General features: G+C 47.6%; 4 protein-coding genes across 8 annotated transcripts; 3 read left to right on the top strand and 1 right to left on the bottom strand.

The window, feature by feature from the left end:
* Positions 1-10,621: 10,621 nt before the first annotated feature.
* On the bottom strand, positions 10,622-11,200 carry LOC147976462 (transcription factor MYB77-like). Its single transcript, XM_087519788.1, has one exon. It carries the CDS (start codon positions 11,198-11,200, stop codon positions 10,622-10,624), a length of 579 nt encoding a protein of 192 aa, XP_087375914.1.
* Positions 11,201-13,197: 1,997 nt separating this feature from the next.
* UVH3 (5'-3' exonuclease family protein) lies at positions 13,198-21,713 on the top strand. The gene is made up of 14 exons (XM_048716176.2): positions 13,198-13,685; positions 14,443-14,639; positions 14,720-14,855; positions 15,002-15,079; positions 15,198-15,251; positions 15,490-15,674; positions 15,813-17,457; positions 17,593-17,787; positions 17,923-18,008; positions 18,668-18,941; positions 19,064-19,200; positions 19,431-19,515; positions 20,128-20,631; positions 20,870-21,713. The coding sequence occupies exons 1-14, from the start codon at positions 13,347-13,349 to the stop codon at positions 21,413-21,415; spliced, it is 4,461 nt and encodes a 1,486-aa protein (XP_048572133.1). The 5' UTR covers positions 13,198-13,346; the 3' UTR covers positions 21,416-21,713.
* A 2,333-nt stretch (positions 21,714-24,046) lies between these two features.
* MAPR4 (membrane-associated progesterone binding protein 4) lies at positions 24,047-29,284 on the top strand. The gene is made up of 8 exons (XM_048716177.2): positions 24,047-24,396; positions 24,816-24,892; positions 25,084-25,155; positions 25,554-25,591; positions 26,760-26,803; positions 27,458-27,504; positions 27,766-27,940; positions 28,881-29,284. The coding sequence occupies exons 1-8, from the start codon at positions 24,307-24,309 to the stop codon at positions 29,049-29,051; spliced, it is 714 nt and encodes a 237-aa protein (XP_048572134.1). The 5' UTR covers positions 24,047-24,306; the 3' UTR covers positions 29,052-29,284.
* A 14,235-nt stretch (positions 29,285-43,519) lies between these two features.
* On the top strand, positions 43,520-49,395 carry LOC125552578 (phototropic-responsive NPH3 family protein NPY4-like). 5 transcript variants are annotated; one of them, XM_048716179.2, is made up of 5 exons: positions 43,520-43,808; positions 44,834-45,620; positions 46,730-46,799; positions 47,171-48,328; positions 48,582-49,395. In XM_048716179.2, the coding sequence occupies exons 2-5, from the start codon at positions 45,559-45,561 to the stop codon at positions 49,110-49,112; spliced, it is 1,821 nt and encodes a 606-aa protein (XP_048572136.1). In that variant the 5' UTR covers positions 43,520-43,808; positions 44,834-45,558; the 3' UTR covers positions 49,113-49,395. The 5 variants fall into 5 exon arrangements, with proteins under 5 accessions (XP_048572136.1, XP_087374931.1, XP_048572135.1 ...); XM_087518805.1 differs by lacking the exon at positions 43,520-43,808 and adding an exon at positions 43,852-44,086; XM_048716178.2 differs by lacking the exon at positions 43,520-43,808 and adding an exon at positions 43,852-44,107.
* The last annotated feature ends 21,331 nt before the right edge of the window (positions 49,396-70,726 follow it).

The raw sequence follows: 70,726 nt of genomic DNA, 5'->3' as shown, positions 1-70,726 counted from the left end.
TGATGATCGGTCATGGTTTAGTTGATTTGGATCACGTGATCACTTAGATGATTAGAGGGATGTCTATCTAAGTGGGAGTTCTTAAATATGATTAATTGAACTTTAATTTATCATGAACTTAGTCCTGATAGTATTTGCATAACTATGTTGTAGATCAATAGCTCGGAAGTAGCTCCCCATTTATTTTTGATATGTTCCTAGAGAAAATAAAGTTGAAAGATGTTAGTAGCAATGATGCAGATTGGATCTGTGATCTGAGGATTATCCTCATTGCTGCACAGAAGAATTATGTCCTTGATGCACCGCTAGGTGACAGACCTATTGCAGAAGCAGATGCACATGTTATGAACGTTTGACAAAGCTTGGTATGATGACTACTTAATAGTTTAGGTGCACCATGCTTTACGGCTTAGAACTGGGACTTCAAAAATGTTTTGAACACCACGGAGCATATAAGATGTTCCAAGAGTTGAAATTGGTATTTCATACTCATGCCCATGTCAAGAGGTATAAGACCTCTGATAGTACTTTGCCTAGAAGATGGAGGAGAATAGCTCAGCTAGTGAGCATGTGCTCAGAATGTCTGAGTACTACAATCACTTGAATCAAGTGGGAGTTAATCTTCCAGATAAGATAGTGATTAACAGAGTTCTCTAGTCACTATCACCAAGTTACTGAAACTTCATGATGAACTATAATATGCAAGGGATAACGGAAACGATTCCCAAGATCTTCGTGATGCTGAAATCGACGAAGGTAGAAATCAAGAAAAGCATCAAGTGTTGATGGTTGACAAGACCACTAGTTTCAAGAAAAGGGCAAATGGAAGAAGGGGAACTTCCAGAAGAACGGCAAGCAAGTTGTTGCTCAAGTGAAGAAGCCCAAGTATGGACCTGATCCTGAGACTAAGTGCTTCTACTGCAAAGGGACTGGTCACTGGAAGCAAAACTGCCCCAAGTATTTGGCGAATAATAAGGATGGCAAAGTGAACAAAGGTATATTTGATATACATGTTATTGATGTGTACTTTACTAGTGTTTATATAAACCCCTCAATATTTGAGACTAGTTCAGTTGCTAAGATTAGTAACTCGAAATGGGAGTTGCAGAATGAACAGAGACTAGTTAAGGGTGAAGTGACGATGTGTGTTGAAAGTGATTCCAAGGTTGATAAGATCACCATCGCACACTCCCTTTACCGTCGGGATTAGTGTTGAACCTAAAATAAATGTTATTTGGTGTTTGCGTTGAGCATAATATGATTGGCTCATATTTATTGCAATACGGTTATTCATTTAAGTCAAAGAATAATTGTTATTCTGTTTACATGAATAAAACCTTCTGTAGTCATACACCCAAGGTGAATGGTTTATTGAATCTCGATCGTAGTGATACACATATTCATAATATTGAAGCCAAAAGATGCAAAGTTAATAATGATAGTGCCACTTATTTGTGGCACTGCCGTTTAGGTAATATTGGTGTAAAGCGCATGAAGAAAATCCATGCTGATGGGCTTTTGGAATCACTTGATTATGAATCAGTTGATGCTTGCGAACCATGCCTCATGGGCAAGATGATTAAGACTCCGTTCTCCGGAACAATGGAGCGAGCAGCAGACTTGTTGGAAATAATACATACTGATGTATGCAGTCCGATGAGTGTTAAGGCTCGCAGCGGGTATCGTTATTTTCTGACCTTCGTAGATGATTTGAGAAGATATGGGTATATCTACTTGATGAAACATAAGTCTGAAACATTTGAAAAGTTCAAAGAATTTCAGAGTGAAGTGGAAAATCATCGTGACAAGAAAATAAAGTTTCTATGATCTGATCACGGAGATGAATATTTGAGTTACGAGTTTGGTCTTCAATTAAAACAATGTGGAATAGTTTCACAAATTCATGCCACGTGGAACACCACAGCATAATGGTGTGTCTGAACATCATAACCGTACTTTATTGGATATAGTGCAATCTATGATGTATCTTACCGATTTACCACTATCGTTTTTGGGGTTATGCATTAGAGACAACTACATTCACATTAAAAAAGGAGCATCATCTAAATCCGTTGAGACGATGCCGTATGAACTATGGTTTAGCAAGAAACCTAAGTTGTCGTTTCTTAAAGTTTAGGGTTGTGATGCTTATGTGAAAAAGTTTCAGCCTGATAAGCACAAACCTAAATCGGAAACGTGCGTCTTCATAGGATACCCAAAAGAAACTGTTGGGTACACCTTCTATCATAGATCCGAAAAGGCAATATCTTTGTTGCTAAAGAGTGGATCCTTTCTAGAGAAGAAGTTTCTCTCGAAAGAAGTGAGTGGGAGGAATGTAGAACTTGATGAGGTAATTGTGCCTTCTCCCGAATTGGAAAGTAGTTCATCACAGAAATCAGTTCTAGTGATTTCTACGCCAATTAGTGAGGAAGCTAATGATGATGATGATGAAACTTCAGATCAAGTTACTACCGAACCTTGTAGGACAACCAGAGTATGGTCCCCACCAGAGTGGTACGGTAATCCTTTCTGGAAGTCATGTTACTAGACCATGACAAACCTACGAACTATGAGGAAGCGATGATGAGCCCAGATTCCGTGAAATGGCTTAAGGCAATGAAATCTGAGATGGGATCCATGTATAAAGAACAAAGTATGGACTTTGATTGACTTGCCCAATGATTGGCGAGCCATTGAGAATAAATGGATCTTCAAGAGGAAGACAGACGCTGATAGTAGTGTTACTATCTAAAAAGCTCGAATTGTCGCAAAGTGTTTTCGACAAGTTCAAGGTGTTGACTACGATGAGATTTCTCACTCATATCGATGCTTAAAAGTCTGTCCGAATCATGTTAGCAGTTGCCTCATTTTATGAAATCTGGCAAATGGATGTCAAAACTGTATTCCTTCATGGATTTCTTAAAAAAAAGTTGTATATGATGCAACCAGAAGGTTTTGTCGATCCTAAAGGTGCTAACTGAAGGAAATATGCCCTAGAGGCAATAATAAAGTTATTATTTATTTCCTTATTTCATGATAAATGTTTATTATTCATTCTAGAATTGTATTAACCGGAAACATAATACATGTGTGAATACATAGACAAACAGAGTGTCACTAGTATGCCTCTACTTGACTAGCTCGTTGATCAAAGATGGTTAAGTTTCCTAACCATAGACATGAGTTGTCATTTGATTAACGGGATCACATCATTAGGAGAATGATGTGATTGACTTGACCCATTCCGTTAGCTTAGCACTTGATCGTTTAGTTTGTTGCTATTTCTTTCTTCATGACTTACACATGTTCCTATGACTATGAGATTATGCAACTCCCGTTTATCGGAGGAACACTTTGTGTGCCACCAAACGTCACAATATAACTGGGTGATTATAAAGGTGCTCTACAGGTGTCTCCAAAGGTACTTGTTGGGTTGGCGTATTTCAATATTAGGATTTGTCACTCCGATTGTCGGAGAGGTATCTCTGGGCCCACTCGGTAATACACATCACTAAAAGCCTTGCAAGCATTGCAACTAATGAGTTAGTTGTGGGATGACGTATTACGGAACGAGTAAAGAGACTTGCCGGTAACGAGATTAAACTAGGTATTGAGATACTGACGATCGAATCTCGGGCAAGTAACATACCGATGACAAAGGGAACAACGTATGTTGTTATGCGGTCTGACCGATAAAGATCTTCGTAGAATATGTAGGAGCCAATATGGGCATCCAGGTCCCGCTATTGGTTATTGACCAGAGAGGTGTCTCGGTCATGTCTACATAGTTCTCGAACCCGTAGGGTCCGCACGCTTAACGTTCGTTGACGATATAGTACTATATGAGTTATGTATGTTGATGATCGAATGTTGTTCGGAGTCCGGGATGAGATCACGGACATGACGAGGAACTCCGGAATGGTCCGGAGATAAAGTTTGATATATGGGATAATAGTGTTTGGTCACCGGAAGGGTTCCGGATGTTTCCCGAAATGTTTGGGTACGAGAACACTTTATTTGGGCCAAAGGGGAAAGCCCACAAGGTTTTTGGAAAGCGCAAAAGAAAGTTTTGCGGAGTCCAGGGCCAGACGCCAGGGTCCCTGGCGTCTGGGTCCAGACGCCGGGAACCCTGGCGTCTGGCCCTAGAGTCCGAGAAGGACTCTTGCCTTTCGGGTGAAACCGACTTTGTGGAGGCTTTTACTCCAAGTTTCGACCCCAAGGCTCAACATATAAATAGAGGGGTAGGGCTAGCACCCAAGACACATCAAGAAACACCAAGTCATGTGCCGGCAACCCCGTCCCCTCTAGTTTATCCTCCGTCATAGTTTTCGTAGTGCTTAGGCGAAGCCCTATGGAGATTGTTCTTCACCAACACCGTCACCACGCCATCGTGCTGTCGGAACTCATCTACTACTTCGCCCCTCTTGCTGGATCGAGAAGGCGAGGACGTCACCGAGCCGAACGTGTGCAGAACTCGAAGGTGCCGTGCTTTCGGTACTTGGATCGGTTGGCGTGAAGACGTACGACTACATCAACCGCGTTGATATAACGCTTCCACGAACGGTCTACAAGGGTATGTAGACAACACTCTCCCCTCTCGTTGCTATGCATCACCATGATCCTGCGTATGCGTAGGAAATTCTTTGAAATTACTACGTTCCCCAACACTAACAAAGTGAGCAAGCTCCAACGATCCATCTATGGACTGGTGCAAGCATCTCAGAGTTGGAATATATACTTTGATAAAGTGATCAAAGCATATGGTTTTATACAAACTTGCGGTGAAGCCTGTATTTACAAGAAAGTGAGTGAGAGCACTACAACATTTCTGATAAGTATATGTGAATGACATATTGTTGATCGGAAATAATATAGAATTTTCTGGAAAGCATAAAGGAGGGTTTGAAAAAGGTTTTTCAAAGAAAGACCTCGATGAAGCTACTTACATATTGAGCATCAAGATCTATAGAGATAGATCAAGACGCTTGATATTTTTTCAATGAGTACATACATTGACAAGATTTTGAAGTAGTTCAAAATGGAAAAGTCTAAGAAGGAGTTCTTGCCTGTGTTGTAAGGTGTGAAGTTGAGTAAAGACTCAAAACCCGACCACGGCAGAAAATAGAAAGAGAATGAAAAGTCATTCCCTATGCCTCAGTCATAGGTTCTATAAAGTATGTAATGCTATGTACCAAACCTATTGTATACCCTGCCCTAAGTTTGGCAAAGGAGTACGATAGTGATCTAGGAGTAGATCACTGTACAGCGGTCAAAATTATCCTTAGAGGACTAAGGAAATATTTCTCGGTTATGGAGGTGATAAAAGAGTTTGTGTAAAGAGTTACGTTGATGCAAGCTTTTTACATCGATCTAGATGACTCTAAGTCTCGATCTGGATACATATTGAAAGTGGGAGCGATTAGCTAGAGTAGCTCCGTGCAAAGCATTGTAGACATAGAAAAATTGCAAAATACATACGGCTCTGAATGTGGCAGACCCATTGACTAAATTTCTCTCACCAGCAAAATATGATCACTCTTTGGGTGTTAATCACATCGCGATGTGAACTATATTATTGAATCTAGTAAACCCTTTGGGTATTAGTCACATGGAGATGTGAACTAATCACATAAAGATGTGAACTAGATTATTGACTCTAGTGCAAGTGGGAGGCTGAAGGAAATATGCCCTAGAGGCAATAATAAAGTTGTTATTTATATTTCCTTATATCATGATAAATGTTTATTATTCATGCTAGAATTGTATTAACCGGAAACTTAATACATGTGTGAATACATAGACAAACAGATTGTCACTAGTATGCCTCTACTTGACTAGCTCGTTGAATCAATGATGGTTATGTTTCCTAACCATAGATATGAGTTGTCATTTGATTAACGGGATCACATCATTAGAGAATGATGTGATTGACTTGACCCATCCGTTAGCTTAGCACGATGATCGTTTATAGTTTGTTGCTATTGCTTTCTTCATGACTTATACATGTTCCTATGACTATGAGATCATGCAACTCCCGAATACCGGAGGATCACTTTGTGTGCTACCAAACGTCACAACGTAACTAGGTGATTATAAAGGTGCTCTACAGGTGTCTCCGATGGTACTTGTTGAGTTGGCATAGATCAAGATTAGGATTTGTCACTCCGATTGTCGAAGAGGTATCTCTGGGCCCTCTCGGTAATGCACATCACTATAAACCTTGCAAGCAATGTGACTAATGAGTTAGTTGCAGTATGATGCATTACGGAACGAGTAAAGAGACTTGCCAGTAACGAGATTGAACTAGGTATTGAGATACCGACGATCAAATCTCGGGCAAGTAACATACCGATGACAAAGGGAACAACGTATACCGTTATGCGGTTTGACCTATAAAGATCTTCGTAGAATATGTAGGAGCCAATATGAGCATCCAGATTCCGCTATTGGTTATTGACCAGAGAAGTGTCTCGATCATGTCTACATAGTTCTTGAACCCGTAGGTCCGCACGCTTAAACGTTCGTTAACGATATAGTATTTATGAGTTATGTATGTTGGTAACCGAATGTTGTTCGGAGTTCCGGATAAGATCACAGACATGACGAGGAACTCTGGAATGGTCCGGAGATAAAAGTTTGATATATGGGATAATAGTGCTTGGTCTCCGGAAGGGTTCCGGAATTCACCGGAAGGGGTTCCGGATGTTTTCCGAAATGTTTGGGTACGAGAACACTTTATTTGGACCAAAGGGGAAAGCCCACAAGGTTTTTGGAAAGCGTAAAAGGAAGTTTTGCGGAATCCAGGGGCCAGATGCCAGGGTCCCTGGCGTCTGGGTCCAGACGCCGGGAACCATGGCGTCTGGCCCTGTAGTCCGAGAAGGACTCTTGCCTTTCGGATGAAACCGACTTTGTGGATGCTTTTACTCCAAGTTTCGACCCCAAGGCTCAATATATAAATAGAGGGGTAGGGCTAGCACCCAAGACACATCAAGAAACACCAAGCCGTGTGCCGGCAACCCCGTCCCCTCTAGTTTATCCTCCGTAATAGTTTTCGTAGTGCTTAGGCGAAGCCCTGCGGAGATTGTTCTTCACCAACACCGTCACCACGCCGTCGTGCTGCCGAAACTCATCTACTACTTCGCCCCTCTTGCTGGATCAAGAAGGCGAGGACGTCATCGAGCTGAACGTGTGCTGAACACTGAGGTGCCGTACGTTTGATACTTGGATCGGTTGGCGTGAAGACGTACGACTACATCAACCGCGTTGATAAACGCTTTCGCTTTCGGTCTACGAGGGTACGTAGACATACTCTCCTCTCTTGTTGCTATGCATCACCATGATCTTGCATGTGCGTAGAAATTTTTTGAAATTACTACGTTCCCCAACAAGATCATGGCAATGCCCTCTATACTAACCTTACCATGCTACATGATAATTCTTCCATATCCAACACATACAGTCAATTGATCCAAGCATGCCTGGCCCACCTCTCTCTTCATTTTCTTCCATAAGCTTCTCGGTTTCTTCATTGGTGGGAGCCCTCAAGTACTTCAGCCGATAGATGTCGATCATAGCTTCGCAAAATTGTCTCACACGGTCTAGGATGAGATCTGGTTGCTATAATCTTCAACCATGAACTTGCACTTTCAGCTCCCCGTTGCAGGCTCGTCGAGGGGGCTGTGCGAGCGGTGCGATCGCACAGGGCCCCCAAAATAGCAGGGGCCCCGATCGGAAAAAAACACCATGATGCGATCCGGTTCATGCGCTGCATGGCTGGCTTTTAAGCTGGCTCGCTCGATCCAATCGCTAGAAAGCTGCAGCCTGATGCACCAAAAGTGGAAACTCGTTCCAAGTGAGGCCCATAATCATTTTTTTTCGGGTGAGGCCGATAGTCAGGATTTCCCCTAATCGCAGCAAACAGCCCCCCAGCCGATTGCACGAGATCATCTGTCTCCCAAAAAATGACTTCACGAGCGAGAAATAGGGAGGCGCCGCCTACCTGCTTCTGCGAAGGGACGAGCCGCCGATAAATGGCGGACGGCCACCGCGCGTCCGCTGTACAGCCGGCCATCGGCACCTGTTTCCCTGCTGCAGCAGCCTCATCTGGTCATCCCCAGATATATTTAGAGGTAAGTGGTAAGCCATAAGACAGGAATCGAATCAAAATAGGCGGACGAAAAACTAGTTAGGGTTATCTCTTTTTGATACAAATTCTGGTTCTTTTGATGTTTTCATATCGTATCGAATGCAATCCCTACTACTAGTGGAGCAGTGCTGCTCAATTAGGTATGTACTTCATTTTAATCAAAATTAATAGAATTAGAACATTACCCGTAATCTCATTTTTGGTTATAGTACCAACTCTTCCTTGTGTGCCCTTCTGCTAAACTACTAGCATATTTCATCACAGAAGGACTCAATCCATTTTTCTTTTGTGAGAATAGACTCGATGGATTTAAAGATGTTGCTTCCAGAAATACTAGACAAATGATGCTTTACGGTAGAACATACATTTACCCTTTGACATTACTATATGATATATTGGTAAATATTATAGGAACTAACACATATTCAAAGCTATAATTTTAAGTGAAAATATGTCGTTATACTTTTTGTTTTGCAAACTTTTGGGCCCCATGTAACATTTCGCACTGGGCTCCCAAATTCCTGGAGATGGCCCAGCCCCGTTGCATCCCTTCTCGGTTGATACCAAGAATCATGTTTCTCCACAACTCTTGCAATGGTGTAAAAGAGATCTCGGTGCATCTGGAACTGACGCCGAAAATAGTAAGGGGCTACTATATTCATTACAAAGTAATCCCTAGATTGGTTGTCTAATGTGCGCTGCCACCGAAAGGAATCGATCACATCGACCAACCGGCTAGTAGCAAGTTGTGCTGGTAGCCAAATCAATCAATTCCTTGCGTCCTCCAGTGAGCCGAGCTTTATGCAGTAGAAGTGCCAAGCAAATCGAACGACCAGAGTTAACCAGATTCATGAGTTTAGCCTTAACATTATGCTATATTCATGAGGAATGGTGGCGGTGCCATAAATATAAACATGTGATGTCAAGTACAAATTATCTCCGAATCTTTAAGTATTTTCGGAATTTATGCATGGAAATTTGCTTGTATTTAGAGGTGTTGCTTGAAAGTTGTGTTGACTACACAGCCTAAGTCCTAAGTGTGTCTTCGCCTCTGATGAGGAAGTCCTTGTTTTTACAAAAAATGGAAGTCCTTGTTTTTACAAAAATAAGCAAGCAAACCCCTGAGTTGTTTTTACCGCATTATTTTTGATAAGTTTTGGTGGCCAGGGAAGAGATGATTTTGTTAAGATTGGGTAGATGAGATAGTACCAACCATAAGCCGTGATACCAGGGAGAGCGGGACCTCAAGTAGCTTCATAAGAAAAGAAGGAAAATACAAAATGAGTCGATGATGAGGAAGGGACGTGAAGAAACACGTAAAATAGTATTATGCCGAGTGGAAGGACGTGATACACAATATTGACATTGACAACAGAAAATCAAAAAGACCAATTTACGAGATATAGCATGGGCATGCATGCTAAGAGTAGGGAAGAAGAAGCACAAATGGAAGTGGTCGGCAGGGACTAGGGTGTCGACGGTTGTCATGAGGTGGTAAAACAATTAGCTTTGCGTTATTGCTCATAATAGACATATGTTTTAGTAGGGGAGACTTATATGAGATCTCACATTATTTTTTGAGATCGGTCCCAAAAATTCATATTTAGACATTTTAAAAAAATCTGAAATTATTTGACAACATCCATGTGGGGTATGTCTACAACTCCGACAAAAATGAGCTCAAATCTCGATGTACATTTAAAGATTCAAAAAAGAAAAATTCGTATGTGAATAGTGGCAACTTTGAGTGAATAGTACTTTGATACTATTCATATCTTATTCTGTCCTTATTGTTTCTATTAACGAAAGTCGAATTAGGAGCTGAAACTTTTTGAGGTTGTACATCAAACATTGATGTGTGTCTACAAAAAATTTGAGAATGTTTGAACATATATATTCGTTTCAAAAAAATCAATCTCATTGATCTCACCTAATATGAGATCTCACACAAGTCTCCCCCTTTTTTAGTTGATGCATCTAGATAAATATATTTTCACTCCGTAACAACGTGTAGTTATTGTATCAAGTCTCATGATAAGATGTGAATAATAAAATACGACAATGTAAAAATCTGACATCAGATTTTTAACCATGACAAATTAAATATTTTTATGGCAAATTTAGTTGCCGAGAGGATGACAATTTCCTTTAGCAAGCAGAAATGACAGATCCTTGTCATGCTTAATTTTCTTTAGCAAGCAAGAAATAACAAATCTCAATTTTCATATCCTCGTGACAACTATTTTTGCCATAAAACATTCAATTTGCAATGGTTAAAAAAAACTGACGTAGATTTGTAGCAAAATCCTATAGTATACAAATTAGAGCCCCAACTCTACATGTGCCTATATTGCATCTGTATTCTTCGTCTGCAACACGACGGCCAGCAAGATCGCAACACATGTGACTCAGAATTAATGGAATAATAACGATGCACTGATCGCCCCAAAGCTCTAACTTAAAAGGGCGCACAGATCAGAGGCTCAGACTCAGGTCCACGGCCGAGGCCTCGCCCAGCCCCGGCAACCCCAGCGTCAGGTCGGTGGTTACATCGCCCTCTGCCGCCGCAGCGGCCTCTGCCTCCTTTTCCAAGACCCTGGCCGTCATGGGGAACAGCTGGAGGCACACCCGGACGGCCTGGTCGTCTTCGGCGGCGGCGGCGGCGGCGTCGTCCTCCGTGGCGTGAGCGCCCAGCAGCTGCTTGCGCAGCGTGGAGTTCCACCGGTTCTTGACGGAGTTGTCGGAGCGTCCCGTGAGGTAGCGCGCGATGGTGGCCCACTTGTTGCCGAACTCGCGCTGCCTCCTGATGATCTCCTCGTCCTCCTCGGGCGTGAAGGGGCGGCTGTCCAGCTCCGGCGACAGATGCTGGCACCAGCGCAGCCGGCACGACTTGGAGGCTCGCCCGGGCAGCGCGAGCGCGATGGCGTCCCAGCTCTTCGCCCCGTGCTCGCGCACCCCACGCCGCAGCGCCTCGTCCTCCTCCGGCGTCCACGGCGTCTTCTTGCAGCCGTCTGCCCTGCCCACGTCGCCGCCGCCGCCCCCCTCTGCCGCCATCGATCGGTTTCCTCACGCGTGCCTGCGTACGCGCGGGGTTCGACCAATGGCCCCTGTACGTAGAAGTAGTGGGGGAGACGGTTTGGGTGTCATGAGGGTTGTACGGACTTCCTCCATGCTTCTTTTTTTTCTCTGTAAAAAAAGTGAGGCAAGAGATTTGCATCATCTTATCATCATATAATTGGGAAATAGAATTTCCAAATAATTTATGAATAACCGGACGAAAAAATTTCACAACAGACCATGATAACATAAAGGCAGTGCAACACCGTCCGGGCACCGAAGCCAAAATATTGCATCGTCTCATAAATTAACAAGAAGTAGAGTTGTCTAATTAATTTAAGGAAAAAGTGCCAAAACCGTTGCAACTATCCACAACAACTCAAGGCAAGACTGACTGACCTGGCTATCAACATGAAGGCACTGACCGTGGAGCAGAAAAGCACCGTTGAAGTTGCCTTTTGCCGTCATTGCTAACAATCTTCCGCGAGCCAGCATGAACCCCTTGTCAAAATAGTGTCGGGACCCATGTCGGCCTATGTCAAACAGTCGACCACCCACGTCGACAGCCATACAACTCCGACTCTGCTGACGAGCATTGCATGAGAGAAGCAATGAGCCTGCATTGAGTAGACCCGGAACCGACCACTCATCTCGTGCCATCGTCACATTTGAGCGAGGCTCCTCCACTATAACTCCGACTTCATGAAGGCACAGTGTGACACGATGGTCCCTCGAACACACCAAATTAACCAGCTACCAAAACCCAACTGCAACCCAACTTCGCTCATCGCCATCATCGTTGCCAAAATAAGAGACCATGCCAAACTTATCCAGGACCGCCACGCTGCATCCCTAGCAAGTAGCGATAGAACTCACAAACCACCGCGACACAAAGAGCACTGCCATCGTCCGTTTAGGAAGACTTAGAACAAAGTGTTTTTTCGGGAGCACCTAATCGTGGGCCGCCCCCTAGAAGGCTCCCGCAGCGGGTGTTTTGGATGGGTTGCGACTTGCGAGTGCGTCAAGTGGTGCCCCCAGCTACCGTCACATGTCGCGCATTGGGCGCACCCGCAGGAGTGCCGAGTGCACAATTTTGTTTTTTGTTTTTATTTTTTGCATGGTTTTTTTATGCCCAATGCGCGACATGTGATGGTAGGTCTACGCGAAGTACAGTTGTGCTTCCCATGTGAAAAGCACAATTGCACTTCTGTGCTTCCCCAAAATAAAGCACAAATGTGCTTAAGTGAAGCGCGGTTTTTTTGGTTTTTGGTTTTTTGTTCCTCATTTTTCTCTTGGCTTATGTTGTTTTCGGTTTTGGTTTTTTTCACCGTTTTTTATTTAATTTTTTAATTTTTTGGTCTTTGTTTCTATCTTTTTTTAGGTTTCTGTTTGTTCTGCTCTTTGAGTCTTTCTTTTTTTTTTTGGTTTCGGCATGAAGCACGGTAATGCTTTTCATGTGTAAGTCTGACTGTGATTTCACAAAATAATGAGCACATTTGTGCTTCCGGGTGAAGCACACCCCCTACGAATGCAAAAGTTAGTTTACTTGAGAGCACGTGTTAGTATAGTTTGTAGCCACAAGTTACTTGGGAGTATAGGTTTGCTCGAAAAAATGTTAAACCTATCAGCATGACTTCTAGTTTCAAAGATCTCAATGTGAGAAACGCAATGATGATATGATTCGTGATTTGGACGCGCGATTCGAGAGATAATTTTTCTAAAAAATCTACATAAAAAAGCACAAACAAAATCATCGATGATTCCCGTGTGTGGAAGAAATTACACCCAAACTCTCTGGTTGCGATAAGTCACAAAACAACTCTCTGGTTGCGATGAGTGACGCATACACACACGATGCGCCACTTATCATAACCAAAAATAATGGTAGTGACCTTTGTAAAGCGATGCTCAAATTGGGCCAACAGGGCCTGCACACTGCCGGCCCAAAGCGCAATAACGCAAACCGCCTTTGTCCTCTCTCCTTTACTCCTCGACGGCCTCCCACCCAGTTCCCGGCTCGCTCATGGCGAGGGCCTGACTTCCGCCTCCCTCTCGAGCTTTCCCATCGGCCTCCTGGGCGCCCCGCTGACCGCCGCGGCCGAGCCGTCGCCTGCTTCGTCCGCCGCCGCGGGGGGACCGGGGGATGGGCGTGCACGGGCTGTGGGGGCTGCTGGCCCCGGTGGGGCGGCGCGTGTCGGTGGAGACCCTGGCGGGGAAGCGGCTGGCGGTGGACGCCAGCATCTGGATGGTGCAGTTCATGCGGGCGATGCGGGACGACAAGGGCGACATGGTCCGCGACGCCCACATCCTCGGCTTCCTCCGCCGCATCTGCAAGCTCCTCTTCCTCCGGGCCCGCCCGGTCTTCGTCTTCGACGGCGCCACGCCGGCCCTCAAGCGCCGCACCCTCGCCGCCCGCCGCCGGAACCGCGACGCCGCGCAGGCCAAGGTCCGCAAGACCGCCGAGAAGCTCCTAATCTCCCATGTAAGTCACCTCCCCCCTCCCACTGTTTGATCACTCTGGTGAATGGGGAATGGGGATGCTACATTTAGATTGAAAATACGCATACGCTGTCTGTCCAATTATGCGGTACATGTACTCATTGCTTGCATAGTGGACACTATTTCGATCTTAATATCAAGAGAACCAGTACGCTCTGATCATGTGAACTTGAAGATGTTCCATTGCCTATAGGCTAAAATAAGACATTCAACTTTTTTATAGACATGGTTAACTTCGGTCATCTGATAATGGAATCCGGGTTTTACCCCGTTAGAAAAGAAACAATTTGTTATTTCAGCGTCTGCCGGGAGTTAAAGGGGTCGATTTATCTCACCAAATATTTTCCCTATATTACTTCCAAAACCAATCATATTATAAGAATATATGTAAAGCACTTGTCTTCAAAGTTTGCTCGGCATAGTGGGAATTATTTGGGCCAAACAGTTTATTGGTGAGGATAAATTGTACCTTGGAGGAAGAATCTAGTTTAACCCTTCTAGTTTCTCTTCCCAGATAATCTATCCATCATGAATGCACATTTTCTTCCTAAAACGCATGCCTTTTCTAACAATGCTTGCTTTCAAATGGCCATTCTGTTAGCAAATTGGAAATGACCCCTTTTACTAAAAAGGAAAATCTGTTAGCAAGTGATATGACATCTTTTAGGTGTACCAGTCTTGTACGTTTCTGAAGTAAGACAAGACCAATATATTGATGGTTTTGAACCTGTGGTTATCAGCTCAAGGCAAGTAGGCTTGAAGAATTGGCAGCTCAAATCAAAAGTGACAGGGCTAAGCATGATGCTAAGGGCAAGCAGGTTGGGAGCAGTAGAGGAGAAGAAACTGAGAAAACAGATGGAGATCAAAACCGAAATGACGATGGCGAGAACAGCAGGGGGGCAGCTGCACCAATCAACCAGGAAAAATTGGATGAACTGTGTGTGTCTTTCTGTAATTTTCACATGTTTTCTTGCTGGTTAAGGTCAGTAAATTGATACTTTCATTGCATGTGTTAAGGCTGGCAGCGTCACTTGCTGCAGAGGACGAGGCAGGTTTGACTGGCAAAGGGGAACGAAATCCTGCAAGTGTCCCATCACAAGAAGGAACTGGCATTGACGAAGATGAGAACGACGATGATGAAGAGATGATATTTGTAAGTCATATCTAAGTCAATGAAGTCTCCATTTATTGGCTTTCTTCTTCTTCATGAAAGAGTTCTTTATATTCTCATGGGACAAGGATTGATTGTTTTATTTGTTAGTCTGTTTGAATATATTGAATTTTGTGATGCAATTGCAGCCTATTACAACTGGTGACATTGATCCTGCTGTGTTAGCTTCTCTCCCTCCATCAATGCAGCTAGATCTACTTGTTCAGGTAATGAGGCCAAACTGTGTTTTGTATGTTCGTCCTTTGCACTACCTTCAAGTGTATATTTATATGATCACAGACTAATGAGGAATATATCTTACTTCATCTTTTGTGTTTGCTTTAGATGAGGGAGAGGGTGATGGCTGAAAACAGGCAGAAGTACCAAAAAATAAAAAAGGTATCTTCATGGATAAATATATCATTAGTGTCGCACCGTTGCTAACTACAAATCTAGTGTACCGTAATTCTAGGATTTTTTATCTTCTTCAGTAAACTAATTATTTTGGGCAGCAATCAGTCCTTTCACTTTTACTAATAGGATTTTTGAGAACTCGTGTCAGTTTCAGTAACAATAAATCATAAATGAAAGGATCGGGTTTGCATATATGGTCTTACAATGCCTTGTCTCGTTTCAGGAGCCTGCAAAATTTTCAGAGCTTCAAATACAGTCCTATCTGAAAACGGTTGCTTTTCGTCGAGAGATAGAAGAAGTTCGGAAGGGTGCTGCAGGTAAGGATGTTGGGGGCATCCAGACATCGAAAATAGCATCGGAAGCTAACAGAGAGTTCATTTTCTCATCATCATTCACTGGTGATAAACAGTAAGTGATGTATTTATGTCTGTAAATGTGGGTACCACAGTTAGGGATTGCCCTTCTTAAAATTTTGAATCTTCACGGATATTTGTCTGTGGTATTTCCGTGCTGCATTACTTATCTGATTATACTTGTCTGGATCAGGACATTGGCACAAAGAGGTGTAGAGGAGCAGATTGTTGATAGCGGTAAATCAAAAACGGAAATTAGTTCTGCTATCTTCAAATCCAGTCCGTCAAGTAGTTCTAGATCAATTAAACCTCACAGCGGTGAGCCTTCAACGGGTTTTGGGCCTGATGTTGAGACATATCGTGATGAGAGAGGAAGGATGAGAGTAAGTAGGGTGAGAGGAATGGGAATTCGTATGACTCGTGATATTCAAAGGAATTTGGATTTTATCAAAGAGCATGAGCAGGCAAAAAGCATGGGACAGGCCAACATAGGCAAAGGATCAACTAACAATGAAGAACCACCAGATTTTCCAGAACATCTTTTTGAAAATGATGGGCTGCAAAGCTCTGTTGGTCTAGGTGAAGATTTTGGTGAAATTATTGGTGACAACCATCACACATCGTCACTTGTAGGAGGATCTGATGATATTTCTGAGAGTTCCTGCCATGGGAGCAAAGATACAATAGAGATATCTTTTGTGGATGATCAAATTGGAGTGAAGGACAACGACGACAAGCTATTTTTGCATTTAGTTTCTGGAACTTCATCCAAGTTATTTGCTGATGGTGATCGTTTGGCTAAAACTACAGAAGAATCTGACAACTCCGAGGGTATTTGGGAAGAAGGTGTCATAGAAGAACAAACACTTCCTATGAAGGTTGGTGAGAAGGATTATCAATCATCACCTCCTGATAACTGTTGTACTGACGATGAGGTGGAATGGGAGGAAGGTGTCTGTGATGTTCCTGAAGTTCCTTTTAGTAGTGAATACAATCAGTGTAAATTACCAAAAGGGGATATAGAAGAAGAGGCTCTCATACAGGAAGCAATAAGGAGAAGTTTAGAGGACTCCGAGAAGCAGGAATTTGAAAATGGAATCCCTGAAGATTTGGAAACATCTATTGAAGATAAATCTTTGCAATCTCATGATGTTCCCAAACCATCTGAAGCTCCTGCTACAACTTATTCCCACTCCGAAGCTTCTTTTGGTAAAGAAACAATCAAAGAAATGGGAATAAAAAACAGTTCTGGTGAGGTTGGTGTTATGCATGATCCTGAAGTGCTTGAAGCTGAAAGAAAAGAAAATGAAAAACAAGCTCAACTGGAGAGTAATGATGGACGAGCTGGTACAAACACAGATTATTCGCGGGGGTCTTCTCCAGTGTATAATGTATCCACAAGTACTCTTACTGCAAGGCCATCTTGCAGCCCAAAGGTTCAGGACAATGATGCAATCGTGTCCGCAACCAGCGTTCATGAGTGGCCTAAAGAGGAAGAGCAAAACACTTTGAATTCTCATAAATCAGAATGCAACACAAATGATCCTTATATTGGAGAAACCTCCATGGCGGCCCACAAGGAACCTTTGATGGATGAATTGGTAGCCAATGATGCCATACAAAAGGAAAATGTTATTCAGGAAGATATGAACATTACCACTTCTGAGATCAACAGTACACGATTAAATGAGAATTATGATAGCCATATTATATCAGAAAATAATCTGGAGAAGGAAATATCTTTTCTTAGACAAGAACAGGTAGATCTTGGAAATGAAAGGCGAAAACTTGAAAGCCATGCAGAGTCTGTCAGCAGTGAGATGTTTGCTGAGTGCCAGGTTTGTTGCAATCTACCTAACTCCTTTCAGTCAGCTAACAATTTTTGGGCGGAGCTTTATCTCTGAACTGAGGTCCAGTAAAATGATTTAGTTTAGTAGTGCAAAAGTATTAAACTACATCTTTGGGTGATACAGGAATTGCTCCAAATGTTCGGCTTGCCGTATATAATTGCACCAATGGAAGCTGAAGCTCAGTGTGCTTACATGGAAATCAACAACCTTGTTGATGGAGTTGTTACTGATGATTCAGATGTCTTCCTGTTTGGGGCAAGGAATGTTTATAAAAATATATTTGATGATAGGAAGTATGTGGAAACATACCTTATGAAGGTCTAATGGTCTATCCTCTTTCTACTCTCTATTTCCCCTTCAACTTTCGTTGCTTTTCCATCTACAGCTATAAGGGAAGTCTGCTTATCTGAAGCTGGATCATGCTTTTCAGTTATTATTGTATTTCTTTTTCAGGACATCGAGTCGGAGCTGGGACTAACAAGGGAACAGTTAATTCGTATGGCTCTGCTTCTGGGGAGTGACTACACTGAAGGAATTAGGTAATAGCTGGCAAGAATATATTACATTTTATTAATTTGCGAAAAACATTATGACATCATAACTTAGTGATTTGCATACTAACAATTTGCAAGCTATTGCATTTATAACAAACTATACAAAAACTAAATTTCCTCATTGAGTTGTTGCACTGTTCTTTCATAGTAAGATCAGATCAAATTTTCTGTTCCAGAAATCGAATGCAAGTTCTATTTTGTAGGAAAGGGTTGTTGTTATTTTGTTTTGTATTATTGGTTCAATTTTGAAATCTTGTCTAATGAAATACACAAATTACAAGGCTTTGCTTGAAAGGTTTTTATTTTGGTTTGAAACATATGCAAAAATAAACTTATTTAGTGCTCCCTCCGATCCATATTACTTGTCGCTCAAACGGATGTATCTACCACTGAAATACGTCTAGATACACCCATTTGAGCGACAAGTAATATGGATCGGAGGGACTTGCTATTATGAATAAGTTTTTTTTTTTGCGGTTGATGAATAAGAAATTCTGTAGCAATCATTGTACTGAATCTCGCCGTCTTCAATTCTTTATATAACACTCACCGTCTTTTAGGTACACTAGCTATGATGCAACAACTTCTATCTATTCAATTTTTTTGTTTGATCCTGCTTATGCTTTTATATACTGTCCATGCAGTGGTATTGGCATTGTGAACGCTATTGAAGTTGTACATGCATTTCCTGAGGAAGATGGCCTCCAACAGTTCAGAGAATGGATTGAATCACCGGATCCAGCGATATTGGGGAAATTTGATGTCGAAACCAGTGGCAGCTCAAAGAGAAGGAAATCTGGTGGAAATGAATCGTGTGAAAAAGGAAATAGCCTGGAACCTGAATGTGTTGAAGGTTCTGATAATAACCAATCTTCTAATGAGACCCAACATATCAAGGAAGTATTTATGAGTAACCATGTAAGTATGTTCTAGTTACGGGATAACTGTTGAACTGATTCAGTTGCTTGGCGAATATTCCTTCTGTATTTGTTTATTATGAGTATTTCTTTTACACCTGCTGTTATTTCTGTATTTATCAGAGGAACGTGAGCAAGAACTGGCATATTCCTTCCACTTTTCCTAGTGAGACAGTCATCAATGCATACATTTCTCCCCAAGTGGATGATTCAACAGAACGTTTTTCCTGGGGAAGACCAGACTTAAGCTTGCTACGCAAGTAAGTTGTCTTCAAGAGAACAAAACTTCCCTATGAATACATTCAAGTCTCTATTCCTTGTCAATCCCCCTCCCTCTCTTCACTCAATTTTATTTTTCAAACTTATGGAAGAATTCTCTCAAAAGTCACTGTCCTTGAAAAGACCGCAGTAGTAATGTAATGCAATTTCTCCTTTTTCTTTTAAATATCATCGGTGCAGTAACAGAAACTGTAATGTCGACTTTCTTTAGGTTATGTTGGGAAAGGTTTGGCTGGAACAAGGAGAAAGCTGACGAACTGCTGCTTCCTGTTTTGAAAGAGTATAATAAGCATGAGGTTTGTTGTCGGTCTCAAAGATATCATCAACTGCTGCTTCCTGTATTCTAGGATACTTTGGTGTTGGTTATGGGAGGTTTATGCCAAATTTTGATTTCATAACCTCTCCCTCCGTCCCAAAATAAGTGTCCCAACTTTGTACTAACTTTAGTACTCCCTCCGTCAAGAAATATAAGAGTGTTTAGATCACTAAAGTTAGTACAAAGTTGGGGCACTTATTTTGGGACAAATGGAGTATTTACTCTCTGATTTGGTCGTTCAGAAATATAATCCAAAATTTGGAACATATAGTATTAATATGTCAGAATTTCACCCCTTTGCGTGATTTCTGGATCTGCTGCTGGTTTGACCATATTGTGCAATACTACCATTAAACATCTGTCAGTTTAGAATGGAAGTCTGTGGGACTTTAGTGCCATTTGTCCTACATCATTTAGGGTATGATTTCTGCTTTTGAATACGCCAATAGTTGTGGACTAGTGGTCTTGGTGCGTGGGTTTTATTTTGCTGCAAGGACGATGATTTAACTGGGAAATTGATGGTGATCGAACAAACAATATTGGTTATGTGAAACAATTGCATAATGACGTGGAATGCTTTTCTTAAATGCAGACTCAGCTGCGCATGGAGGCATTTTATTCATTCAATGAGAGATTTGCAAAAATACGTAGCAAAAGGATTCAGAAAGCTATCAAGGGTATCACAGGGAAAACTTTCTCAGAAACGGATGAACTCAATGAGGATAGTCCCAGTACTAGTGATGCACCCAAGAAGAAAGAGGCAGGCCGCTCTAGCCGTGCTAAACCGAGAGGAAAAAGGAACACCGGTGCTGAACCTAGAAACATGGGAAGTCAAGAAGATGACAAAATTGGTGATCCTAATAGCTTTGCCGATGCGGATGCACTTGCGGAAGAACAGAGAAATGTCAGTAAGAAGAAGAACGCAAGCCCCTCAGGTCGTTCTAGAGGGAGAGGTCGAAAAAAGATGAATGTTCGACAAGAGACTACTAGAGATGAGGAAGATTTCGAAGTTCAAATGTCTAATTTGTCCGCAGATGAGGACTCGCATAAAAGGCACACCAACAAATACAAATCAGAAGGAATAACAGTACGTAAGGTAAGTTCCTCTCCTTTTACGTGCCTTTTTTATTGTTTGTGCTTATCTCACGGTTCTAGTCAAGTACTACTGTGTGGACCTGAAAAGTTCATCCATACATTACCTTAGCCCTGCCTGCAATCACAAATTTGTGCTTCATTGTGAACGGAATCATGTGTGAACCTTTGGATGGTTTTCTTGTGTTTGCACTTGAAATGAACCTTACTATATTTGGATGTTGCTGCTGTTGTTACTGCAGTCCAACCGGAAGAGGAAACAAGTAACGTACATGGAAGATGACCACGAAGCTGATGACAATACTGTCCCCTTGCATCAAGTCGATGAAGATGACCCTAGCCAAATTGGCACCGACATTGACACAGCTGGACGAGACACGCAATCCAATCTGCTCCATCAGGATACAAGTGAACTGAACAGCGACCAGATGCACATGGACCCAGGCACTGCCGAAGATCTGAATGAAGATCCCTTGGGCTTTGAGTTATATGATGACCAGACTGATTCTGCACCAAAAGAATACCTTTTCACTGGAGGCGGATTCTGTGCGGAGGAGGATGAACAAGATACAGCGGTTGATCGATCTGGCGGGGAAACAGTGGGTGGAACAAGTGACGCATGTGAGGATATCGCGGGGGTTTCTGACGGCGGTAAAAGTATAGGCCTGTCGACGCCGACTGAAGAGTGTGCAGAGGATGCTAGTACGGACGCCCGGGGTGCATCTTCATCGAAGCGACACAATGCTGGCAGTGGTCTGCCCAAGATTGCCAAACGTAGGAGAAAATAACTGGCTTCCTCATAGTGCATCATGCCTGTCTGTCATTATAGGTTCGAGTCTATGTGTAGCCCACGTTTCGACATTTTGCTTGGCAACCCTGTAGTGCATCACTTGCTACTGCTTTGCTGTAGCTCTGTTCTCGTGCATAGTCTGAAATGCTGGTAAAATAACTGTATAGGACGAAGTTTTTGGTTGCTTCAGGTTACAACCATCGTAGCCAGGTCTATGATCTATGTATAATTATTATGCGGGCTGGTTAAGCATGGCTGGGAGGGAGGTCCTGGTGAAGTAAATTACTCTATGAGCTGCTCCGGGGGCAAGTTGGAGATGGTATTTGGCTGAGGCGCTTCATGCTGAAGCACTTGCTGCGCCACTTCTGTACCCGTCCGAGGGCTTGCAGTTTGATAGTTGAAACTGATTCTGAGATGTGTGAACCCGTTGAAGAACAGGGACGATCACTGCGCGGAGACCAGCAGGATTCATCCTTCGCGAGATTCAGAGCTCAGTAAGAGCATCTCCAGCCGTTGGCCCTCCAGGGGGCGCCTAAAATCGCAGTTTGGGAGTGAGCCGGCGCAAAAATTGGGCCTCGGACGAGTTGGTCCCCAGCCACCGGCCCCAGGACCGTCCCCAGGCACGTTTAAAAATAAAATTTGTATAGCAAATTTCGGCACAGTTCGGCGAAATTCGGCTAAACACGATAAATTTCGGCAAACTTGGGCATATATTAGACATGTTTGCGGATTTTCATTACATAGCAAAATAGATAACTAATCTTAAAAAACTGGCTGAACGCCGAGTAGTCGCCGCCATCGTCGGACTTCTCCTTGACGTGGCTGTCCCTGGTGGACCCTTGACCGGCGTCGCCAACACGGGCTGGTGGCGGCGGCGCGTCGTTGTCGTCGCTGTCGCAGATGACGACGGCTCCGCCTTCGTCGCGGCCGCGTCGGCGCTCCGCGAAGCGGCGCACTGGCGCTCCTTCGCCTTCTCCAGGCGTTCCTTCTCCATCGCTATGGAATCCCTGCGCGCCCATTCCAGGGTCGCGTCGTCGTCGTCGAGCTCCGTCTTCACCGGCGCGGCCGGCTCCTTCTTCACCGACGCGAGCCCCGGTTCCGTCTTCACCGGCGCAAGCCCCGGCTCCGTCTTTGGCTTGACGAAGCGCGAAGGAGGAGCCGACGAGGAGGCGCGCCGGCCGCCCTCGTTGATGACGATGCCGGCGCTGCGAGTGCGCCGGCCGAGCGGCGTCTCCGCCGCGGGCTCGGCATTGACGCCGAGCAGGGCCGGAGTACCAGAGGAGTGTGAGGAAGATCGCGAGGAGGAAGAAGAGGAGGAGGACCCGAACCTCCTTGGCGCCTATGGCCCGGCGCGTCGGTGGTGCGCCGGGGCGGCCACCCTCGCCGGGTACGCCAACGGCGGGTCGTTGCCGCCCTCGAGGTACGTCAGCACGCCCTCGAGTGTGCGGCCGGGGACACCCCACCATAGGTGGCGCCCCTCGCTGTTCTTCTGGCCGCCGACCACCGGTGCGTCGTTGGTGGACGCCAACCGTTGCTGCTGGCGGCGCTCGAAGTACGCCGCCCAAGCCGCGTGGTTGTCGACGGCGTACTGGGGAAGGGAGAGCTGGGCGTCGGTGAGGGAGGCGCGTACGACCTCGACCTCCTCGGGGAAGTATTTGGGCTTGGCCACGACGTCGGGCAACGGGGGAACGGGCACTCCCCCGTCGCTGAGTCTCCACCCCATCGCTCTGGCGCGCATGTCCGGCGGCGCCGGGATGTTCGCCTGGAACAGGAGCCAGGACTCCTGTTCGCGCAGCGAATGGCGGCCGAAGCCGTTGGCCGCTGCCTCGTCTCCGGGGAAACGCTCTGCCATGGCGACGGGCTCGGGAGAGGTAGAGAGGGAGAGGGAGGGGCTGGGCGGCGGCACTCGGGAGAGGTAGAGGGAGGGACTGGACGGCGGCGAGGGGCGGGGCTGATGTGGGCACAGGCGAGTGAGGCCACCGGCTATATAGCCACGCCGCGCCCGTGTGAACGCGTGCGAGGGAGGGGAGGCGTCGGCGCGCCGTCCCGTGACGCGCCGCCTGTGAGGAATCAATGGCAAGGCTGACCGGCGGCAGCCTTGCCATTGATTCCTCGCGGGAACCGAGGCCGTTGGGGGAAGACGAGACGTCGTGTCGCTGACGCGGCTGGCCCATGGCTTTTTCGCGCCAAAACAGCTCGCCCCGGCACCCCAGGCGCCCCCCAGCGCGCCGGGTTCGGCCTGAGTCCGCCGGCGCTATTTTCGGGCCAGGCCGGCGAAAATCGAGCTCTTGAGACGCGACTGGACCGTTTTTTCGATGCCGATGCGAGAAAATCGACTGGGGAGGCCTTCTTTGAGACGCGGCTGGAGATGCTCTAAGATTTTAGTTTCTTGGGAGTCTCCTTGATATCAAAATCTTGCAAACTTCAAACTTGTGTACTGTGGGTAGTGCAAAATAGTGTTGATCGGTGCTTGTGCGAGTAAACTACTTCTTCCGTAAAGAAATATAAGAACGTTTAGATCACTAAAACCACGACAGATCCTGCGATATTTTTCATTCCAATTTCGAATTTTGTGGTTTCTGCTCACCATTCTTTAGTCCCTTCACTTTGTTTCCAAAAAATATTTGGACGCCGTTTTCGTGGCTTTCTTCAGACACGACAGGCAGGTCGAGTGGTCCGTCAGAAATCTGCCCGTAGCGCTCCGCCCCGGCCCTGCCCCGCCGTCGCCGTCACGCCGCCGCCGTCCCACCACCGCTCACTCCCGAGACTCGGACGGTCTCCCATCCGCGCTCAAAGCCTTCCGAAGCGACGCCGTCGCGTCCCAAGGAGGTGCTCCACTTCGTGGCGGCGCTCCTGGTGCTGGTGGATCTCTCGGTCGGAGCCACGAGCATGGCGCTCGGCGCCCGCCTCCTCCTGGGCCTCGCGCTGCTCGCGGCCCTCATCGCCGTCCTCCTCCAGCTCTACCGCCTCAGGAAGCCGGTGCGTTCGTCTCCCCCAAAATCTCCCGCTTCCCAGAGTCTGAGGCAGAGCTCGCTTGTTTATCTACTCTGCGAAGCTGCTTTGCTGCTTGTGCAACTAATTCAGAAGCTAAATTGCAGACGAACGGCTTCTTTGTCGATTAGACGTATCAATCGGCTAAGGGATTTGATCTAGACGCTAGGCATCCGTGCTGTATCAGGGTTGCAGCTTATATGTGGTGGAAGGGATGGGATTCAGTGTAACTGTGTAGTGGACTTCTGATTGGAGCTTCCTCTACCTTTATCTTTGGATTTAAGAAACAAGAGGATTTAAGGGACGTGGCCATTTTCGAGCTATAACTTTCTGAAGTTTGGAGGTCGAAAAAGTTTCCTGAGGTTGTAACACCCTTTTTCTCTTCTCATATCTGCTGCAATGTGCAGAGGTTGTGGACGCTGGAGGAGTTGTCGATATACAACGGAACAGATGAAGGGTTGCCCATATTGCTTGGTATTTTGGGGTATTCATACTTCTTTCTCTGCCTATATTGCTTCGTATTTTAGTAGAAAAAGATGTTCAATCTGTTCACTGGTGAATGCTAATTTAAATAAACCTACCTATTGCTTCAGCTGTATGTATGGTGTATTCGCTTAGTTCCAGCTTCTTGGAGTATATGTGAGCTTATCTTGCTTCTTTTTATTTGTAATGCAGCTCGGTGTTTGATGTCACAAAAGGAAGGTCACATTATGGCCCTGGAGGAGGCTATCACCACTTTTCGGGCAGGTTGCCATTTTATACTTCTGCTGTGTTCCAAATTCTGTTGTCGTAAACAGAACATTTCAGTTTTGTAGTTTTACGTATTTCCATGCCATGTTTTGTTACCTCTATGCAAATCATGTACGTACAATTTCAGAAATTTCCGCTTTAAACTTTCACGAGGTAACTGGATCCAGAAATGAACCTCAAAGCACTATTTGAATTTTGGGGGTCGAGCATTTTCCACTAGGAGTATTAGCAGTCTTAGCCCATTTGATGGTAATTTAAACTTCGGGTGCTGGGGCAGGGGCAAACAGAGACATAGCCTAGTCTATGATCAATTTTAATTTTGACAAATTTCAGTAAGCTTCCCTCATTTTCCTTTATTGTTTTATTCTGATATTAAAACGGCATTTCCTTAACAGGGACGCATCACGAGCTTTTGTTTCTGGAAATTTTACAGGTAAGATCATTCATCGTATTGCTGGTTTGTTGCATTTGGTAAATATGTTTGGTGATCCTGAATTGATGCTGGCTGTACTGAGCTGCATTTTATCTTTCGGGGCCTCCTTGACCTTCATCAAATTTACACAATTGATTTTTACTGCAAGCATCATAGTATACAATATATTTGAATTGTTTTTGGTTAGTTTTAGCTAAAAATCAATAGTTCATCCAACTACATATGGGACAGGGGAAACAGCAGCAGAAAGCATACTATATAACTTATCGGTCATGATGATGGAGCAATATATCAGTGAAAGTACTTTGATATTAGGATCAAACTAGCAGTATTTCTCAAGGAACTGTGACGCTACATAGCTCGACTCTTTTTAAAATAGGTTTGTACTACTTGTTAACGTAACTCTATTGCTTGTTGTTTTAAAATATAACTGGTCTTTGGCAATTGTTAACAAATCTTCATGTTAAATCGAGCTGCATCATGATAGTCTGGACTCACCAAAATAAGTGTATAGATCTTAAATTTTTCCTCAAATTAAGATGAGAATTTCTAGCCTTGAGAGCGAAACCATGTTTTGGTCGTATACTAGATATTATGTTTAGTTCTGCACTTCTGCACTAGCCCCATTGCTAAATCAAGGATCTTACATATGTATCGTCTCTTCAGAACTCATGCTTGGCTTAACTGTCTAGTACACCATTCTATCTCGACTACCTAGAAAGCTGCTCAAGGTGGTTAAATTTAGCTGACTTTTTAAATCAGGAGTGGCCTGCTGGGGACAAAAATGAGGAAAATAAGTCGCATGTCAGGTTAATGTATTTGCATCCTTGAGATATGACATTTGGATCCAAGCTGAGATAGAAGGGCTTGGATCAGTAGCTAATTAATCATAAAGTCAATAGGGAGGTTTGGTTGAAAATCAATACATAAGAGTACTGAATCAAGAAAAAATCATTAAATTATGTTAGTTGATTCAGCCTCTATATAGTGAAGAGAGGTGGCCGTGATATCGTTGCAGTCATAGATAACATGGAATTAACTTTTTAATATGTTTGAACTGTCACTGGCGGTAATTGTTGTGTACATCCATCAAAAATAAAAGAAAACCATCATAGTGACAAAGTTCATATGAACTGGCAATAGAATAACCACTTCTGTGCTTGAACAGGTGATGGGCTGACAGATTCTTTGCAGGGTTTATCTAGCATGGAGGTACAAGCATATCTTACCAATGATTTAATTGTATCCATAATGTCTGTACGGCTTACAACTTCTCTGTAGAGCTACTGAGCTAAGATTGTCAGAGTGATGTTTTTAGAGAACAACTACAGTCAAGCATGCACTACTAATTATTTATTCATAATATTTTTACAACTTCAATTTTATCTTTAGAGCTGGGTGATCAAAGATAAAGATGATTAGTATTAGTATAGTTAAGAAGTACTAGATGGTTAAGAATATTGACAACTTCAATTATAATGCGTACAATGGAGTTGTAGGCCTTTTGCTTCAAAGTTCAATGTACCAGCTAGTCAGCTACTGAACCTGTTTCTTATGTTAATGTTATTAATAGTTGGATCTTCTTACTTGTCATTGCATGGAAGTAGCTCATAGGTGCTAATGTGTAGAAAATATGTATGTCAACGCTGAATTACTGAGTAAATAATGAAAAGGTCGGCAGCTCGCTACAATCTTAATCGTGTGTATATTTTATTGAGTAATACTGATGAAGGCCGGTAACTTGGTACACTGACTGAAGTACTGAACATAACAGACATTCTAACAAATATATTTATTTTATTTTAGAGGTGTTCCCTTCCTTGTTGCTGAATTGTTTAATGTTATAGGGTTTTCACTTTCTTTCAGGTAAATAGCATTGTTGACTGGAGGAAATTTTACGTTGAGAGATACATGTGAGTTTTTTTCATTGCTGGTTGATCAAAGTTGCTTCTATTTTGTATTTTCGCGGGATGTGAATAACTCAAGAAGTTCTGTTCAATGTTTGAATGACTGTTTTTTTTTTCTTCTAAGACCTGTTACTCAAATTGTTTTGTTTATGTTAGTACATATATGCCTGTACAATGCGAAACATGTTAGTTTGTTGTGGATCATTTGATAAAAAGCTGACCTGGTATATGATGTATCCTTGGTAATATCCTAAATACATATTGCAGATTTGCTGGTAAAATTGTTGGACGCTACTACGACAGCGAGGGCAATCCTACAAAATATCTGAAGGGTGTGGAGATGAAGGCAAAAAGAGGTGCTCAGCTTCTTGAGAAGCAGAAGAGGGAGGAAGATAAAATACCCAGCTGTAATTCAAAATGGAGTGAGGCAGAGGGTGGAGAAGTAAGCAACCCATTCAACTGATTTCTATCGCTGCTGCTCTCAGTTTACTCAATCTTCTTTCTTAGATGGCTCGTGAATAATTTGGTTCTGACCGAAATTCATGGAATTTACATTATCTGGAGCATGCTTAGTGCAAACATATTGCACCTTGGTAGGGCAGTAGTGATTTAGGGCTTATTATGACTCTTGCGGGTAACCTTCCAGGCATCCATGTCGAGTCAGTTGCTTCTGGCATTTGCCACGAGTGACGGTTTTGTACTAACCCCATAGTTCGTAGTGTAACTACCATTTCTCGGCCTGACAATGGCCGAGTTTCAGCAAGCTGGCTCCAAAATGAGTCATGGAGTAATATATAGCAAATGAAATAGCACAAGAAACTACTTGTACTATTGATGAGAATGAGCAGTAACTTTGTGCAGCATGTTGGCACTGCTCACAAAACCCAGTGCATGTGGGGCTACTGTCCACTGATCTGTCTCCCGCATTTCTTCTCGTCCTTGCTTAGAGAGAGCCTTAGACCTACTGTAGCGACCATATCTTTGATGGGTGCTTGGCAGTGGGTATTCCAGGCACACTTGCTGAACCTAGTATGCAGGTGCTTCTCTGTAGACGTGGAACCTATGACTTGTGGCTTTCCCGGGGGGGCTGCTAGTGCTAGGCCCATAAATTCGATAGCAGTAGTACATGTAGATATAGAACATAGGAGCTTTGTCTTCCCTGGGGGCTTGCTAGGCCCATAAATTCGATACGAGTATCATCGGTCGAATTTATTACTGGCTGAAGCATTTCCACACAGCACCAACGCAGAGTTGAACGGTTGTTTCCCCCGCAACAGAGTCTGAAATTCTGAAAGAAGCGGTTTTGTGCTAACATCACATTTGGTCAAGCGTTAACCTGATGATTTCTAGGGAAATCTTGACGTTTTATTAATGGTGTGCAGGTTTGGTGCGAGACAGGGTACCCGAGGTTAGTGAGGAGGCCGGGCGACATAGCTCTGACGGGGCAGGTGAGCCAGCGGTGCGCCTGTTTCCAGGAGGGGGAGCTCGGGCGGCCGGGGCTAGTGGTGTACCAAGGCTGTGATTACCACTCCACATCGTGCATAGTCAAGTAGTAGTAGGAGTAGAATCTACGCTTCTCTTTCTCCATGCGTGCAGTTTTTTTTTTTTTGCATCTGGCTTTTTTTTTACTCATTGCAAGACCAGTAATTCTACGGTAGAGCACAGTAAGCAGATCCAAAGGCACCAGCCACACACCATGATGATGATCTCTGTGGGTATCCGGTGCAATCGTGTTGCTTCTGAAGCCAAGATATGCAATCGATTGGGAGGTTAATTGCGTCCAAAATCATTTCGAGAGCGAGGTGTGTGTGCAGGGGAGAGGAGGCCCGGTTGTTAGGGCAAAGGAGCGCTTTCCTTTTATGGAGCTTGGATCCACAACAAACAAAAACAAGCATACCATGCCATACCATACCATCTCTCGCTACAACGACCGTGAGCTTTCGGATATGCTCGCCTGTCGATCTTTATCTGTCGAAGAAGGAACACTTGTTTATCACACACACACACACATACTTACAGTTCTCCTGCACTGCACAGTGGGGCCATGCCAATGCCAATGCCATTACCACAGGCTGTCGTCACCCCATTACTCCCGGTCCGCCGGCAGGCCCCACGCACCTCCCTCGTCCCTCTCGCCCGGTGTCGCGGACAGACATGGCCGAATTATTCACGGGGGAGGGAGGGAGGGGTTGTGCGTGTGGCACCTGCATCACTGCGCTGCGCTGCACGGCACGCATCGCCTTTCTTTCTTCGAGCAGGGGCAAGGATGGCGGCCGGTGCATGCATGATGCGTCACACCGTATGGGTCCGTGGCAGGGCTTGCATTCCCCATGGCATCATGGCTGGTGGTACTGTGTGTCTCTCTCTCTACACACGGCGTCCGCCCCAGCCCCAGCCCCAGTAGTGGTGGCAGCCGCTGCGCTGCATGCACCTGCGAATCGAATCATTTCCTCTCCTCCCACCGTTTTGCCGTCCCCTCTCCTGCCCGATCATACCGCACGGAGCCAGCCCGAGGAGAAGAGGATGCGCCTCTTTGCAAAGGCCATAATGGCTGCGTCCTCGAGTGGCCTGGATGTGTGCGCGATGCGACCACTCTCCGGCTGCGCCCACTGCCCCTCCCTCCGGTGCCTACTTTCTTTTCAGTTCTTGATGAGGTGGACATGTCTGTCTGCGTGGCGCAGTCGCACGTTGGATAGACGAGATTCTGGCGCCGTGAAAATGTCTTGAAATGCGGCGTGGGATCTCGAATATTCTCTAGCTTTGGCCGAGATACTGCTGGTGCACTGCCTCAGTGTGTGTGAGTTGCGCGTGTACGGTGTCTATGTTTTCTTTTTCTGTCAATTTGAGATTGCTTTTACCACGCTTGTCGCCTGGTTACGGTGTCTATGTTCACGCTCCTTCTTTCCTTGTTTTGGCCATGGAGAATGGAGAAAGAAAGTGAGATTAAAGATGGTGGTGGTCTGCTGTGCGACTGACACCGGCCGGGCGCTGCACTAGTCTCGTCTCTGCCGCCTGCATCGCATCGCATCGCATGATTCTCCCGTGGAAGCAAGGGAGGAAACACATGCGCATATGCTCAGGGTTCTCGCCAAAGCATTCAATGCCCTCCCTCCCGTCGGGTTCAGGCCGTGGCGACGATGGGATCGGATCGGATCCTCCCTCGCCGTTCCACCGGCGCACTGTTGGCAGCTGTCCCTGCAGCCAGCGGGTCTCTCGCGTCCGAAAGGCGATGCGTGGATGGATTTGCCAAAAAGGATTTTTCGCTTAAAACCGACCGGTTTGTCATGGCGGTCTCTGAAGCAAAAATGAAAAAAACTTGAATGAATGATGACGCGTGGACGGCACGCGCGCGCGTTGTTGACAAGTCCGACGGATCCGGATCCCCACCCCCGCCGTAGGATCAGAACGTTGGGCGCATGATTGGTGTCTGTCTCCGGCATCCAACACGTAGTACTACTGCTGTCTACTGCACGACGAGCTAGCTAATGATGGTCGTCACATCCCACGACCACGACCACGACCCCGCGAACCCGTAGGGTGGAGCAAAAGAAAGGAAAATACGTGCCACCACCAAGGATCGAGACGAGGAGGAAGAAGTACGTGGTGGAGTGGAGCTGGGCCACCACGGAAATGGTGGGTGTTGGGCATTGGGTTCTCCCACTCTCTGCTCCTCTGCATGCGTGCTGCTGGGTGGAGGCAGAAATAAAACGAACCACACCAAAGTACGGGCACACCCATGGCCATGGCCGGCCTTGGGTGTATACCGTGTCTGTGTGTGTAGCTGCTGCTCTCGAGTCCACCTACGTACGGGAAAAGGGGAAAAGGCAGGGCGTGTTGTATGCGCTGCCTGCCAGCCAAGGAAGAGAGAGGGAGAGACGAACAAGGGAAGAAGAAGAGAGAGAGGGGGGGGGGGGGGGGGAAAGAGTGTGTGTAGTGTAGTGTAGGATGTGCTTGGTGAAGCGCAACATCATGATGGGTTGTCGCGGTCAGAGCGAGCACGGCACGCCTCAAAAGAACCATCTATCTATCATCACCGTAGACCGGGCCGGACGCCACGCAGTAAATGTACTTACCACTCTACCATCGCATGCCATCCATCCATGCAGCGACCCATCTTTTCTTACCTCTCCTACGACCACGACTCTACTCCTCCCATTTATTATTGACCTAAATCCTACACGCCTTCCCTCGTATACTAGTACGTACTCCTACAGCTACTACTACTACTCATCGTATAGTAATGTCTAAGGCCAACTCCACCGCGCGACCCCAAACGGACGTCCGTTTTGTCCGGTTTTTGTCCCTTTGGGTAGGGATTTAGGGTCGTGTCCGGGCCTGTCCTGGGATGCGGTGGCCGTGCGCCCAGCGCGCGGACACATCCCGGCCGCATCCTGTCCGCGTATTATTTCTTTGCAAGTCCTTAACTTTATTTCATCATTCATTTTTGGTATATGAAAAATACATCATCACATTTTGACTAGTAAAGTAAGACCAAAGAAAACAAGAACCATAAGAATACATTTTAGAATATACCCAACTTTCATAACTGCTCCCTTGAGTTGGGTTAGGGCCTTCTCGATGCACTCGTTGTTGATCTGTGGAGGAAGAGGCTCGATCTGGCATCCTCCTTTCTTCTTCAAGCCAGAAGTCGATGTTGCTTCCTCCTCACACCTAGTCTCGTGTCTAGCCTTTAATCTAGCAACAAGTGCACTTGTCTCATTTAGAGCCTCTATGCTAGCTAAAAGTGCACGAACATGTACTAAATTTCGCTCTATCAATATATCGATGTATTCTTCTTCCCAATACCAAAACTTGCATCCATTCTACACAACAAAATTTGAAGTTAGCATAACTAGTTAAATCTAGAGCACAAACCGAAGCTAAAGAAAGCGCATACCCCATCGTTTAAGCACTTGATGAACACCCATTCGGGATGTTCCGGCGTTGTAGACACGCGGCGCACGACCATCCTTGGGCAGTGGTCGCACTTAATGGATGGCAACGGTGCGCCGGCGAGCTTTTGGGCAAGCACCGAGCCCAGCCGACCGCCATTCGTGTATCTGCCGGCGGACCACCGACGGTGCAGATTCGAGCGGCTAGAGGAGGAGCCACTGCCTGCATGTGGCCTTGCGGCCCTGCCAGGGCCTTCCGGCGAGGTGCCGGGCCAGTCCATGGCGCGGCCCGGCCTCCCACAGCCGGCCGAGCTCAAGACCGACCGGATCCGCCCCAAAACCGGCCGGCGGGTGCGCAAACCAGGTGGCCGTGGTCGTGTCCGAGCCCGGCGCCGAGGGGAAGGGGTTGGGCGAGCTCGCGTCCGAACTGCACGGCTGCAATGGCAGCGGCGGCGGCGGCGGCAGCGACGGGAAGAGTGGGGAAGAGTGGGGAAGAGTGAAGGGGGTGCGGCCGGAGGGAGGGAGGAGGGCGGATAGAAAAAGGCACGTCTTGTGCCACCGACGGGCGGGCCAGGGGAGGACACGCGCAGACGATCCGCGTGTCCGCGTGGTGTCCGTTTCACCCCAAAAGCGGCGCAAGTTTGGGCCGGGAATGGGTCGAAAACGGACACAAAGCGGACAAAAGTTCGTTTGCTCCCGCACGCTGGGCCGCCTTTTTTGTCCCTTTTACCCCAAACAGATGAGGCCGGATATGATAGGGTCGCGCGGTGGAATTGGCCTAATGCTAGAGGACGATGAGTACTGCATGCTAGCTGTTGTACGTATTAGTACTGCACTTTCCTTTGGTGTAGACCAGCAAGGGAAGCCGACCGTGCATGCGTGATGGGCTAGCTAGCCAGACCAAGACGCGTGATGCCGATGCGCGATGGGTGTGAGTGTGTGTGAGTGACAGCGCGCGCCCGAGCGGTCGACACGAGTTAGGCGCAAGGGCTGCGACGTTTTGCTCTAGAAAGGCGGCCGTCTACTCGTCTAAGCAAGGGCTAATAATAATGCGCGAGACCCCCGTAACGTCCAATTCATCCTCCTCCTAGCCCTAAACACAAGCAGAAACGCCAAGGACGACAGGGCCATCCATGATTCCAGAGCGGCTCTCGTACAGCCGCGCCACGACATGCACGTCCGCGTCGGCAGAGTCCGTCCCTCTCCGCGTTCCGCTCCTTGCACCGCGTTTCGCAGTGCGGGGCTGTGTGAACTAAACATAAACAGGAGCATGATTTGATCTGATCTGATTCCGCAGCCGCACTCGTGGTGGTACAGCAGCGCTACGGCATTTATGTCCACACCAGACACCGTGCCGGCAGAATCCTTGCACCACATCCATACCTACTCCTGCGCCATCGCCGTGCGAGGCTTGTGCACGCACCCGCGCACGCTAGCGCCTCTGGCGTCCGTCCGTCCTTCTCATCCATCAAATCGTGTTCCACGGCGGAAACGGTTTTCCGTCGCTGGGCCGGTGATCGATCATCCGTACCGCAGATGGGTCCGGTGAGAAACGCAGCCGCGCCAGCAGATCATGCGTGCACGGTGGCGGCGGCAGGCTTTGCGCCGCTCCCCGTGGCGCGCGACGCCGGCGCACGCCGTGGCATCCCAAAGCGAAGCAAAAGCAAAAGCGGCCGTCCAAACCAAACCTCGATCGATCTCCCGTCCGCTTTTGCAAGATTAAAAACGAGGAGCTCCTTGGCCAGGGGGGGGTGGGCGCGTGGGCGACGGATCGAAAAGGCGGGCGGGCTTTATCGATCGGACGCGCACGGCGCACACGGCGATCGGGGGGATGATTAGTCACGTCCGGCCCCGGTTTTGTGCGATCCGGGTGGGACCGGGCCGGATTAATTAATTAAACCCTCCCTCCCTGGAAAAAGGGTCAGCTTTAAGGTGAGTGGTGGCAGCCAGCCAGCTTCCCCTTTTCTCCTGCGCCCATGTCCGTGCCGTGCGTGCGAACCCTAGGTGCTCTACTAGTACATGCTGCCGCTGGTTGGTTAATGCTGTGGTTAACGTGCTCTACTAGTAGGCTGCTGTCAATGCATGGGTGCTTAGATGAGGTGCTAAGCACATTAAATAGCTTAGCAACTATACTCCCCAATGCATATGTGCTTAGCTTATGGTTGCTAAGCTTGCTTCATTTAATTATTTAGCAACTAAAGCTCTTCATGTATTGACGGGCTCCCTTCTTTTTAATGTTTTGCCTAGGTTCACGCGCTTAGCATTGGTTCTTCCTGGGTCACCACACCCATCTCTCTCCTCTTAAATAACTTGCCATATCAGATTTTTTGCCTACGTGAAAGGCTTAGCACCTGTATAAGGTGGAGCATTGGGAGGGGCCGTACAACGCCATCAGGGCATCTCCAGCCGCGCTTCCAGGAAGGCCTCCTCAGGTGATTTTTTTGCGCCGGCGCCAAAAAAACGGCACAGTCGCGCTCCCAGGAGCCCAATTTTCGCCGGCCTGAGCCGAAAACAGCGTCGGCAGAACCATGCCGAACCCGGCGCGCTGGGGGCGCCCGGGGGCGCCGGGGCGAAATATTTTGGCGCGAAACAGCCGCGGGCCCGCCGCGTCAGCGACACGGCGCATCGTCTTCCCCCAACGGCCTCGGTTCCCGCGGGGAATCAATGACAAGGCTGCCGCCGGTCAGCCTTGCCATTGATTCCTCACGGGCGGCGCGTCACGGGACGACGCGCCGACGCCTCCCCTCCCTCGCACGCGTACACACGGGTGCGGCGCGGCTATATAGCCGGTGGCCTGCACTCGCTTGTGCCCACACCAGCCCGCCCCTCGCCGCCGCCCAGCTCCTCCCTCTCCCTACCTCTCCCGAGCGCCGCCGCCCATCCCCTCTCTCTATCTCTCTACCTCTCCCGAGCCCGTCGCCATGGCGGAACGCTACCCCGGAGACGAGGCGGCGGCCAACGGCTTCGGCCGCCGTTCGCTCCGCGAACAGGAGTCCTGGCTCCTGTTCCAGGCGAACATCCCGGCACCGCCGGACATGCGCGCCGGGCCAACGGGGTGGAGGCTCAGCGCCGGGGGAGTGCCCATTCCCCCGTTGCCCGACGCCGTGGCGAAGCCGAAGTACTTCGTCGAGGAAGTTGAGGTCGTGCGCGCCTCCCTCACCGACGCCCAACTCTCCCTCCCCCAGTACGCCGCCGACAACCACGCGGCTTGGGCGGCGTATTTCGAGCGCCGCCAGCAGCAGCGCTTGGCGTCCACCAACGGCGCGCCGGTGGTCGGCGACCGGCAGAACAGCGAGGGGTGCCACCTGTGGTGGGGCGTCCCCGGCCGCACACTCGAGGGCGTGCTGACGTACCTCGAGGGCGGCAACGACCCGCCGTTGGCGTACCCGGCGAGGGCGGCCGCCCCGGCGCAGCACCGACGCGTCGGGCCATGGGCGCCAAGGAGGTTCGGGTCCTCCTCCTCTTCTTCCTCCTCCCGATCTTTATCGCACTCCTCCGGCACTCCGGCCCTGCTCGGCGTCAAGGCCGAGCCCGCGGCGGAGACGCCGCTCGGCCGGCGCACTCGCAGCGCCGGCATCGTCATCAACGAGGGCGACCGGCACGCCTACTCGTCGGCTCCTCCTCCGCGCTTCGTCAAGCCAAAGACGGAGCCGGGGCTCGCGCCGGTGAAGAAGAAGCCGGCCGCGCCGGTGACGACGGAGCTCGACGACGACGACGACGCGGCCCTGGAATGGGCGCGTAGGGACTCCATAGCGTTGGAGAAGGAGCGCCTGGAGAAGGCGAAGGAGCGCCAGCGCGCCGCCCTGCTTCGCTTCGCGGAGCGTCGACGCGGCCGCGACGAAGGCGGAGTCATCGTCATCTGCGACAACGACGACGACGATGCGCCGCCACCAGTCCGCCATGGCGACGCCGGGCAGGGGTCCAGCAGGGGCGCCCGCGTCAAGGAGGAGAAGGCCGACGACGACGATGGCGGCGACGACGGCGACTTCAGCCAGTTTTTCCTTTAGATTAGTTTATGTATATGTGCTATGTAATGAAAATCCGCGAACTTTGACAAAATGTGCCGAAATTTATCGTGTTTGGCCGAAATTTATCGTGTTTGACCGAATTTTATCGTGTTTAAGCCAAACTTCTCCGAACTTCTTTTATTTTAAAACATGCCTGGGGGCGGCCCTGGGGCCGGCGGCTGGGGACCAACTCGCCCCCAGACCTAATTTTTGCGCCGGCTCACCCCAGGCGGCGATTTTAGGTGCCCGCTGGGGGGCCAACGGCTGGAGATGCCCTCATCCCTAGCAACAAAGCTGCAGTCTCCGGCGTTTTGACCGCGTTAGGTTTGCCTTTTCGCAAACATTTTGTGTCTCGCCATGCGGCCGAAAAAAGAAGTCTCAATGCATAACATATACTACTCTCTTCGTTCACTTTTATAAAACCTTTTATAAAACGTTTTAGACAGTCCGGACAATGCCCAAGACAATTTAAGGCCAATTGTCTGAAACGTCTTACTCCCTTCATCCGGAAATAGTTATCATTAAAAATAAATAAAAGGAGATGTATCTAGATGTATTTTAGTTCTAGATACATCCCTCTTTATCCATTTTGATGACAAGTATTTTCGGACGAAGGGAGTACAAACAGAACGGAGGAAGTAGCATGAAGGTCTAATGTAATTTGTTTTCTTGGAAGAAAGATAATCCAACCCATGCATCGATTGATACCTTATACTTATTTAAAATAAATGAACTAGTCGAAAATACTGCTGTGCTAATTGACGGAGCTATGTGCAAGCCAGATCATCACTGTAATATTAGGCGAGCCAATTAGAATGTAAAAAAAGTTAAAACAGGTGAAAGTGGTAGTAGCTGTTGGAAATATGCCCTAGAGGCAATAATAAAAGCATTATTATTATATTTCCTTGTTCATGATAATTGTCTTTATTCATGCTATAATTGTATTATCTGGAAATCGTAATACATGTGTGAATAATAGACACCAACATGTCCCTAGTAAGCCTCTAGTTGACTAGCTCGTTGATCAACAGATAGTCATGGTTTCCTGACTATGGACATTTGGATGTCATTGATAACGAGATCACATCATTAAGAAAATGGTGTGATGGACAAGACCCAATCCTAAACATAGCACAAGATCGTATAGTTCGTTTGCTAGAGTTTTCCAATGTCAAGTATCTTTTCCTTAGACCATGAGATCGTGTAACTTCCGGATACCTAGGAGTGCTTTGGGTGTACCAAATGTCACAACGTAACTGGGTGACTATAAAGGTATACTACGGGTATCTCCGAAAGTGTCTGTTGGGTTGACACGGATCAAGACTGGGATTTGTCACTCCGTATGACGGGGAGGTATCACTGGGCCCACTCGGTAATGCATCATCATTATGAGCTCAAAGTGATCAAGTGTCTGGTCACGGGATCATGCATTACGGTATGAGTAAAGTGACTTGCCGGTAACGAGATTGAACGAGGTATTGGGATACCGACGATCGAATCTCGGGCAAGTAGCATACCGATTGACAAAGGGAATTGTATACGGGGTTGCTTGAATCCTCGACATCGTGGTTCATCCGACGAGATCATCGAGGAGCATGTGGGAGCCAACATGGGTATCCAGATCCCGCTGTTGGTTATTGGCCAGAGAGTCGTCTCGGTCATGTCTACGTGTCTCCCAAACCCGTAGGGTCTACACACTTAAGGTTCGGTGACGCTAGGATTGTAGGGATATGTATATGCAGTAACCCGAATGTTTTTCGGAGTCCCGGATGAGATCCCAGACGTCACGAGGAGTTCCGGAATGGTCCGGAGGTAAAGAATTATATATAGGAAGTGCTATTTCGGCCGTCAGGACAAGTTTCAGGGTCACCGGTATTGTACCGGGACCACCGGAAGGGTCTCGGGGGTCCACCAGATGGGGCCACCTGCCCCGAGGGCCACATGGGCTTTAGGGGTGTGCGCCTTGGCCTATATGGGTTAAGGGCACCAGCCCCAAGAGGCCCATACGCCAGGAGATCAAGAAAGGAAGAGTCCTAAAGGGGGAAGGCACCTCCTAGGTGCCTTGGGGAGGAGGGATTCCTCCCTTGGCCGCCGCCCCCCTAAGAGATTGCATCTCCTAGGGCCGGCGCCCCCCCTAGGCTCCCTATATGTAGTGGGGGAAGGAGGGCCTCTCAACACACGCCTTTGGTGCCTCCCTCTCCCTCTTCAACACCTCCTCCTCCTCCGTAGAGCTTGGCGAAGCCCTGACGGAGTACTGCAGCTCCACCACCACCACGCCGTCGTGCTGCTGCTGGAGCCATCTTCCTCAACCTCTCCTTCCCCTTGCTGGATCAAGAAGGAGGAGACGTCACGCTGACCGTACGTGTGTTGAACACGGAGGTGCCGTCCGTTCGACGCTAGGATCTCCGGTGATTTGGATAACGTCGAGTACGCCTTCCTCATCCCCGTTCTTTGAACGCTTCCGCGCGTGATCTACAAAGGTATGTAGATGCAATCCGATCACTCGTTGCTAGATGAACTCATAGATGGATCTTGGTGAAACCATAGGAAAATTTTTTGTTTTCTGCAACGTTCCCCAACAGTAGCATGGTCAAGTTGAGTCAAATTAAAAAAGGAAAAAATGTTAAATAGTGTAAATCATGTCACAAACTTGAATATTTAGGATATTTTTTTAAAAAATACCCTTATTTTTTATCTTACACGAACATATTTTCTCTCCCATTTAGCCATGGGTTAGGCGCACATACAATTACATCCTTGTGTTGCAAAGTCCATATTTGCCATATCTAGCCTATTAATGGCTTTTATACCTATTAAGGTTTCAGTGAGGGTGCATTAGTTCAAAATGCTAACAGATTAGTTAATATTTTATTTCGTAGTTCAAATTCGAACTCACACCGGTAGACCTGGGCTTTCCTCGGGTCGGTCTTTAAAAAGCCTGGCCCCAAAACCCGAGCCCGATATGATGACTTGGCCCGAAACAACTAAAAGTACATTTTTCTATTAAATAATCTTATTTAGTCATTTCAGGGCATATAAAAACATACAATAGCAACATATTGAATAAAACTACAAATTGGAATTGTTTTAGGCTTTGAGGCTTTTTATTCTGGCCAAATTTGGAGCCCGGGCCCTTCTTGGCCGTCGGGCTTTGGCTTCGGGCCATCGGGCTAGGCTGAGCATGTCTAGGTTTACTCACCGGTGAAAAACTAGTTTCGAGAACATGATGTTGTGTGTCTCATTAGACGGATTATGGAAGTTCATGTACATTATGCTCTTTGATTCAAAGACTATAACTAATTTCACTATTATACTTAGCTAGCACGGTGACCGTCATAAAATGTGAGGATATTATATTTACCGTGTCAAATGTGTTAAGTATTTATTTCCATATTACATAGATGTTTTTTCATCCCATTTACCCCTACATTTTAGACATGGATACAATTACTTCCTTGTTTGCAAAGTGTATATACCAGCCTTTTCTGGCCCATTAATGGCTTTTATTTTATACCTATTTAAGAAAACTATTTAAAAGACACCACAACAGGAGGAGTAATCCAGTAGGTATGAGACGATCACCAAGATCAATGGTACACATATTATTCTGGAAGGCTTTGATACTTTGGCATGGGCAACTATCTACTCCTCCTTGAGGCTACGCCGTGAAGACGTTCATAAAGACCCATAATGTACCATAAATACGTATATACTATTTGCCAAAAAAAACAATGAGTATCCAAGCCTGTTTTGCCAGCAGGGCTAGGTTAAAACAATGAATATCTTGAAATCTCATTCCACCTTCTTTCTTTGGCACACATAACTTTCATCACATAAACCAATGCATTCTCCTTTAATTGTCACTGTCACCCCACCAACAATGCGATATCGTGTCTGTAATTCCTTTACAAATCTATTTTGAAAATTTGAAAAGCGACATTGCATAAGATGTATAGCATGTACAATTTTGATTTGAGTAACACTTTCTTTCCTCCGGTTGAAAGTTGCCTTTCCTTCCATCTCATAATTCTTTTCATAACCCGATCCATCAAAAACTAGAATCAATATGTTCTATCTAATCCCATAGTGGATGGTAAGCCTAGATAAGTATTTGATAGTGCCTCAGTCATTATATTCAAACTGTTGCAAATTTGTTTCTTCATCTCAACTCTAGTATTAGGGCTAAAAACACACTTGACTTTTCGACGTTAACTTTCTGTCCCGAAGCAGCACAATATGATGTAAGGATTTCTTTGAGACACCCAGCATTTCTAGTATTGACCTTCATCAGGATTAATGAATCATCTGCAAACAATAGATTAGCGATGGTCGTGCTTCCCTACGCACCTTCACTCCCTCAAGCTCCCCCTCTTCCCCAGCTTTATTCAGCAAGCAATCAATCCTTCAGGACATAATAGAAACAAATAAGGCGACAATGGATCGCCTTATCTCAGGCCTCTAGACGTTTTAAAAGTTTCTGTTTCTTCCGAGTTTTGAGTTAAAACGTACATGGTGAAGGAGTAGGTATGAGCGGGTCGTCCAAGATCAATGGCACACATATCATTTAGGAAGGCTTTAATATTGGCATGGGCTATTATTTACTCCTCCTCCAGAAAGGTGTTAAGTATTTATTTTTATATTACAGATATTTTTCCTCCCATTTTACCCATGCATTTACAGATTTTTTAGACCCTGAAACCGACGCTATAAAATCCTATTTTTCCAGAAAAAATCTGGGAGAAAGAATTATCGCGATCCACGAGACGGAGCCGCCGTCACCTCCTGTTCTTCATCGGGAGGCCAGATCTGGAGTCTGTTTGGGGCTCCGGAGAAGGGGATCTTCATTCTTCGTCATCACCAACCTTCCTCAATCGTCAATTCCATGATGCTCCCCACCGGGAGTGAGTAATTCCTTCGTAGGCTCGCTGGTCGGTGAGGAGTTGGATGAGATTCATCATGTAATCGAGTTAGTTTTGTTAGGCCTGATCCCTATTATCCACTACGTTGTAAGATTGATATTGCTATGACTTTGTCATGCTTAATGTTTTGTCACTTTGGGTCCGGATGCCATGATTTCAGATCTGAACCGTTTATGTTATCACCACTATATCCATGTTCTAAATCCGATCTTGCAGGTTATAGTCACCTACTACATGTTATGATCCGGCAACTTCGGAGTGACAGAAACCGGGACTTCTCCCGATGATGACCGTAGTTTGAGGAGTTCATGTATTCACCATGTGTTAATGCTTTGTTCCGGTTCTCTATTAAAATGAGGCTTTAATATCCCTTAGTTTTTAATATGGACCCCGCTGTTATGGGAGGGTAGGACAAAAGATGTCATGCAAGTTCTTTTCATAAGCACGTATGACTACTTACGGAATACATGCCTATATTATATTGACGAACTGGAGCTAGTACCGTATCGCTCTAAGTTATAACTGTCTCATGATGAATATCATCCAACAAGTCACCGATCCAATGCCTACAAATTTATCCTATATTGTTCTTGCTAAGTTACTACTGCTATCATCACTGTTACACTTGCTACAAAATTACTGCTATCACTGTTGCCGTTACCGTTGCTGGTGCTACTATTATCAAAACTATCATACTACTTTGCTACCGATCACTCTGTTGTAGATAATTAATCTCCAGGTGTGGTTGAATTGACAACTCAGCTGCTAATACCTTCAAATTTTTTTGGGCTCCCCTTGTGTCGAATCTATAAATTTGGGTTGAATACTCTACCCTCGAAAACTGTTGCCATCCCCTATACTTGTGGGTTATCAGGGGGGGGGGGGCTGGGAACCCGACCTCGACCCCCCCTCCCCCCGCGCTGATTTTTCCGCCGGCGCGCCCCCGAGCGGCGCTATTTCAAACCCCTGGGGGGCGAACAGCTTCCGGTCAAAGTTGTTTGACCCAAACTTTGAAAATTCATAACAAATTCATATGAACTCAAAAGAACGCAAAATAAGATATCAAAATATTCATAAAAACATCACCTATATGCACATGTCATTTATGTTCATGACAAAAATAGTCTTTAAAGCTTTTCAGGGTTTATATCGATAAAAACTATTTAGGGTGAACGTGAATAAATGCACGTGTAGGCGATGAATGTAAATTACATGCGCGTGTAGATGATATTTTTATTCACATTTTGATATCTTATTTGCATTCTTCTGAGTTCAAATGAATTTTTAAAGTTTCGGTCAAACAAGTTTGACCAACAGGAAGGGCATTCTCATGACCTAAAATGCATTTTTGGGGTAAATTTGAGCACGTCAAAAAGTTAGGTGTATATCTACTTGATTTGAAAATTACAATTAATTTCACTATTATACTTAGGTAGCACGGTGACCGTCGTAAAATGTGAGGATATCATATTTACCGTGCCAAATCGTGTTAAGTATTTATTTCCTTATCACATGTATATTTTTTTCCTCCCATGTACCCTTGCATTTTAGACATGGATGCAATTACTTGCTTGTCTGCAATGTGTATATACCAGCCTTTTCTAGCCCATTGATGGCTTTTATATTCCCTCCTTTTCGGTTTATAGGGCTTATCTCAAAATTTTAGTTTTTTCATTTCATAAGGCTCAATTTGGTTGTTTTTCATCACATGTTCAGATTTCAAGGTGCATTAAATCATTGCATGCAAGTACTAAGAGAAAATTGACCAATGCATGTAATTTATGCATGCATGCATTGCAATTAATGCATTGGTAAACATATTTTTTTAGGAAAACAAGAGCATTAATTGGGTGCTTTTGCAAACTACAAAAAGTATTCCACCATTCACCATCTATCTTGGTATGTGAGAATTTTGAATTGAGCCTTATAAACCAGAAAGAAGGGAGTACCTATTAAAAAGACGCCATAACAGGAGGAGTAATCCAGTAGGCAGGTATGAGCCGATCATCCAAAATCAATGGCACGCATACTATCATTTAGGAAGGCTTTCAATACTTCGGCATGGGCTATTATTTACTCCTCCTCCAGGCTACGCTACGCTGTAAAGACGTTGGTATAGACCCATACTGCACCATAAATACGTAGGTATATACCGTTTGCCAAACAAAAAATAAAAGGCAGCGTTGAGCAAAAGGCGCCGGGGCGAGGCAGCGGCACGGCGGCCACCACCACCACCCTGCGGCAGGAGCAGGACCGCGCGCGGGAGAGAGCTTTCTATTCCATTCCCCTCTCCTCTCCTGTGGAAAGCAAAGCAGAAGTGCAGGAGCAGTACGACGCGCGCACAGTGAGCTGAGGCCGTGGGCGCGGCGGCAAAGAAAACCCAACAAAGCCCAAAAGCGACGGATCGATCCCGGCAGCCCGGCTCCCTCAAAGGCCTTCCGCCCGAGCACCCGCTGCCCCCTTGCCGCTCGCTCGCTCCTTGGACGCTTGCGGTGAGCCTCTTCCTCCCTCCCTCCCCCCCTCCGATCTCCCCGCTTTCGCTTTCCCTGTTGCATATCGCTCCGTTTCACAGTGCATTGCGAGGAAAAAGAGAGAGCGGGGCGGTGGTAGTGGTGGCGCTGTCTCTCTGCTGCGGGTACTTGAGGAGGCACGCCGGGCCGCCTCGCTCCTCGCTCGCTCCTCGGGGTGTGGGTGCAGTGCAGTTCACGGCGGCCATTGGAGGGAGGGAGGAGGGCGCCTGCAAGCAAGCAGGCAAGAGCTAGCTTGCAAGGTCACCACCCTCTCGCCCGAGGTTAATCGCCACGCCCTCCTCCGCCTTTCTCCCGCTCCCAGCACAAGCACAAGCACGCACGCACGCACGCGGGCATCGGAGGGAGACACTCCTCCCAGCCGGGTCGACAGGGAGACACGGGCACATGCGCGCGCGCACTTGCGTCGCGTGGCCGCATCCTTCTCCCCGAGCAGGGCAGGGCACTTGCTGTTGGCGGCGAGCAGTTCTTGGGGCCGGCTCCGTCCGTCTTTTTCTCGGGGGAGGTGGGTCTGCCTCCGTCCTCGCACTGTTCCTCTTTCTCCGGTCATAGCCCGCCCTAATCCGCCCGCTTTCCGTTTGTTCTTGCGCGCTTTGTTGGGTTGGGTTGGTTTTGTTTTGTTGCCATCCCCGTGGCTCGCCTCGCTATAAATCTCGACGCCTCCCTCCCTCCACATGCTCCCTCGTGGCCGTCACATTGCGGCTGCAATTCCTGTGGGCTCAACGGGTTTTTAATCAATCAAATTCCGTTATCCCCCTCCCTCTCGCGTAATATAAGTAGGAGTATCTCTCTTCGTCCCGGCACAAGGCTGCGAGATCTTGCTACAAGATTCCTCCCCGCGCAAGCACGAGCGCAGACCGGAGCGAGCAAGTGGTCGCCGGTCCGGTCTCCCCGTTGCCTCCCCATTTGCACTAGAGAAAGATGCGCCGTGTCGATCAACTCGTTTAAAAAAATCTCGGCTAACTCTGTTTTCCCCGTTGTTTGTGCAGAGATTTGTAGGGTCTGGGAGGAGGAATGTGGACCGGTTGTTTATGCTAGGCGCGGGCGTTGGACACAAGATCCTGCCTGCGTGATTCTTTCTCTCCTTCTCGGTTTACCGGTGCTGTGGCGGGGGAAGGGAAATTTATTGCGGAAGATCTCAACCCGCCGGGATCAAGAAGGACGGACAGGCGGATTAAGAAATAGACAGTGGCAGGGGAGGAGGAGGAGGAGGAGGAGGAGGAGGAGGAGGTGGGGCTGTGTCAGCTTTGTGCTTTGTGGGTGTCCGCCCCTCCCCGCCATTGTTTACTCCCCCTGAGGCGCTTGTGCTCCTCGCCGCCCGCAACACCGCCCCGCATAAGTAGGGTGGAGTGTGCCTCCCTCAAGGACCGATCCTGCCGCTGCCGCTATTGTTTCCGTTGTACGGGCGCCGGGCCGGGCACGTTGCCATATTCCGTCTCCCTCCCGCCGCCCCCCTCCCCGCCCCACCGGCCTACCCAAGTTGCTTCTGTTCCTTGTACTTGCTGTTTCTTTGCCGTCTGGACTCTGGAGCCGTTGATGTTCCTTCCCCGGACAAGTAGTATGATGGGTTAGCATAGCACACAAGTCGTCTTCTTCTTCCTCCTCCTGCGGTGGTGGTCTGCTCTGCTCTGCTCTGTGTGTGAGCGCATTGTTGGCCTGGGGGAGTGAGAAGCTGCATATTTTGTTCGTGCTTTGAACCTCTGCTTCTGTCAAGATGAAGTTCATGAAGCTTGGATCGAACCCGGACACCTTTCAGGACGATGGGAGCGAAGTCAGGTGAGTGATCCATTCATCCCTCCCCTTGCATGTTCATTCACCTTGTTCCTGTGCATTGTTTCTGTTTGCTTGCTTGCTACCTCTGGATCAGCATACAACCATCTCACCGCTTATTGGTTTTAGGTATTATTAATACATGATCCCAACAAGAACCGGTTTTTGTGTCAGTTCTCTTCATTTCTGCATCTCTGAAACTTCTGTCGAGCTTTAGCATATGAATTACTCCAGTCATATAGAGGGACCATAACAAAATGCTAATAACGGACAACCAGCATAAACAACTATGGTATCTTGTTTAGTTTTGTAGTACATGTGAGTATTATATTTCCCCAGCTTCTCAGATCCTTAAGGGTCAAAGTTCAAACCGTGGGACTACCACTTTCTTTTATATCCTCTCATTGTCAAATGTCTTGTGGGTAATATACCCTATCGTATCCAGGATATGTGCATGTTTTGTTCCTGGGATCCACACAAGTACCTTTAGTATGATTTCCTTTTTCCGGGGAGCCTTTTGTATGATGTTAACTGCTCCAAGTTTAATGTCGTCTACTTCAGCCTTGGTTAGAGCGGAATGGCCGTTATTTGTCGGATCTTTCTAAAGAACTAATGATATAGCTGCATGATTGAAAAAGTCCCCTAAAGATAACCGTACTCTTGGATATCCAAGTGCCTAAAGGGATTTTGAGTTGAGAACTTGGAAGTGATTTTAAAATGGTGCCTCATTTGAAGTTTTTGACGATCTTTCCAGTTATATTTGAATTGCTAAATATTAGTTCGTACTACATGTAAGTTCATTTCTTTTTTACAAAAATATTTAATTGGATACTGCTTTTGAGTTTTTTTTACTTTTTAGATTCTAAATGTGCACGGTTATTTCTCGTGTAACATTCATGATTTTTCATTGTGCATTCCCCATCTCTTTAAATGGTCTCATGCTAAATAGACAAATCTGTTATCCACTCATAGCAACAACAACAAAAATATTTGAACAAAATACTGTCTTGTCCTTCCAATTTATCAAATGATTACCAAAAAAAAGAAAGATATAACATGATTGCAGTTGCCTGTTCCTTTTTTATTTCTCTTATGAGAATTGTTTGTTTTTGCAGAATTGTGGAAACTGAATTGGTGAGTGATATCACTGTTCGTCTAGGGAACACAAAGTTTTACCTTCACAAGGTAAACAATTCAGTTCTCTTCATTTACCTTTTGCTGTAGACTGCTTTCATAAGATCTATGTTAGTAAAAATTAGTCGTACTTCAGAAGATCATGGCCTCATGTCTTTTTTGTTTACTTTTAGTTAGCAACTTATTCTCCTATTTCCATGTCGAAAAACCCTTGTACCATGTTCTTTTTATCTCATATTATTAGCCCTTGTGGTTTCACTCAAGTTAGTCTATTAATTTATGGTATGGAGTTCACACAATTCATTGATCCATTGCAGAGATGACATTGTTATATATTTTTCTTCTTTATCGAATGCACTGTTATATTTTCTAACGAATGAGCAGTTATATTTTCCTGATTTTTACTTCATCCGTCCATGCAGTTTCCACTTCTATCCAAGTGTGCTCGCTTTCAGAAGTTGATCCCAACTACTGGTGATGAAAATATCGATATCCACATCCATGACATTCCTGGTGGCCCAAAGGCTTTTGAGATATGTGCCAAGTTCTGCTATGGCATGGTTGTCACACTCAATGCGTATAATGTCGTTGCTGCCCGCTGCGCTGCGGAGTACTTGGAGATGAATGAAACTGTCGACAAGGGTAATCTGATCTACAAGATTGATGTCTTCCTCAGCTCAAGCATATTCAGGAGTTGGAAAGATTCCATTATTGTCCTTGGGACAACAAAAGCTCATTTACCATGGTCAGAGGATCTTAAGCTGGTTAGCCACTGCATTGATTCTATTGCTTCAAAAGCCTCTGTTGACACCTCCAAGGTTGAATGGTCATACACGTACAATCGCAAGAAGCTCTCAGCTGAGAATGACCTTGATATGCAATGGAATGGAGTCAAGAAGCAGCCGGCTGTGCCTAAGGATTGGTGGGTCGAGGATCTCACAGATCTCGACATCGATTCCTACAAGCAAGTCATATCAGCTATCAAAACAATGGGCATGGTGCCCAAGGATGCTGTTGGTGAGGCAATCAAAGCCTACACATACAAGAAGCTCCCCTCACTAAGCAAGGTTTCAATGATCCATGGTGATGGAAAGGTCCGAGCGATGCTAGTTACCATCACATGCTTGTTACCATCAGAGAAAGGCTCAGTCTCATGCAGCTTCCTGCTAAAGCTACTGAGGGCAACCAATCTGCTTAAATGTGGAGAGATGTGCAGGAAAGAGCTCGTGAAGAGAATTGGACGGCAGCTGGATGAAGCGTCCGTGTCTGATCTTCTTATTCCTACAGTCGATGGGGAGACAACTGGTTATGACATTGACATGATCCTTAGTATCGTCGAAGAGTATGTGAGGCAAGATAGCAAAAATGCTCAGAAACATAATGCTGAGGTGAACGGTCACGTGCAAGCACCTAGTGCATCTATGATCACAGTAGCAAAAATCGTTGATGGTTATCTCACCGAGGTTGCAAAGGACCCAAATACCCCTGTTTTGAAGTTCATCAATCTTGCTGAGGCAATTTCAGGCAATTCAAGGCCTTTCCATGATGGGATATATCGCGCCATTGACATGTATATGAAGGTACTCTTATAACTCATCATCTGCATGTACATTGCCTACTAAATCACTTTCTTGTGCATACTTCCAAATATATTCCTAATGTATCTGAATTGTTGCTGTTTTTGTTTTTGTTTATGAAATGTTTTTGCATTCTTTCCTGTCATCGCAACCAATATCTATGTATACATATAGATGCATATAGATTTCTCATTCCTTATGGTTCTATATTCGTTTGATAAACGCTTTACATTTTCTTCTCTGAAATTTTGAGCAGGAGCACCCAAGCCTAAGCAAGAGCGACAAGAAGAAGCTGTGCTGCCTCATGGACTGCAAGAAGTTGTCGCCAGAAGCATGCGCTCACGCCGTCCAGAACGAGCGCCTCCCTCTGAGAACCGTGGTTCAGGTGCTGTACCACGAGCAGACAAGGGCATCTGCGGCGGCAACCGTCCGAGCTGACAGCATCTGCATCGGCTCCTACGAGAGCTCAAGGTCAGGCGCCACAACCAACACTGAAGACGAGTGGGATGGAGTCATAGCGGTGGAGGACCTCAGCCTTTCATCAAAGACCACGAAGCTGGAGAAATGCCACAGCGCCGAGAAGAGCCACGGCAGCAGCAAGAGCACCACCAACGGCAAGGCCAAGGGCGGCGCGACGCCGAAGAAGGTGCTGGGGAAGATGCTGTCGAGCAAGGCGCTGACCGGGGAGCGAAGCAGCTCGGACTCGTCGGACAGCGCCATCTTGCGGAGCCAGGACCATCCCAAGAGGACTCCATCCAGGAGCACCAAGCCGTCGGCTGCTGCCTAGCCCTCCCTGCATCTCATCAAAAGAGTGGTGCTGGGGTTTTAGCTGCTGCTGCTGCTGCTGCTGCTGTCTCTTCTTCTTTATGAATGTTGCATAGAAGCAAGAACTAATGTTTTTTACAAGTCTGTAGGGATGTTATAATGTCAGGTCTGCTTTTAGGGGGATCTTGTTGTTTAGCATGTAGGCTTTGCCATGGAACCTGTGAGACCTTTGGTGCTACTGTGAGGTTTTATGCCGTTCACTCACTCCTGGTAGTTATAAGAAGCCTGATGTGTTTGGACCTTAAGTTGCTCTGGCCACAGCGACGACGTGATTTTAGATCACTACCAGGGTTCTGGATGTGATATCCTGAGCTAAGAATTGCAGATTAGCAGGTTTGGGTTAGAGACAAAATAAAGGATCAGTAAGGTACTGTAATCTAACCGAACCCAGCGAAGCATCGGCAAAACGTATCACTCTAAGAAATTAGTAGGGTTGTCAAACGTAACAAAAATGTGGTATCACAAACGCAAAGGACTAGCATGCAAATTTCTAACAAAAAATTGGACCATTTCTTGATCTAGAGTGAATTCCACTTTTTATTCTGTAGTTGTACATTTGTTTTTTTTTGAAAGAGAAGGTAGATCATGATCTACCTTATGCATTCAAAACAGGGCAAAAAACCTGGATAACAGGAGTCATATTACATGAAGGTGGTGTGGGCGCAACACAGCATGTGCAGCAGGCCACCACCAAGCCTAAGCAGGAAAAAATGAAAATAGAGGGAATTAGGCTTAGAGAAAAAGAGCAGCATAATTACACAAAGTAGCTAAATCTTGATCGCGTCGGGCTCTATGCTTCCAGAGATGAAGAAGCTGATGAATCTCATTGAAAGCCCGAGATGCAGTCCATGTCTCTGTCCTGAAGACAAGAGCGTTCCGGGCTGTCCAGAGAGCAACTGCAATCGCCGTAAAAGAGAATGTGTCAAAGCTTGCCGTACGTAGCCATGGCCTCCGCTGATAAAAAAGAAGGTTTGTAGGTCCGGGCAAGCATTGGCGATACCTTGCAGGCCGATCCTTTGCCAAACTGCATCTGCTAACCGGCATCGTAGAATAAGATGATGTATGGTTTCTGATGCGGGGCACCAATCGCAACCATTATGAGTTGTGATCTTCTAGTGTTTCTTCAGCATATTGTCCCTTGTGTTCACTCGGCCACGGATCGCTAACCAGAGGAAAACTCTGTATTTATTCGGAATAAGATTGTCCCAGATCTTGTCTTTCAAAGGGCACTGAACTCCTTTAAACGTGAGCATCTCATAGAAGAAATGTGTTCTAGGCTTGTTGTACAAACAGATTGGCCTCCGGGAATCTGCATGGTCCTCCACAGGTTGGATGCCGGTCAAGATGTCATTTAGAGCTTGCAATTCTCTGTTGGCTACGACAGTGAGGTTCGGATGTAGTTTGATGTCCCAAACTCCAGCATTGAACTGAGATGCAACCGAGCAGCTCTTGTTTTGGGCAAACGAGAAAAGTAAGCCACGAATCCTTCCAAAAAGAGATTCTAGATCCGTTACCCAAAACGCACCTGGTAGATTGTATAACAAGCTGAATGGTTGATTGCAGGCATCGCCAAATGGGAGTGTCCCCACTCCGTAGACGGCCCGGAAGTGTGTTGCTGCAGTATCTTTTGACGAACCATTCATAGCATGGAGCTCCGTGACCTTGCAAAATATTAGAAGTGAGCTTGCAGATCATTGCCATGTTATGCTCCTTTAAATTTCTGAGGCCAAGCCCGCCATTAATTTTTGGAAGAGTGACGAAATCCCATGCCACCAAACAGTGTCCGCCATTTGTAGAGTTCTTTCCTTGCCAAAGAAAACCTCATAAGATTCGCTCCAGTTTGTCTATAGATTGTTGTGGCCATATGAAACATGCCATGAAGTAATTGGGGATGGAGGCAAGTACATAATTAACGAGGGTGAGACGGCCGCCCCAGGAGAGGAAAGTGGCGAGCCAGACGGATAGCCTGCGGTCAACTCTGTGAATGACAGGCAGCAGCATCCCGTGACTGATTTTCTGTGAGGATAGAGGTAAACCCAGGTAGGTGCATGGGAAAGAGGAGATAGGACACTGCAGATTGTCAGCCACCCAATTGGAAGTGATATCATCCATGCACACTGGCACGAATGTGCTCTTGTTAAAGTTAATGTGCAGGCCAGTGAAGGCGGAGAACACATCCAAAATCCTCCTGACAACTTGTGCTTGCTCTTGCGTGCCTTTGATTAGCAGCAAAGTATCGTCTGCATACAGTAAAACTGGAAAAGGCCCATCTCGTTGAGAGGATGCTAGAGAGTTCCCCTATTATACTCAGAGATGCACATTTGTTGTAGGACATCAGCCATGAGAATAAAAAGATAAGGGGATAAAGCATCCCCTTGTCTTAGGCCACTCTGTAATTTAATCTTATCACCAATCTGTCCATTGATCAAGACACTTGAAGAGCCGGATGATAGCAGGTCGTTAATCCAATGTATCCATCGATCCCCAAAGCCTCGGGCTTCCATGATTTGATTTAGAGCATCCCAACTGACACTGTCAAAGGCTTTCTTGAAATCCAACTTAAGCACAATCATAGGGAGACGATGTTTATGAGCCTGCTGCTAATCAGGTGGTTGAATAATAAGTGCAGAAATTAAGGCTTTCTTAAGTGTTTCAATGGCTTCTAAACAATCATCATAAAAAACAAAAAGAATGTCCTTCTGCAAGAAACTAGTAAGAGGCCTAGAAATTTTTGAAAAGTCTTTGCTAAATCTCCTATAGAAACCAGCATGACCTAAGAAACTACGAATACCTTTTATATCTCTAGGACATGGCATTTTCTCAATTGCATCAACCTTAGCTTTGTCCACTTCAATACCTCTTTTAGAAATTTTATGACCCAAGACAATGCCTTCATTAACCATAAAGTGACACTTCTCATGTTGGTGTACAAAAATAGGGGCGCATCTATGTACCCCTTTTCCTGTGCACGGGCAGTCAGAGCCGCGCCCATGGCCACACCAAGCAGAACGAGGGAGGTGAGCCAAGGTAAGATCGAAGCCCAAGACAATCAAAGCAACGCCAAGGCCAAGACCACAAAGAGCAAAGGGACGAAGCAAGTTCCCCCGGCAAGACCCTTGCCGGGTGGCCTCAGCGGCCCCGACAAGACTCTTGCCGGGACAGCTCGCCCCGCACCAATAGAGCGAGCCACCCTTGAGCCCACGGCCCCCAGTGCCATCATCAGCGTGGGGCCAGGGCTCGGGAAGGCACCCCTGTGGTGGCATGCGGATCTTTGTGAAGACATATTCAAGATCAGATTAGAAGACAACGATTCTCGGCAAGACCCTTGCCAAGGAAGGCCACCAGACCCCCGACAAGATCCTTGCCGGGGATGACAACACGCCACGGCGAGACCCTTGCCGGGCCACCCGGCAAGGCCCTTGCCAAAGACACCGGCAAGGCCACCGCCAAGCCCACGTCAACCAAGCTTCCACCGCCGTTCACATGCAGCTGCCAGCCCAACCAGCTGGGCGGGCACCTGCGTGGCAACATGCATCTCCCAGGCCAACTCATCAAGCGCCTGCGTGGCGGCATGCAGATCTTCGTGAAGGCTCCACCACCGTGCCAACTCAGCTGCCTGCCTGCCTACATGGCACCACACGCATCCCTGGCTGAGGCGCATGTCGAAGCGAGGAGGAGCGGCGACGGACGGGACGGGCCTCGCCCCCGTCCCCGATAAAGTAAGAGGACACCTAAGCGATGCATTAAATGCACCTTGTCCTGTAATACGAGGGATAACCTCGTGCCACTGTAGACCTTTCCACCTCCTTTGTGCCACTGTGGCGATCCCCTTTTCCTATAAAAGGAGGCCCGAGGGGACGAGGAGGGGGATTCGGCTCTTTCGAACCACACGCTAACCACAGCTAGTTCGAGAGCTCAAGAACTCTCAGAAATACACCCACCAAAGCAGGACTAGGGTTTTACGCATCCTCGCGGCCCTGCTCTCCTCGCAACCCTGCGCCCCGGCAACCGTAGTAGGGATTCTTGTGATCCCATAGGTGTTGTTCCACTCCGACATCCTTGGCGCACCAGGTAGGGGGCGCAATTGTGAGAATCTGGTCTAGTAGTTGGCCTAGCAGTTCCTCATCGCCATGGCCCCTAAGAAGAGGACGGCTACGGCGGTCGATTCGTTGGGAGCCGAACGACCCGTGCCAGTGCGGACGAGCAGCAGACCAGTCGCAGACAGGACCCGGGCCGCGGCCTGCGAGCACCAGCATCGCCCAGGCAGTCGGAGCGTGGCGAGCGGCGTCGTTCGTGCGCCAGACGACCGGCTACACGTCGCCGGATCCAAGGACGGAGCTGGGGCCCCCGCAGGCGGCGCGGGGCCCTCCAGGGGCATCGTTGTGCCGACTCCAGGCGGCGGGGCGACCTCCAGGACGCCTACACCGGCGACCACCGCGCGCTCTTCCCGTGGTGTGCGCGCCGAGCAGCGTCACCATGATGGTGACCCTGGGCGCCACCGTGGGAAGAGCCCTGTGCGTCATCGGCAAGATGAGGGGGTTCAGCACGCTCGCCGAAGCGCTGGCGAAAATGGCACGCAGCCGCTGGGTCGTTATGGAGCTCCTTCTAACGTAGTTAGAAGTCGAAGCGCGTCGCGATCCGCACAGCTGTCGCCGCCGCCCACGCCAGCGGAAGCTTTGGCACGCGCACAGCTGCTCCTCGAGTTCCCTCCTGCCACGGAGAAGCTCGACGAATGGAGGGCCACCATCCGGAGCCTTGTTGCCGTCGCAAACAAAGACGATTTGTGACCAGCGGGGCCCTCGGGCCGGCACTCCATCGAACCACCACATGCTGGCACTGGGAGGACCGAGGGAGCTGCAGTCACGGTGCATTCTCCTCCTCCTCGCCGGCCGCCGCGGGCGTCGGCCCGTCGCGACGACGCTTGTGATAACATCTCCATAGTGTCGTCCGACCCGTGGACCCTCCGCGACCAGCGCCAGGTCCTTCGGGAGCGAGCTCACGAAGACGCTCGAACCACCGTCGAGCGCCGGCGCGAAACGCGCCACCAGTCGGACAAGCGGGCAGGACCCGCTATGGACCACCCGGCACCGGGGGGCCCCGGTGGCCTACCTTACGAGGTGGGCTGCCCGGCTTTTACCCGTGAGCTGAGGCAGTTCCAGTGGCCGTCCCACCGCACGTTCAAGCCCGACGTCGGCGAGAAGTACACCGGCAAGACCCATCCATCCGAGTTCCTCAGCATCTACACCATCGCGATGCAGGCCGCTGGGGCTCGCGACGACAAGGTGCTTGCCAACTATTTCCCGCTGGCGCTCAAGCCCAATGTGATGTCTTGGTTGATGCACTTGCCGGTGGATTCCATTTCTTCCTGGTCAGATCTGTGCCATGAGTTCGTTGGCGCCATCACAGGAGGCCACCAAGCTCATGGCTAGGCCAGCGATCTGCATATCATTCCCTAGAAGGAAGGGGAGACCCTGCGCAAGTACATCCAGAGATTCAGCCGGGTGCAGTACAACATCCCCGACGTTCATCCCGCCGCTGTGATTAGCGCGTTCCACCAGAACATACGCAATCTCAAGATGCGCGAGGAGCTAGCGATGACCAAGGTTAAGGATGTGGCTGAGCTCTACATTTTGGCCGATAGGTGCGCCCGAGCTGAAGAGGGAAGGAAGTACCCCGGTGAAGACGCCAACGCGGAAACTGACTCTACTGATGAAGACGCCGCCACCCCAACGAAGAAGAGTCGGCGTCGCAACAGGAAACGCAAAGGCAAGGCCGTGCTTGCCGTTGAGGGATCTGACGATACCGGTGCTGACAAGAAGGTCAAGGCAGACTCCCCTGGCAAGGAGATTGCCGGGTGCGCCGCCTGCCGGGCCCTGGCGGCTACCGACAAGCCAGGAAGCTCCGGCAAGCAATACTGCAAGATCCATCGCACCAAGGGCCACGACCTCCAGAACTGCCGACAAGTCGAGCTGCTTGCTGGGAAGCAAAAGGCTGAGTACGAAAGGAGGGATAAGGAGAAGGACCAGGATGGTGCTGAGGGATCCGGCAAGAAGTGTGGCGGCCAAGGAGGCTGCCCCGGCAAGGACAACCAGCAAGAGAGGCCCGCCCGGGGCCGCAACAAGAAACAAGAAGACGACGATCACAACGAGGACGACGAGTCTGGTGAGCAAGGGTTCCAGAAGGCTACGGAGGCCATGTGCATCGATGACGGCGCCTCGCTGCATACCTCTCACCCCAGCTCAAGCAGTGGGCGCGTGAGATTACAGCAGCAGAGCCGTCGTTCGACGCTCAGAAGCCGCTGAAGTGGTCCAACACGCCCCTCATCTTTGACGCCGAGGACCACCCTGACCGCACTACCGCGGTCGGGTGTTCACCATTGTTGGTCTCGCCAACAATACGCAACCTCAGGGTGAACAAGATGTTGGTTGACGGCGGGGCCGGCCTGAACCTGATCTCGCCTGCCGTGATCAAAAGGTTGCAAATCCCTGATGGAGACCTCAAGGAAACAGGCACGTTTCAAGGGGTCAATCCAGGGAGGAGCCAGCCGAAGGGAAAGGTCACACTGCCCGTGACATTGGGAGGAGAGTTGAACTACAGGACGGAGAGGATCATCTTCGACGTGGCCGAGATCCCCTTGCCCTACAATGGGATCCTCGGCCGCTCAGCATTGGCCAAGTTCATGGCGACGTCACACTACGCCTACAACATGCTAAAGATGCCCGGGCCGTTGACCATCATCTCCGTCCCCTCCGACAAGAAGGACGCGCTGATCTGCGCCGACCAACTCTACCGGGAAGCAGTTGCAGCAGCTACTGTCAAGGCACCTGCTCCTGCCGTTGACGGCCCGGGAGGGAAAAAGGAGCCCGATAAGACCTCTCGCACCCACTCTGGCAAGCGCACCTCCTCGGAGTGTTGTGCTACCGTTGAGGACGTGCAAGAGAGCTCTACCGACAAGAGCAAGAGATCCAGAGCCGAGCTGCCGCATACCAAGAAGGTGCCCGTCGGGGAAGATGGCACGGGAGGGGCCTTCATCATAGGCTCCACCCTCGACAGCAAATAGGAAGGCGCGCTCGTCACCTTCCTGCGGGAAAATGTCGACGTGTTTGCATGGCAAGCATCCGACATCCCCAGTGTTCCCAGGGAGGTGATTGAGCACCACCTAGCTGTCTGCCCCCACGCACGGCCCGTCAAGAAGAAAGTCAGAAAGCAGGCTTTGGAAAGGCAGGAGTTCATCACGGAGGAGATCAGGAAGTTGGAAGCGGCAGGTTTGGTGAGAGTGGTGCTCCACCCGACGTGGTTGGCCAATCCAGTAGTGGTGCGCAAGGCGAATGGGAAGTAGAGGCCGTGTATTGATTACACATATATTAATAAGGCTTGCCCTAAGGACCCCTTCCTGTTGCCGCGCATCGACCAGATTGTTGACTCCACGGCCGGGTGCGATCTGTTATCATTCCTCGATGCCTACTCAGGCTACCACCAAATCTTCATGACAAGAGAGGATGAAGAGCAGACGGCATTCATCACCCCATGTGGTACGTATTGCTTTTTACGGATGCCTTTCGGGTTGAAGAGTGCCGGCTCAATGTTTGCAAGAGCAGTACAAATTGGTTTTGAACCTCAGCTCCATAGAAATATGGAGGCCTACATGGATGACATAGTGGTCAAAACCAAGGACGGGCCAACTCTTGTGCAAGATCTGGAAGAGACATTTGCTAACCTGCGCAAGATCAACCTCAAGCTGAACCCTGAGAAGTGCGTCTTCGGCGTTCTGTCCGGCAAGCTTCTTGGATTCTTTGTGTCGCAGCGTGGGATCGAGGCAAACCCAGACAAGATTAAGGCTATTGAGTAGATCGAGGCGCCCAAGCGGATCAAGGATGTGCGTCGGCTCACCGGCTGCGTTGCCGCCATGAGCTGGTTCATCTCCAAGTCCGTCGAGCGTGCCCTTCCCTTCTTCAAAATCTTGAAGAAGGCAGGCCCAATAGAGTGGACACCAGAAGCCGAAGCAGCACTGCAGGATCTGAAGAAATACCTTTCCTCCACGCCGATACTGGTTGCGCCTAAATCACAAGAGCCGTTGCTGCTGTATCTGGCGGCGATGAATCAAGTGGTCAGCGCCGTACTGGTGGCACAAAGGGAGGTCGACGAGGCGGCGGCAATGGCGGCAGAACCAGCGGATGGCAAGCCAAAGATTCCCCCGGCAGGGCCTGGTGCCGACAAGGCGCAGCCCCCGACGGAGTCTGGTGCCACCAAGGCAATGCCCGCGCAGTCGAGTGAAGTGGTGCCAAAGAAGAAGATGATGCAGCACCCGATTTACTTTGTCAGCTCCCTCTTGCAGCGGTCTAGGTCGAGGTATTCCGGCGTGCAAAAATTGCTCTTCGGCCTCCTTATGGCCTCGAGGAAGCTGCGTCACTACTTCCAGGCCCACGAGATCACTATCGTCACCCGCCCCCCGTTGCAACGGATACTGCACAACCCGGACGCAACCGGAAGGATTGTGGAATGGGCCTTGGAGCTGTCAAGTTTCGGTTTAAAGTTTGAAAGTACCTCGACAATTCAGAGCAGAGTCTTGGCGGAATTCATCGCAGAATGGACCTCGACGCCTGACGAAGAAATCCAGGAGACCACTCTCCCCGGCAAGGAAGCACACCGCGACTGTATCATGTACTTTGATTGGGCTTTCTCGCTGCAAGGCGCTGGTGCCGGTGTGCTACTCGTTGCACCCACCGGAGAACACCTCAAGTACGTGATCCAGATGCACTTCCCCAGGGAGGTGTCCACCAACAACACCGCCGAGTATGAGGGATTGCTTGCTGGTCTCAGGATTGCGACAGACCTCGGGGTTAAGAAGCTCATCGTCAGGGGCGACTCGCAACTCATTGTCAGGCAGGTCAACAAGGATTATCAGAGCCCATTGATGGAAGCCTACGTAGATGAGGTGAGGAAGCTGGAGGAACGCTTTGACGGTATCCAGGCGGAGCATGTCCCTCGAGCGGAGAACGACATCACCGATTACCTCTCAAAGCATGCCGCATTCAAGCTACCTATGGAACCAGGTACCTTTTTGCTCCGGTTAACTCAACCATCTGTCGAACCATCAGCGGGGCAGAACAAGCAGAGGAAATCAGGTCCCGGCAAGTACTTTCCTACCGAGCCCCCTAGGGCTACCGGCAAGGGTGCTGCCGCGGACGCTGAGCCTGCCCAAGAGCGACTGACTCCGACAGGGTGTCAAGCCCTGGCCATAGAGACAACCGCTCTCATGGCGGAATAAATGCCTTTGGTCCTTGCTACCTCTTGAGCACTGCGTTCGTTTTCCCTGAAGAGGAAGGGATGATGCAGCAAAGTAGCGTCAGTATTTCCCCCAGTTTTTGAGAACCAAGGTATCAATCCAGTAGGAGGCTACGCGCGAGTCCCTCGTACCTGCACAAAACAAATAAATCCTCGCAACCAACACAAATAGGGGTTGTCAATCCCTATAAGGCCACTTACGAGAGTGAGATCTGATAGATATGATAAGATAATATTTTTGGTATTTTTATGATAAAGATGCAAAGTAAAATAAAGGCAAAGTAAATAGCAAAGGAAGTAAATAAGTAGTAGGAGATCAATATGATAAAGATAGACCCGGGGGCCATAGGTTTCACTAGTGGCTTCTCTCGAGAGCATAAGTATTCTATGGTGGGTGAACAAATTACTGTTGAGCAATTGACAGAACTGAGCATAGTTATGAGAATATCTAGGTATGATCATGTATATAGGCATCACGTCCGAGACAAGTAGACCGACTCCTGCCTGCATCTACTACTATTACTCCACTCATCGACCGCTCTCCAGCATGCATCTAGAGTATTAAGTTAAAAACAAAGTAACGCCTTAAGCAAGATGACATGATGTAGAGGGATAGACTCATGCAATATGAAGAAAACCCCATCTTGTTATCCTCGATGGCAACAATACAATACGTGCCTTGCTGCCCTTAGTTTCATCGGGAAAGGACACCGCAAGATTGAACCCAAAGCTAAGCACTTCTCCCATTGCAAGAAAGATCAATCTAGTAGGCCAAACCAAACTGATAATTCGAAGAGACTTGCAAAGATAACCAATCATACATAAAAGAATTCAGAGAAGATTCAAATATTATTCATAGGTAGACTTGATCATAAACCCACAATTCATCGGTCTCAACAAACACACCGCAAAAAGAAGATTACATCGAATAGTTCTCTACAAGAGAGGGGGAGAACGTTGTATTGAGATCCAAAAAGAGAGAAGAAGCCATCTAACTACTAATTATGGACCCGTAGGTCTGAGGTAAACTACTCACACTTCATCGGAGAGGCTATGGTGTTGATGTAGAAGCCCTCCGTGATCGATGCCCCCTCCGGCGGAGCTCCGGAACAGGCTCCAAGATGGGATCTCGTGGATACAGAAAGTTACGGCGGTGGAATTAGGGTTTTGTCTCCGTATATGATCGTTTGGGGTACGTGGATATATATAGGAGGAAGGAGTATGTCCGTGGAGCAACAAGGGGCCCACGAGGGTGGAGGGCGCGCCTGGTGGGGGTGGGCGTGCCCCCCTACCTTGTGGCCTCCTGTTTCTTTTCTTGACGTAGGGTCCAAATCTCTCTAGTCTTATTTGTTGAGAAAATCACGTTTCCGAAGGTTTCATTCCGTTTGGACTCCATTTGATATTCCTTTTCTTCGAAACCCTAAAACAGGCAAAAAAACAGCAATTCTGGGCTGGGCCTCCGGTTAATAGGTTAGTCCCAAAAATAATATAAAAGTGGATAATAAATCCCAATAATGTCCAAAACAGTAGATAATATAGCATGGAGCAATCAAAAATTATAGATACGTTGGAGACATATCAAGCATCCCCAAGCTTAATTCCTGCTCGTGCTCTAGTAGGTAAATGATAAAAACAGAATTTTTGATGTGGAATGGTTCCTAACATATTTCTCAATGTAATTTTTCTTTATTGTGGCATGAATGTTCAGATCCGAAAGATTCAAGATAAAAGTTTAATATTCACAAAGAAATAATAATACTTCAAGCATACTAACTAAGCAATCATGTCTTCTCAAAATAACATGGCTAAAGAAAGTTATCCCTACAAAATCATATAGTCTGGCTATGCTCTATCTTCACCACACAAAATATTTAAATCATGCACAACCCCGATGACAAGCCAAGCAATTGTTTCATACTCTTGACATTCTCAAAACTTTTTCAATTTTCACGCAATACATGAGCGTGAGCCATGGATATGGCACTATAGGTGGAATAGAGTGGTGGTTGTGGAGAAGACAAAAAGGGAGAAGATAGTCTCACATCAACTAGGCGTATCAACGGGCTATGGAGATGCCCATCAATAGATATCAATGTGAGTGAATAGGGATTGCCATGCAACGGATGCACTACCGCTATAAGTATATGAAGCTCAAAAAGGAAACTAAGTGGGTGTGCATCCAACTTGCTTGCTCATGAAGACCTAGGGCAATTTGAGGAAGCCCATCATTGGAATATACAAGTCAAGTTCTATACTGAAAGATTCCCACTAGTGTATGAAAGTGATAACATGAGAGACTCTCTACTATGAAGATCATGGTGTTACTTTGAAGCACAAGTGTGGTAAAATGATAGTAACATTGTCCCTTCTCTCTTTTTCTCTCATTTTTTTCTTTTTCTCTATTTTTTATTTGGGCCTTTTCTCTTTTTTTATATGGAATCTTTTCATTCTTTCTTTTTATTTTTCGTCCGGAGTCTCATCCCGACTTGTGGGGGAATCATAGTCTCCATCATCCTTTCCTCACTGGGACAATGCTGTGATAATGATGATCATCACACTTTTATTTTTCTTACAACTCAACAATTACAACTCGATGCTTAGAACAAAATATGACTCTATATGAATGCCTCCGGCGGTGTACCAGGATATGCAATGATACATGAGTGACATGTATGAAAGAATTATGAATGGTGGCTTTGCCACAAATACGATGTCAACTACATGATCATGCTAAGCAATATGACAATGATGGAGTGTGTCATAATAAACGGAACGGTGGAAAGTTGCATGGCAATATATCTCGGAATGGCTATGGAAATGCCATAATAGGTAGGTATGGTGGCTGTTTTGAGGAAGTTATATGGTGGGTGTATGATACCGGCGAAAGGTGCACGGTATTAGAGAGGCTAGCAAAGGTGGAAGGGTGAGAGTGCGTATAATCCATGGACTCAACATTAGTCATAAAGAACTCATATACTTATTGCAAAAATCTACAAGTTATCAAAGCAAAGTATTACGCGCATGCTCCTAGGGGGATAGATTGGTAGGAAAAGACCATCGCTCGTCCCCGACCGCCACTCATAAGGAAGGCAATCAAAAAATAAATCATGCTCCGACTTCATCACATAACGGTTCACCATACGTGCATGCTATTGGAATCACAAACTTCAACACAAGTATTTCTCAAATTCACAACTACTCAACTAGCACAACTTTAATATCACCATCTTTATATCTCAAAAAAATTATCAAGTATCAAACTTATCATAGTATTCAACACACTCATAAGAAAGTTTTATTATTAATCTTGTATACCAAGCATATTAGGATTTTAAGCAAATTACCATGCTATTTAAGACTCTCAAAATAATCTAAGTGAAGCATGAGAGATCAATAGTTTCTATAAAACAAATCCACCACCGTGCTCTAAAAGATATAAGTGAAGTACTAGAGCAAAATTATATAACTCAAAATATATAAGCGAAGCACATAGAGTATTCTAACAAATTCTAAATCATGTATGGCTCTCTCAAAAGGTGTGTACAACAAGGATGATTGTGGTAAACTAACAAGCAAAGACTCAAATAATACAAGACGCTCCAAGAAAAACACATATCATGTGGCGAATAAAAATATAGCTCCAAGTAAAGTTACCGATAGAAGTAGACGAAAGAGGGGATGCCTTCCGGGGCATCCCCAAGCTTTGGCTTTTAGGTGTCCTTAGATTATCTTGGGGGTGCCATGGGCATCCCCAAGCTTAGTCTCTTGCCACTCCTTGTTCCATAATCCATCAAATCTTTACCCAAAACTTGAAAACTTCACAACACAAAACTTAAAGTAGAAAATCTCGTGAACTCCGTTAGCGAAAGAAAACAAAATACCACTGGAAGGTACTGTAATGAAATCATTCTTTATTTATATTGGTGTTATAACTACTGTATTCCAACTTCTCTATGGTTTATAAACTATTTTACTAGCCATAGATTCATCAAAATAAGCAAACAACACATGAAAAACAGAATCTGTCAAAAACAGAACAGTCTGTAGTAATCTGTAGCTAGCGCAAGATCTGGAACCCCAAAAATTCTAAAATAAATTGCTGGACGTGAGGAATTTATCTATTAATCATCTGCAAAAATAATTAACTAAATAGCACTTTCCAAATAAAAATTTCAGTAGTTCTTGTGAGCGCTAAAGTTTCTGTTTTTTACAGCAAGTTCAACAAGACTTTCCCCAAGTCTTCCCAATGGTTCTACTTGGCACAAACACTAATTAAACACAAAAAACACAACCAAAACAGAGGCTAGATAAATTATTTATTACTAAACAGGAGCAAAAAGCAAGGAATAAAAATAAAATTGGGTTTCCTCCCAACAAGCGCTATCGTTTAACGCCCCTAGCTAGGCATAACAAGCAAGAATAGATCTAGGTATTGCCATAATAATAAGATAGATTATTAAAACTCATTTCATATTCTGTACGTTCGGTAGCAAGTTTTCTTTGAGGCAATCAAAAGTAATCAAAAGGGCTAAATTTAATGGGACAAAAGTCCCCAAGATCAACCTTGGGAGGTATAGGTTCCTCCTTTGGTCCTTCATATTGCATAACCAATTCATCATTATAAGCATTCTTTTGACAGAACTTTGTGAGCCTATATTCAAGAGAATATCCTAGTTCATTATTTCGAATAGCTAAATCATCATTAAGTTCAGAAATTCTGTCAACTAAAACATTGGTAGGAACCCTTTTTCTAAGATTTTCATTGAAAGCAACATAATCTAGAGATTGAAAGCGCATTATTTCTTCTTAATCAAAGAGGATAGCCTCTATGGGAGGACGGCAAGCGTCCACCCTATAATGTGCAAAGATTTCTTTGGCCTCTTTTATTATGAATCTAAACTCATGAGCCAAAAAGATAGTAGCGGCACGCTTAACAGAAGAATGCTCAATATTAGAAAATTCCAGAAAAATCCTTTGTATAGAAGGATGCATGTGCATGAATTGTCTTTCAAGTTCAACTACAAGCATGGCAATAGCGTCCGCAAGACTACTAGTTCTATGAAGGATAGAACTACCCATAGAAGGTAAAGCACCGGCACAAGTAAAGAAATCTTGAATAACTCCTTTTCCAATAATGTTACCACTACCAACACAGAATATTTTTGTATGTGAGATAGTGGGTTCTTTAGTAGGAGCATCAGAATTATTATCGACAATAGTTTCCCCAATTTCAGACATAGAGGCAGAAGGTAAAGGACTGCCATAATGACATGCAAACAAACTAACACACAAGCAAACAAAAAGCAAGCAGGCAAAAAGAGGCAAATAGAGAGGGAGGATAGAGAGAGAGGGCGAATAAAACGACAAGGGTGAAGTGGGGGGGAGAGGAAAATGAGAGGCAAATGGCAAATAATGTAATGCGGGAGATAAGGGTATGTGATGGGTACTTGGTATGTTGACTTTTGCGTAGACCTCCCCGGCAACGGCGCCAGAAATCCTTCTTGCTACCTCTTGAGCACTGCGTTGGTTTTCACCGAAGAGGAAGGGATGATGCAGCAAAGTAGTGTAAGTATTTCCCTCAGTTTTTGAGAACCAAGGTATCAATCCAGTAGGAGGCTATGCGCGAGTCCCTCGTACCTGCACAAAACAAATAAATCCTCGCAACCAACGCAAATAGGGATTGTCAATCCCTATAAGGCCACTTACGAGAGTGAGATCTGATAGATATGATAAGATAATATTTTTGGTATTTTTATGATAAAGATGCAAAGTAAAATAAAGGCAAAGTAAATAGCAAAGGAAATAACTAAGTACTAGGAGATCAATATGATAAAGATAGACCCGGGGGCCATAGGTTTCACTAGTGGTTTCTCTCGAGAGCATAAGTATTCTACGGTGGGTGAACAAATTACTGTTGAGCAATTGACAGAATTGAGCATAGTTATGAGAATATCTAGGTATGATCATGTATATAGGCATCACGTCCGAGACAAGTAGACCGACTCCTGCCTGCATCTACTACTATTACTCCACTCATCGACCGCTATCCAGCATGCATCTAGAGTATTAAGTTAAAAACAGAGTAATGCCTTAAGCAAGATGACATGATGTAGAGGGATAGACTCATGCAATATGAAGAAAACCCCATCTTGTTATCCTCGATGGCAACAATACAATACGTGCCTTGCTGCCCTTGGTGTCACCGGGAAAGGACACCGCAAGATTGAACCCAAAGCTAAGCACTTCTCCCATTGCAAGAAAGATCAATCTAGTAGGCCAAACCAAACTGATAATTTGAAGTGACTTGCAAAGATAACCAATCATACATAAAAGAATTCAGAGAAGATTCAAATATTATTCATAGATAGACTTGATCATAAACCCACAATTCATCGGTCTTAACAAACACACCGCAAAAAGAAGATTACATCGAATAGTTCTCCACAAGAGAGGGGGAGAACGTTGTATTGAGATCCAAAAAGAGAGAAGAAGCCATCTAGCTACTAACTATGGACCCGTAGGTCTGAGGTAAACTACTCACACTTCATCGGAGAGGCTATGGTGTTGATGTAGAAGCCCTCCGTGATCGATGCCCCCTCCGACGGAGCTCCGGAACAGGCCCCAAGATGGGATCTTGTGGATACAGAAAGTTACGGCGGTGGAATTAGGGTTTTGTCTCCGTATCTGATCGATTGGGGGTATGTGGATATATATAGGAGGAATGAGTACGTCGGTGGAGCAACAGGAGGGCCCACAAGGGTGGAGGGCGCGCCTGGTGGGGGTGGGCGCGCCCCCTACCTCGTGGCCTTGGGACCTCGTGGCCTCTCTGGTCTTATTCGTTGAGAAAATCACGTTCCCGAAGGTTTCATTCCGTTTGGACTCTCTTTGATATTCCTTTTCTTTGAAACCCTAAAACAGGCAAAAAACAGCAATTCTGGGCTGGGCCTCCGGTTAATAGGTTAGTCCCAAAAATAGTATAAAAGTGGATAATAAAGAAAAATAATGTCCAAAACAATAGATAATATAGCATGGAGCAAACAAAAATTATAGATACGTTGGAGACGTATCAGTCCTTGCCATCGAGCCCTAGGCTCCGGCATGGGCGCATCATACCGTCCACTTCCTCCAAACAGGGGAGCTTCCGGAGGAGCAAGAAGAAGCAGAGAAAGTAGCCTGTCGGTCCGCCCTGTACCAGTTCGTCGATGAGTCCTGTACCGGAGGAGGCCAAACAGTGTGAAACTCAAGTGCATCCCCCGGGAGGAAGGACTGGAGGTGTTGGCGGAGATACATGGAGGCATATGTGGCTCCCACATAGGGTCAAGGGCCCTTGCCGGGAAGGCATTCCGGCAAGGTTTCTTCTGGCCCACCGCCCTCCAGGATGCGACGGCACTAGTAACCAAGTGTGAAGCGTGCCAGTTCCATTCAAAGAAGCTTCATGAGCCGGCTCAAGCCCTTCAAACAATCCCTCTCTCCTGGCCATTCTCGGTCTGGGGGCTCGATATACTGGGCCCTTTCCCCCGCGCTATCGGGGGCTTTGAGTACTTGTACGTTGCAATCGACAAGTTCACAAAGTGGCCGGAAGTGGAAGCAGTGAGGAAGGTGACTGCTTAGTCAGCCGTCAAGTTCTTCAAAGGACCGATCTGCCATTTTGGTGTGCCAAACAGAGTCATCACCGACAAAGGCACGCAGTTCACAAGCCACACCTTCATGTAGTACATCCAAGACCTCGGCAGCAAGGTCTGTTTTGCTTCCGTGGCACATCCATGAAGCAACGGCCAAGCAGAGAGGGAAAATTCTGAAGTGTTGCGAGGCCTGAGAACGAAGACCTTTGACAAGCTGCACAAGAGTGGAAGGCGCTGGATTGATGAGTTGCCGGTGGTTCTTTGGTCGATCAGGACGACGCCAAATCGAGCCACCGGCCTGACACCTTTTGCCATCATTTACGGGGCAGAAGCAGTTCTCCCCACAGAACTCATATACGGGTCACCTCGAGTGCTTGCTTATGATGAGCTTGAGCAAGAGCCGTTGCACCAAGATGACGCGACGCACCTTGAGGAAGATCGTCTTCGGGCGGCTGTGAGAGCGGAAAGCTACCAGCAAGCCTTGCGCCGCTATCATAGCCGCAAGGTTCATGCCCGAAGCCTTGAGGAAGGCGACCTTGTTCTTCGGCGCGTTCAGTCGGCCAAGAATTCCAACAAGTTGACGCCGAAGTGGGAAGGCCCTTATCGGGTAATGCGAGTCACCAGGCCTGGCGCAGTCCGCCTGGAGACCGAAGATGCCGTCCCAGTGAGCAACTCCTGGAACATCGAGCATCTTCACAAGTTTTACCCATAAGGCGCGGCTTGCCGGGCCTCCCGGCAAGCCACCTTTTGTACAAGCTTTGCCGACAAGGCATGTGACCCTTTGTACAAAGCCAGGCGCATACCCTGAGCATAAATAAATGAAGCGCTGGCGCCCTAAGTTATAGCATGCATGCTAGGTCGAGTCTTTTCCTTGGTTAGGGTTGATAGTGCTTAGCGGCGACTAACCCCTAGCCTAGAGGTCGAGTGCACGTCTGTCTGTTCCTTTTCTGTCCTCCTTTGGTTTGCAGGGCACATGAGCAATTCTGCTGAGCTACTCGGAAAGAAGAAAACGGACCGGCGCCCCGACCCCGGCAAGCCAGAGTTGCCGGGGCTGCAAGCACAAGGATCCAACCGCGGCAAGATGAGATTTCCAAGGGCTGCAGATCCAGATAAGTCTTTTATCCTCTGTCATGCATTTCGGAACCGGACTGGGGCATGTGAAACCTCGTTTTTATCTCTAGGCTGTCGTGCTCCCCCTTTTCCTATACCTAGGGATTATTTCCTGGGTCCGGTTTTGGTCGTAGCCGCGGCGGCAAGGAGGTGGGACGAGGAGCCTAAAGCCCACTTCATCCCTGCCTCCGCCAAGAGTGCGAGAACGGTCGAGTGGAGTGGGGGGACGGCAAGGCTTGTTGCCGGGCGAAAAACGTTTATCTTAAAGGAATAACAAGGATTCGCTCCTTGTCGCGGGATTTACTCGCGAATGAAAAACCCGACAAGCATCCCTTTTTCATTAAAAACATCCCATACAGGTACAGTTCGTGAGAGATGAAAAACATGAGCAAGGGGATTACAAGTTTTAAATTTAACAAAGGCCCGCAGGCTTACAAACTAAAAAAGAGATAAGATGCCCGTAATCCCTTTCTTGTCCCTCTCCTCAGGAGGCAGGTCAAGGAGGCGAAAGGGCAAAAGGGGCGCCTAGGCGAGCTACGAGCAGCAGAGAGCACCAAGAGAACATCCCGGTGGCCACCCACGGGCGGGCCGGTGATGACGGTGCCGGGAAAGGAGTTGGAAAACGAGGCGGCAGGACCGGCAATACGCGATGAAGGTGTCGGTGCCCGTGTACTCCGAGTTGACGGCCTTGCCGCCCGCCCTCTTCCTCTTCCGCAGCCTCCCGACGCCAGCCGCCCAAGGAGACAGCCCCGAGAAGTTCAAGGAGCTGGCCCTGCCCCCGGCTAGCTTCTGCCAGAGGAGCGGCCAGGTGCAGATGCTGCTGCTGCTGCCGCACCCGCCTAGGTGCGGGGCATCTGACGCCTAGTCAGACTTGTCCCCGCTGTCCGCCCCGCTATCCTCCTCGTCGCTCTCGCTCGAGGACGAGTTTCCATCGTCAGAATATCCATCAGAGGAGCTCTCCACGCAGCATTTCAAACTAGTTCCAAAATCTCCGAAGACCTTGACGGAGAAGAGGCCATCCTCCATTAACTTGAAGTAGAGGACGAGCCCCGCCGTCAGGCTGTGGATGCGGGCGAACGTCTTCCATCCACGATGTAGATACATAACTCGAGGAGCTGGGAAGTCGACGTCGACCCGCGTGCCCCCGTTCCCGCAACCCCTCATGTGCAACCTGAGGGTCTGGGGTGGGGCACGCTCCATCACCCAAGCGAACGGAGTGGGGAGACGAAGACGATGACGCGGGGGCCGGCGGAGCCTGATGAAGAACTCGCAAGGCTGGTCTTCAACGTGGCCCTCCATCGGGAAGGGCATCATTGGCAGGGGCGAGGCCGGCGCATCGCCCCGTCCTCCTCTTCCCCGAGCGCTACGGCCTCTGCCCCGGCCTCGCCCACGGCCTCGCCCCCTCCCCCTTCCCCTCGCGGTCGGTTCCACCACCACGGGTTCAGAAGGGGGAGGGACGCGCTATCGAGCGGTGACCCTCGCCGCCACCGTCGAAGGACCAGGATTCCCTTTCTCCATGGTGGATGAGAGGAAGGAGTAGAAGCAGAGGGAGATAGAAGATGGAAGAATGTGGGGTGCCATTCCCCCCCTTCCTCCTCTTTATAAAGGAACAGGGTTGAGGCTCGGCCGCCCCGCTCGGCCAATCCAGACACCGGAGGCGCGGGGAATCAGGACCGACCCGCCGCCCCAACCAGCGGCGGCCCGGTTTCTCGCCTCCACCGTTTGCCACCACAAGCGCATGAAAGATGCGTGGCAGACGTGCAGAACTAAGGGGACGGGTGAGGTGACCTCTCCCCACCCCATGATCGTGGGGAGTGGACGCCTTGAAGACCGCACCCCGACCCCGCTCAGTAAATGAGCCGCGCCTCCACGCCTTCCTCTTTTTACAGGGAAGACAGGAGTCGCCTCTTTACTGCGATGTGACACATGTGTGTGGAAACCGCCCCACGCATGCCGCCCACGTCACGCACGCCCCTCCACGCCGCGCCACGCGCGCGGGTCATGGGAGGCGGAGCGCGCGAAGAATCTTACCACGGTAAAAACCACCCCACCTGCCCGCGCACCATTTTGTGCCTGGCCCAACAACGTGTTGCGTTTATGTGTGGCCCAGGCCCGGGGGCTCCTGTTGGTGTACAAAAATAGGGGCGCATTTGTACCCCTTTTCCTGTGCACGGTCGGTCAGAGCCGCGCCCACGGCCACACCAAGCAGAACGAGGGAGGTGAGCCAAGGTAAGATCGAAGCCCAAGACAATCAAAGCAACGCCAAGGCCAATACCACAAAGAGCAGAGGGACAAAGCAAGTTCCCCCGGCAAGACCCTTGCCGGGTGGCCTCAGTGGCCCCGACAAGATTCTTGCCGGGACAGCTCGCCCTGCACCAACAGAGCGAGCCACCCTTGAGCCCACGGCCCCCAGTGCCATCATCAGCATGGGGCCAGGGCTCGGGAAGGCACCCTGTCGGTGTCAAAACCGGCGGATCTCGGGTAGGGGGTCCCGAACTGTGCGTCTAGGCCGGATGGTAACAGGAGACAAGGGACACAATGTTTTACCCAGGTTCGGGCCCTCTTGATGGAGGTAAAACCCTACGCCCTGCTTGATTAATATTGATGATATGGGTAGTACAAGAGTAGATCTACCACGAGATCGAGGAGGCTAAACTCTAAAATCTAGCCTATGGTATGATTGTTGTATGATGAAGTTGTCCTATGGACTAAAACCCTCCGGTTTATATAGACACCGGAGAGGGTTAGGGTTACACAAAGTCGGTTACAATGGTAGGAGATCTTGAATATCCGCATCGCCAAGCTTGCCTTCCACACCAAGGAAAGTCCCATCCGGACACGAGACGGAGTCTTCAATCTTGTATCTTCATAGTCCTGGAGTTCGGCTGAAGGTATAGTCCGTCTACCCGAACACCCCCTAATCTAGGACTCCCTCAGTAGCCCCTGAACCAGGCTTCAATGACGACGAGTCCGGCGCGCAGATTGTCTTCGGCATTGCAAGGCGGGTTCCTCCTCCAAATTCTTCATAAAAGTTTGTAAACACCAAGAGTAGTGTCCGGCTCTGCAAAATAAGTTTCCACGTATTGCCACAGAGAGAATAATATTAGCACAAATCCAATCTGCTGACGTATTCCGCAGCGTGACATCACACTACAGCCAAGCCTTTGTTCGAATTGTTTTTGCTTTTCCGCCTCAGCATGTTTTGCGAGGCGGTTTCCTTGGCACGTCTTGTCAAAGCAGAGATCGTGTCCCCTTTATTAACGGGATTCTCATCAATACGGACGTGGGTAACCCAATCGTGCCCGTTAGCATGTTTTCTCGATTAAAGGCGAGTCCCAAACGGTTGCGGGGAGGGCTCCTAGTATTCAACCTCTTATAAAGAGACCAAGGCCTTACTCCTTTTCTCCAATCTCAAAACAAGTTCGCATGTCGCCTCGAGTTCCAACACCCTAGGCTCCAGATTCCAGGCGCTTCGGTCCTTCGACAATGTCCGGTTCCGACCTTCAAGGCCGATAGATGCCCTCCTCCGTCATGGAGGAGGACGTGCTAAGGTTGAGAG

The sequence above is a fragment of the Triticum urartu genome, chromosome 4A (assembly GCF_056163025.1).
Source record: "Triticum urartu cultivar PI428250 chromosome 4A, HENAU_Tu73, whole genome shotgun sequence".
NCBI lineage: Eukaryota > Viridiplantae > Streptophyta > Magnoliopsida > Poales > Poaceae > Triticum > Triticum urartu.
Note: the sequence above shows the minus strand (reverse complement) of the source record. Positions and strands in the feature narration are given on the sequence as shown.

Coding starts and splice junctions, on each gene's coding strand:
- LOC125552578 (XM_048716179.2), top strand. CDS start 45,559: ATGAAGTTCATGAAGCTTGGATCGAACCCGGACACCTTTCAGGACGAT. Junction 45,621..46,729: donor GACGATGGGAGCGAAGTCAG/GTGAGTGATCCA, acceptor TTGTTTTTGCAG/AATTGTGGAAACTGAATTGG. Junction 48,329..48,581: donor CCATTGACATGTATATGAAG/GTACTCTTATAA, acceptor AATTTTGAGCAG/GAGCACCCAAGCCTAAGCAA.
- MAPR4 (XM_048716177.2), top strand. CDS start 24,307: ATGGCGCTCGGCGCCCGCCTCCTCCTGGGCCTCGCGCTGCTCGCGGCC. Junction 26,804..27,457: donor AGGGTTTATCTAGCATGGAG/GTACAAGCATAT, acceptor ACTTTCTTTCAG/GTAAATAGCATTGTTGACTG. Junction 27,505..27,765: donor TTTTACGTTGAGAGATACAT/GTGAGTTTTTTT, acceptor TACATATTGCAG/ATTTGCTGGTAAAATTGTTG.
- UVH3 (XM_048716176.2), top strand. CDS start 13,347: ATGGGCGTGCACGGGCTGTGGGGGCTGCTGGCCCCGGTGGGGCGGCGC. Junction 18,942..19,063: donor AAGTATTTATGAGTAACCAT/GTAAGTATGTTC, acceptor TGTATTTATCAG/AGGAACGTGAGCAAGAACTG. Junction 19,201..19,430: donor GACTTAAGCTTGCTACGCAA/GTAAGTTGTCTT, acceptor GACTTTCTTTAG/GTTATGTTGGGAAAGGTTTG.
- LOC147976462 (XM_087519788.1), bottom strand. CDS start 11,200: ATGGCGGCAGAGGGGGGCGGCGGCGGCGACGTGGGCAGGGCAGACGGC.